This window comes from Lotus japonicus, chromosome 3 (genome assembly GCF_012489685.1).
Source record: "Lotus japonicus ecotype B-129 chromosome 3, LjGifu_v1.2".
NCBI classification, from domain to species: Eukaryota; Viridiplantae; Streptophyta; class Magnoliopsida; order Fabales; family Fabaceae; genus Lotus; species Lotus japonicus.
This window is the reverse complement of record NC_080043.1, coordinates 93491158-93562369: the sequence shown is the minus strand read 5'-3', so window position 1 is coordinate 93562369 and position 71212 is coordinate 93491158. Positions and strand designations below refer to the sequence as shown.

General features: G+C 39.4%; 5 protein-coding genes and 1 pseudogene across 6 annotated transcripts; 5 read left to right on the top strand and 1 right to left on the bottom strand.

Annotated features, from left to right (window-relative positions):
- The first annotated feature begins 4395 nt into the window (after window positions 1-4395).
- On the top strand, window positions 4396-7283 carry LOC130747578 (uncharacterized). Its single transcript, XM_057600550.1, has 2 exons — window positions 4396-6679; window positions 6934-7283. The coding sequence occupies exons 1-2, from the start codon at window positions 5521-5523 to the stop codon at window positions 6957-6959; spliced, it is 1185 nt and encodes a 394-aa protein (XP_057456533.1). The 5' UTR covers window positions 4396-5520; the 3' UTR covers window positions 6960-7283.
- Window positions 7284-10429: 3146 nt separating this feature from the next.
- Window positions 10430-12933, bottom strand: LOC130747577 (BTB/POZ domain-containing protein POB1-like). 2 transcript variants are annotated; one of them, XM_057600548.1, is made up of 5 exons: window positions 12681-12933; window positions 12235-12308; window positions 12093-12156; window positions 11794-12016; window positions 10430-11442 (listed from the first exon to the last, which is right to left on the bottom strand). In XM_057600548.1, the coding sequence occupies exons 1-5, from the start codon at window positions 12781-12783 to the stop codon at window positions 10650-10652; spliced, it is 1257 nt and encodes a 418-aa protein (XP_057456531.1). In that variant the 5' UTR covers window positions 12784-12933; the 3' UTR covers window positions 10430-10649. The 2 variants fall into 2 exon arrangements, with proteins under 2 accessions (XP_057456531.1, XP_057456532.1); XM_057600549.1 differs by having other exon boundaries at window positions 11794-12013; window positions 12681-12914.
- Window positions 12934-13671: 738 nt separating this feature from the next.
- Window positions 13672-16537, top strand: LOC130745046 (replication factor A protein 1-like). Its single transcript, XM_057597193.1, has 10 exons — window positions 13672-14099; window positions 14182-14449; window positions 14540-14636; window positions 14720-14926; window positions 15008-15140; window positions 15226-15380; window positions 15488-15608; window positions 15702-15896; window positions 15975-16058; window positions 16153-16537. Exons 1-10 carry the CDS (start codon window positions 13950-13952, stop codon window positions 16357-16359), a joined length of 1617 nt encoding a protein of 538 aa, XP_057453176.1. The 5' UTR covers window positions 13672-13949; the 3' UTR covers window positions 16360-16537.
- A 23074-nt stretch (window positions 16538-39611) lies between these two features.
- Window positions 39612-41489, top strand: LOC130745045 (uncharacterized). Its single transcript, XM_057597192.1, has one exon. The coding sequence runs from the start codon at window positions 39612-39614 to the stop codon at window positions 41487-41489; it is 1878 nt and encodes a 625-aa protein (XP_057453175.1).
- A 3147-nt stretch (window positions 41490-44636) lies between these two features.
- Window positions 44637-49198, top strand: LOC130747576 (uncharacterized). Its single transcript, XM_057600547.1, has 6 exons — window positions 44637-45022; window positions 45115-46040; window positions 46120-46171; window positions 46232-47199; window positions 47314-47451; window positions 47532-49198. The coding sequence occupies exons 1-6, from the start codon at window positions 44637-44639 to the stop codon at window positions 49196-49198; spliced, it is 4137 nt and encodes a 1378-aa protein (XP_057456530.1).
- Window positions 49199-69275: 20077 nt separating this feature from the next.
- Window positions 69276-70936, top strand: LOC130745044 (NAD(P)H-dependent 6'-deoxychalcone synthase-like; annotated as a pseudogene).
- Window positions 70937-71212: the final 276 nt, after the last annotated feature.

Sequence of the window (71212 nt, the reverse complement as noted above, 5' to 3'; positions counted from 1 at the left end):
GATGTCTGTGTAAAACTATTTTACACTGTAAGTGCATATCCATTAAACTCATTTTATATTCCGAAATTAATTCGTGATTTACATACCCGGCAGTGCAGAATACAATGTAACACTTCACTTTTGAGTGTGAAAATATTTCGGATTTTTAAGTTCTGAAATATTTCGGAAATTAAGTTTCCGAAAAGTATTTTAAGTGGGGTGACATTTCTAATGAGTGGGGTGCCAAATCCAATTCCTAAGGTTTATCAATGTCTGTCTGTGTGTGTGAAATGAAACATTTTTAACCTGAAACACCACTAAAGGCCGTGTAAAAACAGCTTGTGCACCTCTTTGGCTCTCTTCCAACCATTCAATTCAGCATAGAATGATTTCCATAAAGACTAGTATATATATGTTTTGCCAATTCCATCAACCAAAAACCATACATATATATTCACTGAAATTGGGGGAAAAAAATATAATCTGTGGGATTTTCCACTTCTGCCAATGAGCTATTAAAGATAAAAAGATCTGTATACTGCTATTGGCCTTCAGCATAATAAGTATTGAAATATGATAAATACAATCTACTGGTGGAGATGAACCATACTCATGGAAATCATTCAACCTTGATGGTAAGTCCATTGTTACCTTGGTTAGGAGTTACGAGTTAGCAGCAGGGGCAGGGGATTTTATGGATGTTTGGGACCAATAATTTGAAGTTAACATGCCTCTGCATAAAATTTAGAAGTCTTTTAATCCCTTCCCAAATAAACTGAAGCTTAACACTTCTCTTTGGCCATAGGAAAAATACCTTAGCTTTGCCCTAGCCGTGAATCACTTGCTCATTTCTGCTTTGGTTGTTCTATTTTACGACACACACACACAACACTATACAACCATGAACTTCAAAATTTTCATATCAACTAGTACCAGATTGCCAAAGATGGTGGACTAGCAGAACCGGTTAACGACTAACCAAAATATCGGTGGCCAAAATGCTTGATCTTCAATCATCAATAAAGCTTCAATTTAAACCAGAGTAGCAGAAAATCATCACAGGTCATTTTGCTAAGCAAATAACAGTGGCAATACAATAATCCCAAATAAATAAGAAAAACATACACAGAGATGATATGAGAAAGGAACGATTCTATACTAAATATTCACTGCACAACTTAATCCAATGGTTGATTGAAGTACAGGTATTTGTCATCCTCAAAGATCTTCCTGAATCTGGCATCAGCCATTATGTCATTTGGGTCCACTTCATCAGGTGTTTCCTTAATGATCTTAGTTAAAACTTTGTATCTCCAGTCATCAGGAGTACAAATACCTTTACTAACCATTTCTTTGAGGAGCTCTTGAGCATGCTCAACTTCATTGTTATTGCACAAGCCTATTATAAGAGCGTCGTAAGTGGTAAAGGTAGGATCAAATCCATTCTTCAACATTTCATCACGGACTCTAAAAGCCTCCTTCACGTCACCTCCCTCACTATAACCACCAATGAGTAGATTGTAACTAATATGATCAGGTTTGAAACCCCTTGTCTTCATCTCATCAAGAAGTTGCTGAGCTTCCTTCATTTCACCCTCCCTGCAGTACCCTAGCATCATGGTATTATATGTCAACACTGTGGGCTGAATCCTTTTCTTCACCATTTCATCATAGAAGCTGAAGTCCGAATTACCGGATTTGAACCACCCGCACATCAATGTGTTATAAGTATAAACATTATCCTGCTTGAATCCTTTTTCTTGCATTTCTTTTATCATTTCTTCTGCCCTCATAGTGCTCTTTATCTCGAAGAGTGCATCAATCAACAAAGTGTAAGTGACAAGGGTTGGCTCTATCCCTCTGCTTATCATCTCATCTTTGTATGCAACAACCTTATCGAGATCCTCCGTATTCTGTTTCCTAATAGACTCAACAACCCCTATCTTGCACCACTTATGAATCAAGGCATCATATGTTAATGCATGTGGCACCAACCCTGACTCTGACTCTAACATCTTAGGAAGTAAATCAGATGCTTCCTCAAGACTTCCTTCTTTATACATCACAAACATGAAAGAATCATTGCCAAAAGCATCTTTGAACAGTCCAATATCTTTCATTGTCTGAAACATCACACAAGCTGCTTCGAATTTCTCTCCCTCGTGTATGAATGTGTTATATTTATAAATATTAGGTTTCAATCCAATGGTCTCCATGTGCCCAATAAACTCCTTAGCATGGTTTCTATTCAACTGGAGGAACAGCTTCAACATCTGATTGCAAGTTTCAATCTGTGGCAGAAACCCTTTTTCCTTCATCAAGTAGAAGGACTCCAGAGCCTCATCGGGCATCTTGAGTTCACAATAAGCCTTGATGAGAGCATCAAACACGCTGGTTGAGTCGACGTTGAGACGCTCTCGTGCACGTGCCAGTTCGTTGAGAATCGACTCTGGGTTGGTGGTGCCGGTGAGAATGAGGGGGTGGAGGAGGTGGTGGACGGAGGTTTGGGGGTATGAGAGGCGGTAGAGGATGCAAAAGGCGAGGCATCGAGTGGTGAGGTCAAAGGAGGCTTGAACCGAGGGGAGAATGGAAGGTGTGAGATGTGGGGTAAGGTGTTCGATGAAATGCCGCTGAGAAGATTGGATTGTTTGAAGGAGTATGGATTCAGTGATTGGTGGTGGGAATGTAGTGGACGTGGGTGTGGGTGTGGGAACATCAACGGTGGCAGAAACGGAGGATGAGAAAGAGCGCGTTTGGGAGAGTGAGTTGAGGAAGAGGGTTTTGCGTGAACTGAAGATGCCAAGATGAGTGGTGGGGGTTCCAAATCATCGCACCAGAACCCCATGGATTGATCTCAAGGGAGTGAGAGAAAAGGGGAGGACGGGTTTAAGGGACTGCATCATGATGGTGTGAAGAATTAGAGTTTATCAATTTCTGTCTGTCTGTGTGTGTAAGGGTGAAATGGAACATTTTAAACCTAAAACTAGTCACCACTCAAGGCCCAAGTGGATAAAGCCCAGCAGTAAAGGCAATATCTTCAATTGGTTAAAGTTTTTTTTTTTTTAGCATGTGAAGATGTTGCTTTGCTTGCTCAATTGAAAAATAACTATATTTTTTTGTTAACTAAATTTCTATTGTAATTCCAACTTAGGTGTACTTATATGGATAGCCTAAATGGTACTTGATGGATTAAAATTTCATAAGTACTGGGTTCAAATCCTAATATCAAAAAAAACTTAGGTGTGGTGAAGGCCAAATGTCTCTCCAAGAGGCATTTTCTAAAAATTAAACTTGACTCTGAGGTTCAAACAATTACTTTTAACTACTCTCGCGCCATCACCTCTGGAAAGTTCAATGGAAGCTCCATCAGTGTGTTCTTCTATAAGGCTTGAATCAGTACACTTGTGTGGTAACCTTTGTGACGACGTTGGATGGAAAAGGTGGGAAAGTAGTAGTTGCATATATACAAACTACAATAAAGTTCAATTCAGCGACCACTCATGGATGGTCCCTGGCGAGAACTGAAAATTGAATAGGGTAATTGGAAAGGCAAAACTGAAAATTGAATCGAAGTTCAATTCAGCGACCACTCGGGGCTGGTCCCTAGCGAGACCCATGAGCGGCCACTCCATGGTTTTGGGCCTCCAAAATCTGCTCTCTGCATCGACGAAGTTGACAGGTTGGGCCGCGAGCACCACGCTGCACACCCTATCCAAAATCTTATCCATTCTTGTGGTGGTGTTTCATGAGCACCCTTTGGTGGTGAAGGCCTTGAAGCAGATGCAGTTGATCTTCTGTGTTTCCGGTAGAGCCGGCTAGGCTAAAATCAACATTAAAATTATAAGATTTAAATATTCACTGCAGATCAAGTTTGGATAGAGATTGGGAGTGTGTTTTTTTTTATTTGCATAGTCTTTGTTCTCTTTAGTTTGAGTTACACTGATTCAAGTGTATTAGAGCATGCTAACTTGTTTAGTAATGTGTATTTGTGTGCTATGCTGTAACTGCTCCTTCTAGGGTTTGATACTCTTTGCTTGTATGTGCCTTTTGACCTGACTTTCGCCTTAATCCCATGAACCTTTGAAAAAAAAGGAAAAGAAGAGAGATAGTAATTTTTTTCTCACACCTTTGACCTCAATTTTTTTTGAAAGAGACATTCACATTAAGAGAGATAAAAATAGAAGTAGTGGAAAAGAAAAAAGTGAAAAAAAAACTATTTTAGTATTTCATTTTGACAATTTTAGAATGGAATTTCAATTGCACCTTTTGGTTATTCATGAAACTGGCTTCTATTTATTGATATCATTATAAAAGAATTCAAAAAAAAATTGAAAAATAGTGAGAGATATGATAAATGATGTTTTGATCGGTACAAATGACTACGCGACTAAGTCATCGTCAAGCTTATCAGCCAATACGACCAAACGCAGAACTCCCAACTAACTGGCTTAACAAAAAGCTAAGTCATATTATAGCTAGATTGTGGTCAAGTTCATCTATTGTTAATGCTAAAATATAAAATAGCTAAAGCTCAATATTAATGTCGGTATAGGAGTCTTCATAAAAATCAAACTCATAAGTGTTGAGAGAAGCTTAGTATGGATGTTCAAGTAGAAGGAAAGGCCTTTCAAAGGCATGGAGGTTCAATTTTAGGACAAACTTATTGACAAACTCGAAATGCAACCCTCATTGACTGCCTCGAGTGAAAGTCTTTATGATCAGCTCGAAATGCAAACAATCAGGACCAAGTGATAGAATAGGAATGTTATGACTATTCTTCCTGTAATTATGTTGTAATCATGCTAGTCATATTAGGCATTAGTTTGACTTTAACCTATTCATTTTTGTATATATATTGAATGACTATCAATGAGAAAGGTACCAAATTATTTCCATATTCTTCCTATCTTACATGGTATCAGCTTCCTAAAGATCCTACCCTAATTCTTCCGCTGCAGCCGTCGCCGTGCTCTCCGCACCGCCGCCGCTGTCCTCTGCACTAGCCGCCACTGTGCTTTCCTCTCCAAGCACCACCGCCGCCGCTGTGCCTCTCACCCTCATTCTTCCCTCACGCGCGCTTGGCCCACTACCTCCGCCGCACCTCCCAATTCCTCCCTTCTCCACGCGACCGGCCCACTGCCTTCGCGTTTTCTCCCTCCTTCCTTCTCCGTCGCCGCTGTCTCTGCAAGTTCCCAGCGTCGTCGTCCTCTTCGCGAGTTGTTCCTCTCTCGCAGGATACCAGCGCCGCCGCCTCCTACCGCCGCGCCGCCACTGCCCCTCGCACCGACGACCGCCACCCTTGCCCGCAGTCGCCGCCGCCCCTGGTTGCTAGCCTCTCGCGCCGCCAGCACACACACCCCGATCTGCGTTTCACTTGAACGCAAACCCGGGTCCAAACACCCATCACGACCCGACCCGGATCTGTTTCCAGCGAACCAGACCGAACCGGTTCGCTCAGCCCGGTTTGGCCAGGCCGCCCGGTTCAGCCACCAGCAGTTAAAAAAAAAAAAAAAATCTTATTAATTTTTTCTGCTGATTCTCATGGCTGATTCCACTTCCATCGATGCTTCCTCCACTCCTCCGGTGGTTGCCTCCGCAGCTCCTCCTCCGGCCCCGCCGGCCAAATCCGATTTTCACCCGGCCCTGACCGTTTCGAATATTAGGAATAACATTCCTATTATTCTTGACGTGGAGACTGACCGCTATGGCACCTGGGCGGAGCTGTTCCGCATTCATGCTCGTTCTCACAGAGTTTTGCATCACATTGTCCCTACTGCGGACAAACCACCTCCACCGGTGACTGATCCTGCCTATGAGCAGTGGGCCACTTTGGATGCTACGGTCCTTCAGTGGATTTATTCCACCATCTCTGTTGACCTGATGACTAATATCATGGAGCCTGGCTCCACTGCCTTCACTGCTTGGACGCATCTAGCGGATCTGTTTCAGGACAATCAGAACGCTCGTGCAGTCACCCTCGAGCAGGAGTTCTCTACTGTTCGCATGGAGGCATTCCCGACCGTCGCTGCCTACTGCCAGCGTCTGAAGACGCTTTCTGACCAGCTTCGTGATGTTGGTGCTCCTGTGAACAATCACCGTCTGGTTCTGCAGCTCATCTCCGGCCTCACCGGTGCATACAGGGGTATTGCTACTTTGATCCGTCAGAGCAATCCGCTCCCCTCCTTTCATCAGGCTCGCTCCATGCTCACCTTAGAGGAAGCCAGTATGGCTAAGATGAAACCCCCTGAGTCTCATGCTGCCTATGTTGCTACTCAGCCGCGTTCTTCGGATGCCTCTTCTCAGAGTTCTGATCGCCGGACCTCCAACCGTTCACGATCCCACAACTCTAAGGGTCGTGGTGGGAATCGTGGAAACGGTGGAGGATCCCGCAGTGGCACCTCTCAGGGCTCCTCTCCTCCGATGCCTCCTCAGCAACAGTACTTCCCCTACCAGCATTGGGGATGGGCTCCACCTCCATGGGCCATGCCTCCGTGCCCATATCCTACTTCTCAGTGGACTCGTCCTCCTGCTCCTCCTCGGCAACCTGGCATTCTGGGCCCGCGTCCTCAGGCTTATGCTGCTTCGGCCTCCTCCGTGCCCACTGATCTTGCCACTGCCATGCACACCATGACGCTTGCTCCTCCAGATAGCACCTGGTACATGGACACTGGAGCATCATCTCATGTAGCAGCATCACCAGGTAATCTCACGTCTTATTCTAATTTGAGTCATCTTAATCAGAAACTGTATGTTGGTAGCGGACAGGGTATTCCAATTCAGGGTTCTGGCCACACCACCCTACCTACCTCTTATAAAACCAAGCCTTTGTCCCTTTCCCATGTCTTGCACACACCACAAATTGTTAAAAACTTAATTTCTGTGCGACAACTCACTACTGATAACAATGTCTCTGTTTGTTTTGACCCATATGGTTTTTCGGTTATTGATTTTCAGACGGGGATTCCACTCATGAGATGTAATAGTCCTGGCGACCTATACCTAGTCACTCCGTCTTTTCCATTTGCTGGTATAGCTCAGAGTCTCTGGCACAGTCGTCTTGGTCATCCCAGTTCTTCTGCCTTGCGGTATCTACGTAGTAATAAGTTCATTAGTTATGAGCTTTTGAACTATAGTCCGGTTTGTGAGTCTTGTGTGTTTGGCAAACATGTTAGGTTGCCATTTGTTTCTTCTAATAATGTTACTGTGATGCCTTTTGACATTTTACACAGTGATCTATGGACTTCTCCTGTTTTATCGTCCGCTGGTCATCGATTTTATGTTTTATTCTTGGATGATTTCACGGATTTCTTGTGGACGTTTCCTTTAAGTAATAAATCTCAGGTTTTTGAAATGTTCACCTCTCTGTCAAATCAAATCCGCACGCATTTTTCCCAAACTATAAAATGTCTTCAATGTGATAATGGGCGGGAATTTGATAACAAATCTTTTCATGATTATTGTGCTGCTAGTGGTCTTATTTTCCGTTTCTCCTGCCCACATATATCATCTCAAAATGGCAAGGCAGAACGCAAAATACGCACTATTAACAACATGATTCGCACTCTTCTCGCTCATGCGTCTGTTCCTCCGTCCTTTTGGCATCATGCTCTTCAAATGGCTACCTATCTACTCAACATTATTCCTCACAAAAATCTGTCCAATCTCTCTCCCACTCAACTTCTGTATCGTCGTGACCCATCTTACACACATCTTCGCGTCTTTGGTTGTCTTTGTTATCCATTGGTTCCATCCACTACCATTAACAAATTACAACCGCGTTCCACCCCGTGTGTCTTCTTAGGGTACCCCCTTCATCACAGAGGTTACAAGTGTTTTGATTTGTCGCACAGAAAGGTCATTATTTCCCGACATGTCATCTTTGATGAGACTCAGTTTCCCTTTGCTAACCTGACTCCCACACCTTCCTCTACCTATGAGTGGCTCTCGGATGATATTCATTCCTCTGTTATCCACCGTTGGACTAATCAAACTCCTTCCCCAGACCTTCAGCCTACACCTGTAGCCCCTTCAGCCACGGCTCCACCACCCACATCCACGGCCTCCTCATCCTCTACTTCAGATTCCTCCCCCTCATCTTCTACACCTCAATCCCCACCTCAGCCTGCCCCTCCTATTCGCACCATGGCCACTCGCAGTATGCGTGGTATCTACAAACCCAGAAAGCTCTTTAACCTTTCTGTTACCATTGATGATCCCACCATCTCACCTCTTCCCAAAAATCCTAAGCTAGCTCTTTCAGACCCTAATTGGAAATCCGCCATGCAGTCTGAATTTGATGCTCTAATTAGAAATAATACTTGGGATTTGGTTCCTCGACCTTGTGATGTCAATATTATTCGTTGCATGTGGATTTTTCGTCATAAGACGAAAGCTAATGGTTGTTTTGAGCGTTACAAAGCTCGTCTTGTAGGTGATGGCAGGTCACAGATTGCAGGTGTGGATTGTGATGAGACTTTCAGTCCTGTGGTGAAACCGGCTACCATTCGCACAGTTCTCACCATTGCCCTTTCCAGGTCTTGGCCCATTCACCAGTTAGATGTTCAGAATGCCTTCCTCCATGGTGATCTGCATGAGACGGTCTACATGCATCAGCCCTTGGGTTTCCGTGACCCCAATCATCCTGACTATGTATGCCGCTTGCGGAAATCTCTTTACGGGTTGAAGCAAGCGCCTCGGGCATGGTACCAGCGTTTTGCAGACTATGTCTCCACCATTGGTTTTCAGCACAGCACCTCTGATCACTCCCTTTTCATTTACAGACGAGGCTCTGACATGGCTTACCTCCTGCTTTATGTTGATGATATCATCCTCATCAGCTCCTCTCATGACCTTCGCAAATCTCTCATGGCTCTTCTCGCCTCCGAGTTTGCTATGAAGGATCTGGGACCGTTGAGCTATTTTCTGGGAATTGCCGTCACCAGACATGCAGGTGGACTTTTTCTCAGTCAGAGTACCTATGCCCGTGACATCATTGCTCGAGCTGGTATGGCCTCGTGCCATCCTTCTGCCACTCCAGTTGATACCAAGCAGAAACTCAGTACTTCTGCTGGTACTCCGTGTGATGATCCTACTTTATATCGGAGTCTTGCTGGTGCCTTGCAGTATCTCACATTCACTCGTCCAGACATCTCTTATGCCGTTCAGCAGGTTTGCCTTCACATGCATGCCCCCCGCACAGAGCATATGCTTGCACTGAAGCGCATCCTGCGTTATGTTCAGGGCACCTTACAGTTTGGATTGCATCTTTATCCTTCTCCTATCGAGAAGCTTATTTCCTACACCGATGCTGATTGGGGTGGATGTCCCGACACACGTCGGTCTACTTCTGGCTACTGTGTGTTTCTGGGTGACAACAACCTCATCTCCTGGTCATCCAAGAGACAACCCACTCTTTCCCGGTCCAGTGCTGAGGCTGAGTACCGGGGCGTTGCTAATGTGGTTTCTGAATCGTGTTGGCTACGTAACCTGCTTTTGGAGCTTCACTTCCCTCTTTCTCAGGCTACTTTGGTGTACTGTGACAATGTCAGTGCTATCTACCTATCCGGTAATCCAGTCCAGCATCAGCGCACTAAACATATTGAGATGGACATTCACTTTGTTCGAGAGAAGGTCGCCCGTGGTCAGGCGCGTGTTCTTCATGTTCCCTCTCGTCACCAGATTGCGGACATCTTCACCAAAGGTCTCCCTCGAGTTCTCTTTGATGATTTTCGATCCAGTCTCAGCGTTGGCGAACCTCCCGCTTCGACTGCGGGGGTGTGATAGAATAGGAATGTTATGACTATTCTTCCTGTAATTATGTTGTAATCATGCTAATCATATTAGGCATTAGTTTGACTTTAACCTATTCATTTTTGTATATATATTGAATGACTATCAATGAGAAAGGTACCAAATTATTTCCATATTCTTCCTATCTTACACCAAGCTCAAAGGGCACTCTAGACACAACCTTTAGAGTCAGTTCAGATTCAAAGTATTCAAGATTCATTTGAATGAGCTCGAAGCCACTCAATTCGAAAACTAAGTCATGGTGAATTCAAAGATAAGTCTTCAAGATATAGTTCGAATTCAAAGCTTTCGAGTTTCATTTGAGGAGCTCGAGAAGTCCAAGATTTGAAGATACGAGTTCAAGCTTTAAAGCAGTTGTAGAATTTACCTTGCTATGTGCTTATTATCGGCCAAGTGGACGAGAATTTATTTCCTTCAAGTAATTTACATATTAATTTGTGATTTGAAATCAAAGTTGGATTTCTAAATACTGAAAGCTCTAAAAACGTATCGTGTATCGTGTGTTCATTTACGATAAATGATATATAATGCTATAATATATATAATCCATTACATGGCCAGGAAAATGTTAAAATAGAGGTATAAAGGTTAAAGAAGACTGCGTGTTATGTGGAGAGCAGATTTTAAAAGAAGACTGCAGTTGGTCAAAGTGCTTATGGTTCACACAAAATTAAATATAAAGCTGCTACACACTATTGCTCCCATTTGTATGATATTATGGAGTATTTGGCATACTAGAAACGCAGAGAGTTAAATTATCATATTAAGTGTACACTTGCCTTGCTGCATCAAATGAGAAACCAGCAGCTAAATAAGGCTACCAAACTAGAATAAAATGTTCATAAATAGAAATAAAGGGATCAATGTCTCACAGTGAACTCAGCTTTAAGGTGGAGAACACCGTTAATGAAAAAAGGACTATCCTCAGCCATGAATTTAGACCATGTAACCTTAAACAAGTTTCCAGTACCAACAAACGTCCCCCCAGTAAATGTATAATGGGATTTGTACTTCGTAACAAACTCCTTTGCTGGCCTAGACCTTGCAGCAAATTCACAGTCCACGACAAAGCTTCCGGATGACTTTTTCTTCATTCCCACAGCCAACTCAAAGCAACGGGAAGTGCCCCGTTTATTCAAACTGCATGCTCCTAATAGCAAAAACTTCCGTCCGCACAAATGGAATGTCTGAGACTTCACACGGCCAGATGGGAACAAAGCAGCACACTCCTCTCGCTTCAGATCCAAATACACCACACATTGCTGTCGGGGAACTTCAAATTCCACCACCTTAACGGGGCGATACTTATATGCCCTCTCCACAAAACGAGAATTCAAAGAAGCAGATGCTGTCAGTGATTGTTGGGCCTTGAAAAATAGGGCTTCGAATACAAGCTTAGATGCAGCCTTGTGGGTAAAGTCATCACAGATCAAGACCTTCTCAAGCTTTCGGCATGTCATATAAGGGAAGCGAATTAAACGCCCAAGTCGTGTACCCAGAACTTCTCGCCTTTCCTTCCGTCTTTTGTAATGCTGTCTAGCCCACTTTAATACAAAGTCATATACATCATCTTCTGATTTAACCCGGAGATGATCACTAGCCAAAATTACCTCTATTCCAGAAAGAGGAAGGGCCATAACCTCTTCTTTGAACCTGCACATATTATTAGCGTTAAAAAAAGGAAGATGACATTGAGATGAAAACAATGAAGAATGACAACAAAAGAAATAAGTCTTTGTCAATAATGGAAGAGAAAAAAAAAAGATGTTTTTCAAAAGACACTCCATGGAATGCCATAATAGAGAAGGCCTCTCAAATATTTATAACATGAAGTTGAATGACAAAGAAATAAAAGTCACCGGCCAAGATTCAAACATTAGATGCAACACACACAAACGCACATCAGTATGGTTTGTTCCTCCAGTCCCTCTTGTCTCCAAGAAGATACATGGAAATAACTTAATAGAAGAAAAACTTAAGATAATGCAACTCAAATTAACTTACTTGGTTAAATCCTTGTATTGGCCAGCAAGATACTGCTTGGCAGCATCAGCCATTAAGATGGTATGAGGAAGCTCCACGTAAAGTAATGGAGAGTCAGGTGCCATGGGCAAATTTGGCAATAACTGGCTACGGCATGAAGAGACTTCAAATTTATACAAAACAGGTGGTGCATTCAAGGGATTGCTGCACATAAATCTCAATAGCTTCATGAGAACAGCTTCTTCTATAATGCAAAAGAAATATGTCATTTAGGTGACTATTTGATGAAAACTAAAATGATGAGGGATATAAAAAGTTACCAGATGCATTAATCCTGAGGGTGACATGTTTCAGCTCTGATCCAGTCGTCCCATTTGAGAAAAGCTGCAAAAAGAAAATAAAAAATGTTATTTTTGGCAGAAGTAGATATTAATAATCTATAAAGAAGAGGTGTTCATCTACCTTATAGAAGAAAGGGCTTTTAGTAGCCAGCATACGAGATTTGATACGCAGTGTTCTAACTCTGGCAACTGTAGCTGCAGAGCAATCCATGGTCCATCAGAATCACTTACACAAGTTGAACAAATCAGCAAACTTTAGACAAACACACCCCATCCATGCAAAATCCATCAGAATCACTTACTAGGTTCTATCTATGTATGCAAAATATATATATATATTTCTCATAACAGACTCAAAATTACAACATTTGGTACCATACCCCTCTAGCTCTAATGGAAAACAAGAGTTAAAAATTGGGTTTTATAATAAAAACACAAGTTGTCAACCAAACCAAACAATTATTATTTAATATTTAATACCAGTGAAGAATGAACGAAAATCACAAGAATTAGGTTTATAACAGAAAAATAAATCCCATGAACGGAGAGAGAGGGAGAGTAAAGAACCGTTTTTGATGTCTGAATTAGGTGGCGGGTCAGACACGATCTCAATCCGGAGAACCCTGACGGAGGAAGAGACACCATGAGCAGGGGACAACTCAGACTCCATCACCAGTTAACGAAAAGATGAGAATTGAAACAGAACAAAGATGGAGGTGGAGAGGGCTTATATAAGGGAAGGGGAGAGAGAGTTTGACACACCCTTGTGCTATCAGTATCAGTATCAGGGGACTAGATCTTCTTTTTTTTTTTCGATTTTTCTTTAAAATTAACGATTAGTTCTAAAATATAAATATCATTGTATCAAGGCTAAATATTTAACCAATCTTTTATATATTTACCCTTAAAATTACTAAAATAATTGTTTTTTTTTATTTGTACGGTATCTCGGCAATATTGGATTATTATTTGCTACTTAGATTCAAATCTTTTTTTTTTTTACATGGGAAAATAGATTCAAATCTTTTTAATATTTGTGCAGATTTTTTAATAAACTTATATTCAAATCTTTTACTACTCATGGTAGCTACTACTCTTATTAGTTATTACTCCTACTCTTTGCTTCCTAATTTTGAAACTTTTAAAAGTAAAAGTATTACAGGCTAGGATATGTTAGACTTTTTTTCCCTTGGTAGTGTAGATTTGGAGTTTATTTACCAATTTGATGCAACTTTTAAAATATTTACAGAACTAGTGTAAATCGCCACTACCATCGGCGATATATATCCTTTTTTTTTTTTTTTTTTCACGTTTTAGAGATATCGCCAACAGCTCTGACGATATATATATTTTTCTAGTATCGCCATTAGGACTGACGTTAACCAAATATTATATATAATTTCTTTTACTGTCGCCATTATCTATACTAGATACAAAACACAAGCCCTTTAGAACGACAAAAAACCAACGTGGCATTCTCACAACCGTTTGCCACGCGTCTGTTTATTAGCCTACTCTTGATTACTGAAGGACCATATGTGTTTCGAATTTCATTTGTTTCCTAGCTTGGATGTAGTTATATGTTTTGTCCCACTTTTAATATACAAAGAGTAAGACACTGTAGCTCCATATGTATTTCGTTGACCTTCTGTTTGCAGGCTGGAATGGATTTATATGTTTTGTCCCACTTTTGAATATCATTTTTCATAATGAATATTATTCTTGGTACTATAAATAACAATGCCAATCTCATCAAAAATGCACACCCTTCCTAAGTCCTAACTGATCCAGTTGTGTTCCATATCTTTAGTTATCCTTTTCCTGTCTTGATCCGCTATGGAGTTTGTTTACCACAATGTTGATGAGCTTCGTTCTGGGAAGCAACATTGGAGGATATTGGTGAAGGTGGTTCGAATTTGGTACAGCCAAGGATTTGCCTCATCGAAGCTTCCTCTTTCTCTTGAGTTGGTGCTGATGGATGACAAGGTATGATAGTGTTATATCACCTGTTTATATTTTCTTTTTTATTTAAATCAAGGTAATTGTAGGATGTTGGTATACATGACAGGGTTCGAAGATCCATGCGATTATTAAGAAGACTTTGATGTACAAGTTTGAGAAGTTACTGGTTGAGGGCAATGTCTACAGTTTGTCTTCCTTCGTTTTAGTGGATAGCAGTGGGGATTACAAACCTACGAGACACAATTACAAGATTTGTTTCATGTATAACACTGAAGTGCGCCACATGCCCCATATTACTATTGATGAGTTTCCCTATAGCTTTGTATCTCTTGCTGACATTTTAGCCCCTAGCTATGATTCTGGTTATCTTATTGGTAAGAATTGGTACATGTTTTATCTAAGTTTTGTATCTCTTACTCTGAAGAGTTTTTGCCCATCTAACATGTTTTGAACTATGTTTGCAGATGTAATTGGCATTTTGACTGGTGTTGGAGTTGAGAGGGAGATTGTTACAAATGGAAAGAAGTCAAAGATGAATGTGATTGAGATTGAGTCTGCCGGGTAATTTAATCAAAGGATTTTTATCTTTTTAATAAAAAAATGTAGACCAATTTTTTGTCTTAATGAATTTTTTCTTTTAACAGCCTCAGGATTGAGTGTGCCCTCTTTGGCGCCTATGTTGATGAGTTAGCTAATTTTCTAGGAGGGGGTGAACTCAACAACCCTGTTGTCATTATTCAGTTTGCCAAAGTGAAATCATTCCAGGGGAACAACAGTCTTCAGAATGTGCATGGTGCTACCAAAATCCTGTTTGACCCCGATCTTCCTATGGCATCTGTTTTGAAATCAAAGTATGGAATTAATATATTTAGAAAGCTTATTTGTTAAATTTCAATGAATGCGATGATGACAATTCAGTTTATCATTTCCAGTTATTTAGATGCTAATGCGAGTGCATCCCATACACTAAGTCAACTGTCAGATTCCAAATCCGTATCTGGTGAAGAGGATTTTTTGGTCTTAACTAGCAGCAAGTCCATTGCTGAACTTAGTGATATTAAGAAGGTAACAATGTGTTTGCAGTATTTAGTTTGTTGATGGTATTTACGGATATTGCGACAATGTACTCATTATGATCTGTTTGGTCTAGGACTGTGTGTGTGTCGTGTATGGAACCATACTCCCTATGGAAGAAGGTGTCGACTGGTGGTATACTGCCTGTAGATGCAGTCGTAAGGTGTATGCTGATGAAAGGATGTTTTTCTGCGAGGGATGTAATCGCCATGTTATTGCAGTTTACCCAAGGTTGGTTGATTTCAGTTGTAATCATATACAAAGTTGGAATGGGGTAAACCTTATGTTAGCAGAAGAAAATAAATCAAAGTGTGACACTGTCTAAATTGTGTACATAGGTTCCGTCTTCAATTGAGGGTGGAAGATAACTCTGGCAGTGCTAATTTCATCCTCTTTGACAAGGAAGCCACAGCACTGCTTGGCAAAACATGCACTGAGATGGTTGATTCATGTGACAGGGTACATTAATGATATATTGATTTCATCCCGGATAACTTTTATATATTCATGTAATTCATTCACGCCTTGCATTTTATTTTGTTGCTATTATAGAATGAAGGTGGTACTGGGTTACCTGTTGAATTGACCAGTGTGTTTGGGAGATCTGCTCTTTTCAAAATAGAGGTGAAGAATTTCCAGGGTCAGAGGTTTGATAGGTCCAGATTTGAGACTTCGTATCGTGTTAAGCGTGTTTGCACTGATGAATTGATTATCGAGCAGTTCAAACATTTGCAGCTAGATCTGAGTGTACGTGTTTATCTGCCTTATTTTTGTTATGCTTATTTACCTAATGCTGGGGCTGATCTTAATGAATACGGGATAAAGGTGGGTGCATCTTCTAGCCGTGGCATGCTGACCCCTCAGTCCACACTCAACAAAGAAGTCCTCCGGAATGAAGACATCGGGAAGGTATTCATTGAAATTGGTTTTTCTTTTTTATCCATATTTGTGAAAGGGGCATACAGCACGCTTGAGAAATAATTGTTTTACTTCATTTTGTTAGGATTTGCTGGATGAGTTTGTCGTCGTCTCCAGTGAGAAGGTTTCAGAGCCTGATTTGTCATCTGAACTTCCAACCACTGATCTGAATGCAAATACTCAGGAGACCATAAGTCCAAAGAGGAGTCCCTCCCCTGACAACGAGGGTGTTCAGGTTCTGTCCAACAGGAAGAAGAAGGTGATTCCAAAGGCAAAGAAGGATAAGATTTGAAACCTATCATATTGACGATGCAGCTGTTTGAAGTCAGAGTATTAAGTCCATGATTATGTTCCTAAAATGCAGAGTTTGCTTGCAGTTTGTTGTTTAGCCCTATTATCTACGTTTGTTTTTCAGTATCATGTGTTGTTTGTGTTGTTATGATGTGAGTTTCCAAAAATACCAGTTTCTTTGAACATGGTAATGAGTATGAATAACACTAATGTTGTTTGCATCGTCAACTTTGTGTTAGATTATGATCGTTGAGAAGATTTGGAGTGCATAAAATAAAAAGGGGTCATATAATTAAAAGGAACAAAGTTTAGCTGTCATTTTCTTTTGAAGGGCTGGCTGGATTAGTGTCACAAGTCTGTCTTATAACTGGTTTCTTAAGTATGTCACAAGCTTACTGATTAAAGTCGAAGCATATTTTTAGACGAGAAGATATTGAAGAGTAGTTCAGTCCAAAATTGTGATTATAACACTCTAATTACCTTGTCTTAAATACATAGAATGACTATTTGGTCAATGAAATATCTATTTATCTTAGGTAATAATCATCATTATCCGAACACCTGTTTCCTCAGCATAAAGATGGTTTGATGGATGAAAAAATTGACGAGAAGATATTGTTGAAAAATGCTTATTGTTACAGCTTCACGGTAGTCCAAGTCTTACTGAAATACTATTGGATCTCACATTTTCCATCCAAAATGGGTGTGTTAATGCAATGAAAACTTTGTCTTATCTGCGTTATAGGTAATGAAAATAAATTCTGGAGTGTGGCAAAGAAGTGAATGTTGCATTCAAATTGCCAACTTATGTATAGCACTGTCACATTTATCCCGTGAGAGCTATGTCCAATATAGTCTTTCATTGATTCCAAATACAGTTACACAGCTATCAAAAGACTCATGGTTTAAAGAGAGTATTCCTTCTCATGACGAAATGATTTGTTTGAAGTTAAGCACAAATAAGGAGATTGAGATTCAGAGAGAACAACCAAAAGACAAGTGTGTGAGTTCATTGTGAGACAGAAAGTGTACCCAGTAAATTGTATTTAGTGCAACCGAGTGAGATGGCTTGGGTATCTTACTTATGATATTACGAAATCATAAGTAATCTTATGTTAAAACAATTTATGAGTAATATCTCAACAATCACTTTGGTAATTGAATTTGCAAAAAGATACAAAATGTGTGCGTTAAGTTAGTTATACAGGTGCAGTAGGAGCTCTCAAGTTTTCCATATTTAAGTTCAAAGTCAGGTAATATTTAGATGAGATATTAAAAATTGCACATCTATTTAGGTCCCTCAAATTTTTTGGTCATTAATATTTAGTCCTTCTCCTCACATTATTAAAGTTACTGGAACTAACAAGTCACCATGAAATCATTGTCCAGCCTATGCAACTAGTGGGGATGTCAAAAAACGCAGCCATGTATATTTTTTAGTACCATTTTATATTTATGTATATAAATCAGGGACCTTAATCAGATTTTACCCTAGAAAAATTAATAAATAAAATATAAAAAATAACTAATTTATCTTAAATGATTTTGGTCCACCTAGATCATGGGTTTTTGTAACCCAAATTTTAGAACGAGTAATTTAGACAACCACATTCCACAACGGATTATGGGAAATTAATATATATCAATTTGGAATTATACGTGTACAGATTTGGAAACTCTATAGGAATTCATATAATTTGGAATATATAAGAACTTCAGTTAAAAGTTGTTGCAGATTGACCTAACATTATTGTACAAGAAAATACTCCAAGAAAATGGCTTATCTTATACTCCTTCCGGTCCTTTTTATAAGAAAATTTTGACAAAATCATACTAACATGTGAAACTAACATTTTTTATCAATTAAATTATTATGCTTAATTTCAATGATGTATTTTCCTTTTCCAAAAAAAAAAACATGCTAATTATCATAAATGTTGACAAAACTTATTGGGTGCTTGCAATTTTCCTCCAATTTCTTGCATGGGGAATTTGTTTCTTTGCATTCGAATGAATTATTTGACTTAATTTTTTAAGATTGTTTTTTAAAAGAAGGACAAAAAAAGATTCTCAAACGTGTTTCTTATAAAAAGGGTCGGACGGATTACTAAATTGCACCTATTGTTACGATTATGATGCTCACTAACATAATGTCATTCAAGTGCATGTAATATTTTTGAACTTAAACTAATACGTTGATTGTGAAACTCAATCCTTCTTAACATAAAATCATAATGAATTGCACCATTTATGGGAATACCTGTGGTTACAACCATTGCAAGTGCAAGATATGGTTATGCATCATATCATATAATTCATGAAGGAAAAGATATGTCCAAAGAAATCCACCTACAACTACAAAGGGTAGTTGATGTGAGAGGAATTCATTTAATGTTTTCTTTTCCATTCCCCTATCCTACGCACAAATCTAAGGCAAGTATACACACCTCATTTTTAAAACACTTCATTTCCACATCTTTTTGTTTCTATCTCATTCCTCTTACCATCTATCACATCTCATACTTTCTCTCTCTTACTTTTCCTTTTCTTCCTATCTCTCTCTTCATTCCACCTCTTCCACCTCAAAGAGAGGTGTAAGTAACATTACTCAGTATTAAGGGACCGGAGCGCCACAAATGTCCTTCGTAGGTGCACGTTTCATGGGTAGTTTATATGCAGTTTATATGCACTTTGTATGTATAGATACTGGATGGGAAGCTTCGAATATCAACTGATTATATGAGTGTATATTACCCCTAATAAATAACTCTAACTTCAGCAATTATTCTTCTGACAATTCAGAGTAGTGGGCGGCTGATGAGACTACCCTGGCATCCGCATCATGGCATGCAAAGAAGATTTTCTTGCATAAGTCTCTGTTTGTCTAGATTTAGTATATGCTATAACATGTCCGTAATAAATTATATGAGTTGAGGTCTGATTTAACACATTTATTAGTTTAGCAAGGTCTGTAAGGTGATATAGATGGGGGTTTTATCATGATCATGAAACTTGCAGTTTTTTTCCATCTTATTAAAACATTAGTGTTATGAGGTAGAGAGAGGTGGAGGTAGAGAGAGATGATAAGTAAAGAAAAATTAAGACATAGAAAATTTATATCGGGTGGGATGATAAGATAATAGAGATAGAAAAAAAATTAGTTTATTAGTGTTTAAAACATGAAATGTGTAAATATCATTGAGAAAATTTACTTTCACTACATTTTGCACATAGTTATACGTGCAACATGCAAAAGAAGAAGTAAAATACAATTAATGCTTGAACTTTGTACAGGTTAGCCAATTAAATCTATGTCTCACATAATATGTAAAAATTTCATTTTTACTGGAGTAGTGCCTTTATGACTGGTGTTGTGAACAACCAGTTTTTTGCAATGTAGATACAAATCATTTACTTCTCTTTGGTATGTGCCAAACTCGGTGTAAAAATTTTGCACCCACACTTTGCTATAAATAGACACCTTTGTTAAGATGCATTTCATCCATGTGGTCTGATACACTTCTTCTTTCAAAGAAAGCTCTACACTGCTATCCACTTCCACAATGGTTCATTTGGTGCCATGGGGCGGGTACATGGATATGATAGGCATCTTGCCGCGCCAAAATGATGTATGACACTTACACTACCTTCAACTAGAGCATTTTTGGTCTTGAATTCTTACAAACTGGAGTAAATATCACATTGTCATATCTTTGGCAAGACCATACAGCATGCATGTTTCACTCTTTTATTTCAAAAGTTTGATTATCATAACAACTATATAACTTTTTAAAAAATTTCATTGCAAAAAACTGGTATAATGGATTGTAATCAGCCAGGATTTTTAAACATGCTGGAGTCATAAAAATCTATTTCAAGCCTTTGAGTATAGTATATGTAGGATAAAATGAAAACTTAATTTTGTTACTCACGCAACAGACTTGTGATATCATTCCCTTTTCTTTAGTCATTGTTTGGAAAACACTTTATCCAACTAAAAATATGATATACTGTAAGTTTTCACTAATTATATGATTCTTGGTGTAGGATTACGTTGTCATTGAACAACCATTTGCATATCCAAGTCTGATTGGACAAAAGTGGTTACTTGAGGACCCTTTCCAGAGGTTCTACGTGGTCGACTTTAACATGGATTTTGCTAAGCCTGTCCTGGGCCTAGGATGGAGGTCTATAGTTGACGCATATGGGTTGGATCAGACTCATGTGTGTATACTTAACATGGTAGCACCCTCTCATTTTCATTTGAGAATATATTCGATTTGTACCAACAAGAGATAAGCTATCTACCATTGCCAGCTGTTAGGGAAGGCTCAGGATCTGTAAACGTGGAGCACAATCTACGTGAGAGCGTATCTATAGACAAAACAGATGAAGAAGACTTTACACAAGCAATGGCCTTGGTTCTTTACGACGGCCAGCCGTTCATGGAGGAGCCACGCGTTGAGCCTCATCATGAAAATGGCTCTGCCACCGGATCAGCTGGATCAATGGTGGAATTTGTTGAAGCCAAACCTAAGTATGTCTTGAATCTCACAACAGAACTCACTCATCACCGTGCTTATACATGTCAGTTTGTAAGTGAAACTAATTAACTTTATCGACGTCGTTTATATTTTCTCTGATTAGCAATTAGCTTTCATAAGTATTAACTCCTCACCTTGATTATACCCGTGTTTGTTAAGAAAAGGTTAATGAGAATATTTGCTTGCTATGTAGAACTTGTCCGGGAAGGCTGCTAAATTTGTGCGCGAGAATGGGTTGGAGCCATGGTATATAAGAGGCCCAGACGGTGTCAAACGTAAAATCAACGTCCTATTCAAACATAACCAACCTTACACAAAGCTGGGAAAGGGATGGAGAAAGTTCTGCAAGAGCCAAGGCGTCCAACATGGTCAAAAAGTGTCTATGAACTTCACAGATTGGCTCACCAGGTTGATTGATGTTGAGTTTCTAAAGTAGTTATTTGGTTTGGCCAAATGGAATGGGATTAATGTACTCGCTGGTGCATCTTTTTGGAAAGCTTTTGGGAAGAAACAAAAAGTAATCCAACCACTATTAGTGTGTCTTTAGTGAAGTTCTCATTGTCAAGTGTAGCTCGTGTTTAATGTCTCTGTTTGTTCTATTAGTTCTTTTCCTCAAAGGTTGCGCGCTCAAGGTTGTTTGTAACTAAATTATCAAAATTTAACTGTTTTCTCATATCTAATATGTGTTTCCATCTATGGTTAATGTAGTTCTTTTGATTGGTTGCATTTTGCTCAAAACATGATGGGCAACCATATGTTCCAACATCTGGAGCAACATGGTGGAATTACATATGTTGCTTGTTCAGTTGTTAAAGTCAAGCTTGTTGTGAGGTTGCTAACTGTATGGTGATTCAGAAGGTTTTATCCTATGCTGTGCGTTTTATCTTCTGAAGGCGTGTTTGTTTTAATCTTGGCTGAAGTAACAAGATTAATATCGTATGGACCAAGTCTATCTCAAATTCTGTTTTACTTGGTTCTGTTATTTTATTCTGGTAAGATTTGATTCCATGAAGATTCTTTCCAGAAGTGTGTTAGTGGACTCTATGACGTTCAGCCCATTGAAGATCCAAGCCCCAAGTGAACGTCTATATAAAAGGAACTTGTAAACCCTAGCTGTGCACGGATTCAGAGATTCAGATATTGATTTTAGGGTTTTGTTTGTGAGTCCTCTTGTGGGTGTTGTACCAACTTAGTGCTTTAGTTCATCAAAGTACTGAGTTGAATTTGTTTAGTTGAGTTGTAATCTCATCAAACTGTTTTTGATAAACATGTCTTGATCACTGTGGCAGTGATTGTTGAAGGTATGAAAAACGGTAGAAAGGGGGGGGGTTTGAATAACGTTTTCAGTACAAAACTACCACCTTAAAGATTTTAACAAATCTTTTCGAGAACTAAGTGCAAAAGATAGAGATAGAAAAGCACACAAGGATTTTATCCTGGTTCACTTGATAAATCACTCAAGCTACTCCAGTCCACCCGTTAAGGTGATTTCTTCCTTCTTAGAATGAAGGCAATCCACTAATCAGGTAAGAGTTACAACTGCACTTGAAACCTACAAGTGACTAACAATTACACTGACTTAGCTCACACTAAGATTCACTCTCTTAGTCTTCTCTAGGATCCGATCAACCTTGATCTCCTAAAGGAAAATCAAACAACTGTTTGAGGTTGGTGTTTACAAGGGTTTGCTTCTGAATAAGCTGAGTGTAAACTAAATAAATTACAGGATGAAAGAAAGCTTAGAATATTTTGAATATCTTGCGCGTGTGTTGCTTCTCGTATTTTTCTTCGCCGCTTCTTTCAATCTTCAGCCTCTATATATACTCCAAGGATTAGGGTTGAGCGTTGCATGGGAAATGCTACCGTTGGAGGGCAGTTCTGGAAAATCCAGCTTCTGCTGTGGCTGAGAACGTTAGGTAGGTCGTCAGGAAGGTACACTTGCTTTTGTACTTGGATAGCGACTTGACCTTTTAACCTAGGAGACTTCTGATCAGGGGAATACTTCATATTGGAACTTGTGAAGCCGGTTGATCAGAGTCAGAGGGAAAGCACAGATCCTCTGACCATTGTATCTTCTAATTCTGAACTCAGAGGGAAGAACATGGCCTTCAGAGTTTCTTGCTTCTGGACTTCAGAGTTTCCACTATTCAGCTTCTGGATCTTCAGAGTCTTCTACACCATCAGAACATCTGAACCTTCAGTGTTTCTTGGCTATCAGAACTTCTGGATCTTCAGAGCTTCTAGCGACTGAGTCCTCATCAGAGTTTGTATAGCTTCAGATCTTCTGAAGCTTTTCCACTGTTCATACTGAACATGGTGAATGCGAAAGCGTTGCTTGGGTTACCCTTTATACACAGTGCTTCTGATTTGTGTGAGATTGAGTTGAGGTCAGAGCCTGTAACTAGCACACTCAGAAAAACACGTTAGAGTAACACAATTGTTCATATCAAAAGGTTAACTTGTAATCATCAAAACATAGAGTTGTACTACTAGATCAAAACTTGATCTTACAATCTCCCCCTTTTTGATGATGACAAAACTAAGATTTTTGATGAACAATTCTTAAACAATAAACTGAATTCACTCAGAGTTTAGAGATAATAAAAAAAAACTTATCCTGATGTGAATAGTTTATCTTGCTCATTCTGAATTCAAGTCACTGCTTGATTCTGAGCTTAGCTCCCCCTGAATCTAACACTTGATGAAAACGTTAGCAAAATCTAGATTCTGAGCTAAAACATATAAGAGTTCAGAGTAAAAGGCTTATGACATAGATGAAAAACTAATAATCAGAGCGCATAAGTGATCAGAGTCATAGACAGGGTATCAGAGTCTTGGGTATCAGAGTCAACTTAGAATCACTTCAGAAGAAGTGAAATGTATTCCTTGTATTTGCCCAGTGACACATCTATGGTCATGAAGGTGGAACTCTTAAAATCTCCAAAAGAAAAATAAGTCACACTAACACATCTTACACATCAAAAACTGGGTTTACTCCCCCTTTTTGTCATAAGCAAAAAGCTTGGGGTGTGAAAAACTTAGCTTGAAGTACAAGGTACTCCCCCTTAGAGAAGGTCTAAGTTTAAGGAAAATGAAAATGATGTAAGAATCAGAGTTAGGCGAAAAAAAATAGGAGAGTTAATGCAAGGGATGAACGTTTACCACCGGTCAAGTGAGTAAATAGAAGGGTCAGTTACCAAGAACTTAACCTCGAGAAACTGTAGGAGCATTAACTTTCAGAGAGAAAGTGAAGCCTATAAAAAAAACGTTGGAGAGAAAGGTAAGCTTCACACCTCGAATAATTTTCAGTAAGAAAAAAATGGCATCATACAGAACGACATTAGAAGAGCTCAGAAGGAAGGCTTTTGAGGAAGATATGTTCCTCAATATTAGGCATCCCGATGGTACAAAGACCATACAAGAGCTGACGAAGACACTGCTGGAAGAAGATCTTGGTCCAGAGATGGAGAAAGATCTGAAGGAGTTCCTCTGCTTCGTGGAGGAGATTCAGGGGCTTTGCCAGCGGGAGCTGAATCTGCTGGAAGAGAAGGAGACTGTGGAAAAGAGACTTAAGACGACAGAAGATAGTCTAGAGAGAGAGGAGCTGAGCATCAGACTCGGCAACATAGAGTATACACTGGATCGTCTGGAGAAGGAAAGAGTGGAGCAGCGCCAAGAATGCAGAAGAATGAGGAAGGATCCTCCATTCTAGATATAGGGAATAATGTATGATGGAAAGAAGTATGATGTAAACATAGAACAATTATGAATAAACCAGGTTTTGCAAACATATGTGACACAAATATATATAGATATATGCATATAGAATCACAAACGAACAAATGAAAATAAGTAATTAAAAAGAATAAACAGAGTTTAACAAAAAGGAAAACAAAGTAAACGAAAGAAGAAAAAGAAGAGATCCTAAGACTAAGGTTTGTCAGTACGGCGCAGAAGTTCCATCATCATTTGCTTCATCTCAATCAGCATGGATTCATGAGTGTCAAGACGTTGTTCCATGATGTCGAGTCTGGATGAGCTTGTCTGAGTAGAGCTGGAAGGAACGTTCTGAGCAGCTTGAGGTTCTGGAATGGAAGCAGAAGCAGCAGGAGTAAACATAACTGGTGCAAGTCGCTCTGCCTCAGCCTCAGCTTCAAGACGCTCTGCCTCAAGTCTTGCTTGTACAGCCTGAGCTGCTGCTTGACGTGCAGCTTCTTCGTCTTGTTCTTTCTTTCTCTTGGCTTCTTCAATGGCTTCAAGAAGCTTGTTTCTCTGTTCTAGTTCGTGAAGAGCCACCCGCCTAGCAAACCTTTGCTTTGCAGCCTCAATGCTCTGACTGCCCTCTGCATGCAGGAGCTGCAGCATAACGGGAAACTGAGCCACTAGCCAAGTGCTCAAATTGTTCCACTCATCAGCCACATTGTCAGCATTCTCACTGAGATCAGTCTGACCGTGCACATTGCGGAGCCTCAAGGAGGCTTCATGATTGAAAATATTGATGCACTCAGAGAGAGATGTGGGTTGAAGGTGAGTATAGGGAATGATGGAGAGGTTGGGTGCAGGAGAGGCTGGGTGATTGCTGCTATGAGCTTCAGAGGCACCTTGTGGAGAACCAATGTTAATTATGGGAGCATTGGGTTCAGAGGTTCCACGGTGAGGGTCTGAAGTTTCAACCAGAGGGTGAGGTGATCTAACCGAGGATTGGTTAGACACTGATTGTTCAGGTTCAGGGTCTGGTTGAATTGGCTCTTGTTGGTCAGGGACAGGGTGAGCTTGTTGGACTAAGGGGTCTGCCTCTTGGATAGGATTGGCCAAGATAGGTTCATCTGGGTCAACTAGACGTTCAGGTCTAGGGTCAGGATATTGCCTAGGGCTTGGACATGTAAGGTAATATTCTTCCAAGGCAGATACCTTCTCTTTCCTAACCTCCATGAATTTTCTAATTGATTCAGAAGTGTTGGAGGGAGGAGAGTCAATCACATTGATGGGGAAGGATACAGGTGTGAAGGCTGATGAAGAGTCTGTATCCGTGGGTCTGACAGCAGGACGTGCTGATGCTCTGGGAGCAGAGGGATCAGACGTTCTGGGTTGTGGTTCTGTTTGGTTGGGCTCGGTTTGGTCATGGATGATGGGTTCAGAAGGTAATGGGTCGTATGGAATGGTAAGGAGAGAAGTTGGATCTTCTGACCTAGAGGGTTGGTTCTGAAGCAGATTCCAGAGAGGTGCTTCAGTAGGAGAAGGTTGAAAGAAGGAAGATCTTGGGGAATGTGGTGGAGAGGTGGTTTGTGCGGCTGGTTGGGTTTCAGGAATAGGAGTGAGGGGATTTGAAGAGTGTTGGAGTAAGGCAGAAATCGGGAGTGCATCAAATAAATTCAAATCATCATCAGAGGTAAGTGCAGGCTTACTTGTATGTGCTGATGATCGAGTCACTCTGGCAGGAGCTTCAGTCCTTCTGACCTCTGCAGCAGCTGGTTCCACCCGAGTAGGCTTCACCACAATTCTGACTTTCTTCTGCTTCTTCTTTGGAGGACCATCCTCACTATCATCACCATCATCATCAGCAGGCTTGCTCTTCGGTTTCTTGACCAGAGGGACATCAGATTCCTCTGAGGAGAAGAATACTCTGGAGCTGGTGGAAGTCTGCTGACAAAATCATCAAGGTCAATCTCGAATCCTTGAGCCCTGAGGTCTTCAACATAGCATCTGATGGCTTCAGGATGGTCTGCTTGAGTCCACAGAGGGTAGTTATTCAGAGGCATTCTTCTTCCTCTGATCTCAGAAGATGTGTCTTCATGAGCAGGAGCAATCTTCTTCTGGATTAAGCCCATCTTCTTCAAAGAGTTGGCAGTGAAGACGTCACTGACAATTGTGCTCAAGTCCTCTGTGCAACCAGCATTGATCAAATCTTGCACCAAGTTGCTTTCAATGAGAAAGTCTGAGAGCAGCCTCCCAAAAGGGATATATTTGATGGCTGACTTGATGGAGGCGGTGGTGCGAGACTTCCGGATGCATTCCTTCAAATAGGAGAACAGGAAGTAGGGAAGACAGATCTTCTCCTTGTCTTGAATGAAGAACAGCATCGCCTTCTGGTTGAAGTTGATGTAGTCTGGAGAACTTCCCTTTGGTCGCTGATTGATGCAGTTGAGCAGGATCTTGTGCCAGATCCTGAGTTTGGGATGAAGGTCCATCACCTTGTAGCTCGTCTTGCCCGGTTTGAAAGTGGTGTACAGGGCCTTGTTGACTATGTCCTTGGTTCTGGGTTTCAGCTTCGATTCCGTTAGTGAGAACCGATACCCATGAGCAGTTTCTGCACCAAGCAGATTCACGAATGACTTCTCCGTGATGATGATCTTCCTACCCAGTATGTAGGAGACTACCTGAGTGTCATCACAATCAGCGTGCTTCCAGAATTCCTTTACTAGCTTCTCATACACCGGTCCTCGAAGTCGATTGAAGTAGTTTCCCCAACCTTGAGCTTGGACTTCTGGACGAAGATCAAACCCATTAGCAGCCAAGTTGTCGAGGTTGAATCTCCATTCTGCCAGGACTTGGAGTTCCTCAGGAGGAAATACACAGTGAACGGCACAGCCCCGTTCTGCAATAGGAACAACCTGCTCTTGAGCTTGAGCTTGTTCTTGTGCTGGGTTCTCAGAGCCTTGTTGACCCGTTGCCAAACCGACTACCATGTGAGGGAACTGAGGTGCATCTGCAGTAGATCTTCTGGTTTGTCTCACCATTTTGAAGAGGTTGAGGGTTTGAGGTAGAAGATGAAGTTTGAAGGATGAGGAGAGATCGAGAGAGAAATCACGAAGGAGGCGGTTTTGAAAAACAGAGAGTGCGAGAGTGAAAACCGGAAGTGAGAGAGAACGTGTGTGTATAGTGGGTTTTATCAAATAACCGTTGTTGATTCAAAAAGCACTTTAAGATCAACGGTTGAAAATTAAAGATAGATAGTAACAGTAAAATACACAATCACACACAGGAGATAAGCATATCTACACGCAATCATAACAGACTGTCACACGGGCACAAGGAACTATGCATCAGAAATTCTAACGCACGTGTTGTTGTCTTAGCTTCAGAGTCAGTACCAGTGGGCACACACACTCTGATTGAGTTACCTTCTGGACTAGACATCTTCTGATCAAGAAGTATCATAGTCAGAGGTTCTGATCCATCTTCACTCTGGACAAAAGTCCATGCTTAGATTTTTCAGAATAAAATTAAATCTATCTTCAGCTAAGGGCTTTGTAAAGATATCTGCCCATTGATGGTCAGTATCAACAAACTTCAGAAGAAGTACGCCCTTCTGTACATAATCTCTAATAAAATGATACTTTACCTCAATGTGCTTTGCCCTTGAATGCAAGATAGGATTCTTACTCAATGAAATTGCAGCAGTGTTATCACAATAGATTGGGATATTGCTCTCAAGGATCTGATAATCCTCCAGCTGATGTTTCATCCAGAGCATCTGAGTGCTGCATATTGCTGCTGAGATATATTCTGCCTCTGCAGTTGATAGTGCAATGGTTGATTGCCTCTTGCTTGCCCATGAGACTAGATTGCTTCCCAGAAATTGACAATTTCCAGAAGTACTTTTTCTCTCTGTTCTATCTCCAGCATAATCAGCATCACAATAACCTGAAAGCTTATACTCTGATGTTTTCTTATACATCAAGCCAAGGTTAGTGGTGCCTTTCAGATACCTTAGGATCCTCTTAACGGCAGTTAAGTGGGTTTCCCTTGGATCTGATTGGAAACGAGCACATAAATGAACACTAAATAATATGTCTGGCCTAGATGCAGTTAAGTATAGAAGTGAACCTATCATGCCACGATAGAGCTTCTGACATACTTTACCACTTATATCTTCTTTTTCCAGAATGCATGTTGGATGCATTGGAGTCTTGGCCACTGTAGATTCCAGCATATTGAACTTCTTCAGAAGTTCTTTAGTGTACTTGCTCTGATGGATATATGTTCCTTCTGGTGTTTGATCAACTTGTATTCCCAGAAAGTACTTTAATTCTCCCATCATACTCATCTCAAATTCAGCCTGCATCATCTCAGAAAATTCTTTGCATAGAGATTGATTAGCAGAACCAAATATAATATCATCAACATAAATTTGCACAATTAAGATATCATCCTTATAAGTCTTGCAAAAGAGAGTTGTATCTACTTTACCCCTTACAAACTCATTCTCCAGAAGGAATGAGCTAAGTCTCTCATACCATGCTCTGGGAGCTTGCTTCAGACCGTAGAGTGATTTCTTCAATTTGAACACATGGTCTGGTTTCTTTTCATCTTCAAAACCTGGGGGTTGATGAACATAGACTTCCTCTGAGATATAACCATTTAGGAAGGCACTCTTTACGTCCATCTGATGTAGAATTATGTTGTGATTTACTGAGAAAGAGATCAATAGTCTGATTGCCTCCAGTCTAGCTACTGGAGCAAATGTTTCAGTGTAGTCTATTCCTTCCTGCTGGCTGTAGCCTTGAGCAACTAGCCTTGCCTTGTTTCTGACTACATCTCCTTTCTCATTTAGCTTGTTTCTGAATACCCATTTCGTTCCAATAACATGGACATTCTCAGGCTTCTTCACTAAGCTCCAAACATCGTTCTTGGAGAATTGATTCAATTCTTCTTCCATGGCCAGAATCCAATCCTTGTCCTGAAGAGCTTCATCTATGGACTTGGGTTCAATTAAGGACACCAATCCTTTCAGACTCAGTAAGGTCTCTTCAGAGGGTCTGAAGGCAGATCTGGTTCTGACTGGTTCATCTTTGTTGCCCAGAATCAATTCCTTAGGATGAGCTGCAGTGATTCTGCTCTTCTTCAGAGTTCGTGAGTTAGAGGGACCAGCTTCTTCCTCTGGTTCATCTTCCTCTGGCTCAACTTCCTCTGGAGCTTTGCCTTTGTCAGAAACATTAATGCTTAAATCTGCAAACTTTTCAACTAGCTTTGACTGGTCAGAGTCAAGCTTATCATCAAATCTAACATGAATAGATTCTTCAATAGTCTTAGCATCAGTATTATAAAATCTAAAACCTTTAGATCTATCAGAATAACCAAGTAATAGACACTTAGAAGACTTAGCATCAAATTTATGCAATCTATCCTTAGTATTGAGAACATAACAAACACAGCCAAAAGGATGAAAATAAGAAATGTTGGGTTTTATGTTCTTCCACAATTCATAAGGAGTCTTATTCAGAATTGGTCTCACAGAGATTCTATTCTGAATGTAACATGCTGTATTTACTGCCTCTGCCCAAAAGTGCTTAGCCATGCCAGTTTCTTGGAGCATGGTTCTAGCCATCTCCTGAAGAGTTCTGTTCTTCCTCTCAACAACACCATTTTGTTGAGGAGTTCTGGGACAAGAGAAATCATGTGCAATTCCATAGGAATCAAACAGACTCTCAAACTTGTCATTCTCAAACTCTCCACCATGGTCACTTCTGACACGCACAATTCTACAAGCCTTCTCGTTTTGCACTTGAGCAATGAAGGTAGAGAACACAGCATGAGACTCATCCTTGCGGGTTAGAAACTTTACCCATGTCCAGCGGCTATAGTCATCAACGATAACCATCCCATATCTCTTGCCACCTATAGACTCAGTTTTCACTGGTCCAAACAGGTCGATATGCAGAAGTTCTAACGGCCTTGAGGTTGAGACAACATTCTTTGCCTTGAAAGGGACTTTTGTGAATTTGCCTTTCTGACATGCTTCACAAAGAGCGTCTGAAGCGAACTTCAGATTGGGTAAGCCCCTGACAAGGTTTAGCTTGCTCAGCTGAGAAATCTTTCTCATACTGGCATGCCCTAACCGTCTATGCCATACCCACTGCTCTTCATTAACAGACAGAAGGCACTTCACATTCTGAGCCTCCAACTCAGATAATCTGATCTTATAAATGTTGTTCTTCCTCTTGCTGTTAAACAGAACAGAGCCATCGATCTGACTTACAGCCCGGCAGGACTTTTGATTGAATATAACATCATAACCCTTGTCAGCTAATTGACTTATAGACAATAAGTTATGTGTTAAGCCGTCTACCAATAAAACATTATCAATGCATGGACTACTATCTACACAAATAGTACCAGTACCAATAATTTTACCCTTTTCATTTCCTCCGAAGCCAACTTCGCCTCCAGGCTTAAGTTTCAGCTCTCGGAACATACGCTTTTCTCCCGTCATGTGACGCGAGCATCCACTGTCCAGATACCATGATTGGTGTTTCAGTGGAGCTATCAAGGATATCTGCAACATAGATAATCTTGTCCTTAGGTACCCACTTTCTGGGTCCTCTTTTGTTAGTTACCCCAGAGGTTCTGATCACCTTGGGTGTCTCAACATAATATTTTAAAGGAATATTTGCATGATATTTAGTCATAGAGAAAGATCCCTTTTTAAGAGGGTTTTTTGCAACTTTAGCAGGTACAGGATCAGGCAATATGGTACCAGAGGGAATAAAGCATTCATACAAGGATTTAGCTTTAGACACAGAAGGCTCATTTCTAATTGGTTTAGAATAGCCAATGCCATGCATTCCATTTCTGCTTACGCCATAGATCATTGAAGCCATTAAGCTTCTATCTACGCTTTTAGCAAGGAATCTTTGAAAAGATTGTTCATACTTAGATTCATGCTTACTATCAGAGGCATCGCAGGCAATAACTTCTTCTAACTTAGCAATTTGATTCTTAAGCACAGAGTTAGAATTAACTAAAGCATGGTTATCATTTTTCAAATCAGATATGATTTTCTCATGTCCAGAAGGAGTTTTAGAAACAGCAGATAAGTTCTTTTTCAGCTTCTTATGCTTAGACAACAAGGAGTTATACTTATCCATGATATCAGACAAAGCATGTTTCAGTTCAGAGGTAGAGAAGGAAGCAAATACCTCATTTTCATCGTCTGAGTTAGGATCTCCTTCTGATTCTGAGTCAGAGTCAACAGCTTCCTTTGACTCTGCTTCCTTGTCTTTGACAATTGCCATGAGTCCTTGGACTTCACCATCAGAGTCAACATCCTCTGACTCTGATTCATCAAATGTCACCATCAGACTCTTCTTGGTCTTGAAGTGCTTCTTTGGCTTCTTGTCCTTCTTCAATTTTGGACAGTCACTTTTGTAGTGCCCTGATTCTTTGCACTCAAAGCAAGTGACTTCCTTGATTGATGACTTCTTCTGACCTGAGGATTCAGACTTTCCTCTTGCCTTTCCAGAGCCTTTGAACTTGCTCTGCCTGTGCTTCCAGATGCGGTTGAGTCTCTTGGAGATCAGAGTCAGCTCATCTTCATCAGAATCTTCTGATGCCTCTTCAGATTCTTCTTCTTCAGCTTGAAGAGCCTTTGACTTCTCAACCTTAGCCTTTTCAGATTTGGATTTCAAGGCTATGGACTTTTTCCTGAGATCTTGCATCTCTGAGCGCTTCAGCTCATGGCATTTCAAAATGCTGATGAGTTCTTCTAAACTCATATTCTCAACGTCTCTCGTGAGCTCTATTGAAGTCACCAAAGGCATCCAACTTTCAGGAAGACACCTGATGACCCTTATGACATGATCTTTTGTTGTGTAGCTCTTGTTGAGAGGACGTATGCCAGCTACAAGCAGTTGAAATCTGGAGAACATTTCTTCAATGGACTCATTTGGCTCCATGATGAAGGATTCATACTTTTGGATCAAAGACAATGCCTTTGATTCTTTGACTTTCTTGTTTCCTTCATGAGACATCTTCAGAGAATCAAAAATGCCTTTAGCAAACTCACGATCTGTAATCTTCTGGTACTCCTCATAGGAGATAGCACTTAGAAGAATTGCTCTTGCTTTGTGATGTTGTGAGTACAGCTTCTTTTGATCTGCAGTCATCTCTGACCTTGGGATCTTCTTGCCATCTGCATCAACTGGACGCTCATAGCCATCCACAATAATATCCCAGAGATCTGCATCGAAACCCAGAAAGAAACTTTCCAGTCTATCTTTCCAATATTCGAACCTTTGACCATCGAACATAGGAGGCTTTGCGTTGTAACCATCTCTTTGAGTTTCACTGGTGGTGGCAGCCATTGTTTTTCACACCGGCCCGGATCACTGAACACTGTTAGGTGTGGTAATCAGAACTTGCGCTCTGATACCAATTGAAGGTATGAAAAACGGTAGAAAGGGGGGGTTTGAATAACGTTTTCAGTACAAAACTACCACCTTAAAGATTTTAACAAATCTTTTCGAGAACTAAGTGCAAAAGATAGAGATAGAAAAGCACACAAGGATTTTATCCTGGTTCACTTGATAAATCACTCAAGCTACTCCAGTCCACCCGTTAAGGTGATTTCTTCCTTCTTAGAATGAAGGCAATCCACTAATCAGGTAAGAGTTACAACCGCACTTGAAACCTACAAGTGACTAACAATTACACTGACTTAGCTCACACTAAGATTCACTCTCTTAGTCTTCTCTAGGATCCGATCAACCTTGATCTCCTAAAGGAAAATCAAACAACTGTTTGAGGTTGGTGTTTACAAGGGTTTGCTTATGAATAAGCTGAGTGTAAACTAAATAAATTACAGGATGAAAGAAAGCTTAGAATATTTTGAATATCTTGCGCGTGTGTTGCTTCTCGTATTTTTCTTCGCCGCTTCTTTCAATCTTCAGCCTCTATATATACTCCAAGGATTAGGGTTGAGCGTTGCATGGGAAATGCTACCGTTGGAGGGCAGTTCTGGAAAATCCAGCTTCTGCTGTGGCTGAGAACGTTAGGTAGGTCGTCAGGAAGGTACACTTGCTTTTGTACTTGGATAGCGACTTGACCTTTTAACCTAGGAGACTTCTGATCAGGGGAATACTTCATATTGGAACTTGTGAAGCCGGTTGATCAGAGTCAGAGGGAAAGCACAGATCCTCTGACCATTGTATCTTCTGATTCTGAACTCAGAGGGAAGAACATGGCCTTCAGAGTTTCTTGCTTCTGGACTTCAGAGTTTCCACTATTCAGCTTCTGGATCTTCAGAGTCTTCTACACCATCAGAACATCTGAACCTTCAGTGTTTCTTGGCTATCAGAACTTCTGGATCTTCAGAGCTTCTAGCGACTGAGTCCTCATCAGAGTTTGTATAGCTTCAGATCTTCTGAAGCTTTTCCACTGTTCATACTGAACATGGTGAATGCGAAAGCGTTGCTTGGGTTACCCTTTATACACAGTGCTTCTGATTTGTGTGAGATTGAGTTGAGGTCAGAGCCTGTAACTAGCACACTCAGAAAAACACGTTAGAGTAACACAATTGTTCATATCAAAAGGTTAACTTGTAATCATCAAAACATAGAGTTGTACTACTAGATCAAAACTTGATCTTACAATTGTTAGGAGTTAGAGAAAGTTTTCTCATAGCTTAGAGGAGAAGGGCTAAGCTTGATTCACTTGTGTAATAGTGGTGAACATATAAGAGGCTCTATACTAAGGGGGAGTACTTAGGTATAGGAGGGACTTTTATGTGACCTGAGAACTATTATTTGATAGTGAATTGACTCCTGGATTGATATCCTCCAGACGTAGGTGATGTTCACCGAACTGGGTTAACAACTCCTTGTGTTTTAACTGTTTGTTTATTATTGATACTCTGATTGTGTTTTGTTGTGCTACACATTGTTGCAACATTGTGTATCACATCTGTCCTAGGTGAATACGGATTTCAATTGGCATCAGAGCAGGCACCCTGTTCTGGTTGGGTGAGCTCCAGGGAAGACTGATTCGGTTCCAATGGACAACTCAAAGGAAGGTGGTTCTGTGAATAGACCACCTATTCTGGATGGCACCAACTACGACTACTGGAAGGCGCGTATGATTGCGTTTCTTAAATCAATTGACAGCAAGACCTGGAAGGCTATTGTCAAAGGTTGGAAACATCCGGTCAATATACCCGAGGAAGGGTCATCTGTTGGTGAATTGAAACCTGAGGATGAATGGAATAAAGAAGAGGATGAGGAAGCGTTGGGCAACTCTAAAGCGCTGAATGCTATATTCAATGGAGTGGATAAAAATATGTTCCGATTGATCAACACTTGCACTGTGGCAAAGGATGCTTGGGAGATTCTCAAGATTGCTCATGAGGGGACTTCCAGAGTTAGAATGTCGAGGCTTCAAATTCTAACAACTCAGTTTGAGAACTTAAAGATGAAGGAAGATGAGACCATTTCTGATTTTCATATGAGACTGCGTGATATGGCAAACTCCTCATTCGCTTTAGGGGAACAAATGTCAGAGGAGAAGCTTGTGAGAAAGATTCTCAGATCTCTTCCCAAGAAGTTCGACATGAAAGTAACTGCTATTGAAGAAGCTCAAGACATAAGCAGTATCAAGGTGGATGAGCTTATTGGATCTTTGATGACTTTTGAAATGACTCAGAATGATAGACCTGAGAAAAGAAATAAAAGCATTGCTCTTGTCTCAAGCACAGATTTAGATGATGATATGTCTGACAATGAAACTAATGAAAGCATATCTGAAGCCATTGCTTTTCTGGGAAGAAAATTCAACAAGGTTTTGAAGAGGCTGGATAAACGATCAAGGCCAAATGTGCAAGACAAACGACCTGACAACTTCAAGAATCAGCAATTTCAAAGAAAAATGAAAGATGAAGACAAGGCAGGAAATGGCCGAGGAGTTCAATGTCATGAATGTGAGGGTTTTGGCCACATCAGGGCTGAATGTGCCACATACTTAAAGAAACAGAAGAAAGGAATGGTCACCACTTGGTCTGATGATGAATCTGATACTGAAGGTGAAGATGTAACAGCAAACAAAGTAACATCATTCATGGTTAGATGTGATTCAGATGATGGAGACAGTGACAAGGAAATCTCCGATGAGGAACTTGCTGAAGCCTATAAACTTCTCTACACTAAGTGGAAAGAAGCATGTATCTATGGTCAGCAACAAAAGAAGCAAGTCCTTGACCTTCAAGCTGAGAAGAAGAAGCTAACTGAAGAAGTTGCCTTATTGAACTCAAAAATGGAAGGAATGACCAAGTCCATTCGCATGATGAGCAAAAGCACTGATATTCTGGATGAAATTCTTGATGTGGGAAAAAGTGCAGGTGATAAGACTGGGATAGGATTTGATTATCGTGCTCTTAACAAGGCAAGTCAGAACATGACCAAGGAACATGTGCAGATTGGAAGGCAATCAAATGTTAAAATGTGGAACCACAGGCCCCAGCAATCGGTTACACATTCGTATGCTCAAGTCAGGAACTATCAAAATTCAACTTGGAGATGTCATTACTGTGGCAGATTTGGTCACATTAGACCATATTGCTTCAAGCTGTATGGATATCCTATGCTTCAAGGTGTATCACGAGAAGATGAAAAGAAAAGTCCAGACAAAAGAAAGTGGAAGCCTAGGGTTAATGTTACTGCTCTCATTGCTCACACCTCTCTGCGCGCATCATCAAAAGAAGACTGGTACTTTGATAGTGGGTGTTCCAGACACATGACAGGAGTAAAAAGTTATCTTGAGAAAGTGAAACCACATGCTAAGAGCTTTGTTACTTTTGGGGATGGAGCCAAAGGAAAGATCAGAGGAATTGGAAAATTGTCTGACACAGGATCTCCAAACCTTGATGATGTCTTGCTAGTTGAAGGGTTAACTGCAAACTTGATCAGCATAAGTCAACTTTGTGACCAAGGCTTGAAGGTGGTGTTCAAACAGTCTGGGTGTGTTGTCAAAAATAAGAACAAGGATGTGCTGATGAGAGGAGCTAGATCAAAGGACAACTGCTACATGTGGACCTCTGAAACAACATCTTTGTCTGCTCGATGTTTGATGTCTAAAGAAGATGAAGTTAGAATCTGGCACCAAAAGTTAGGTCATCTGAATCTTAAGAGTATGAAAAGGATTGTTGCTGAGGAAGTAGTTAGAGGGATACCAAAGTTGAACATCCAAGAAGGAAAGGTTTGTGGTGAATGTCAGATTGGGAAGCAGGTCAAAATGTCTCACCAGAAGTTACAACATCTGACTACATCAAAAGTGCTTGAACTACTGCACATGGATTTGATGGGGCCAATGCAAGTGGAAAGTCTGGGAGGAAAAAGGTACGTTTTTGTCTGTGTAGATGATTTTTCCAGGTTCACTTGGGTAGAATTTCTGAAGGAGAAGTCAGACACCTTAGAAGTGTTCAAAGAACTATGTCTCCAAGTGCAAAGGGAAAAAGGGAGTGGGATTGTCAAAATACGAAGTGATCATGGAAAAGAATTTGAAAATGGTCAATTCTCTGAGTTCTGCTCATCTGAAGGAATCAAACATGAATTCTCTGCTCCTATCACTCCTCAGCAAAATGGAGTGGTTGAAAGGAAGAACAGGACATTGCAAGAATCTGCTAGAGCTATGTTGCATGCAAAAAATCTACCATATCATTTTTGGGCTGAAGCCATCAACACTGCCTGCTACATTCACAATCGTGTCACTATTCGTCAAGGAGACACAGTCACTCAGTATGAACTATGGAAAGGAAAGAAACCTACAGTGAAGTATTTCCATGTTTTTGGGAGCAAGTGCTACATTCTGACTGACAGAGAACATAGGAGAAAACTGGATCCTAAAAGTGAAGTTGGAATATTTCTGGGATATTCTGGAAACAGCAGAGCTTACAGAGTTTATAATATCCGCACGAGAGTCATGATGGAATCCATTAATGTTGTTGTTGATGATACATCCAATGAGAGAACGGAACAAGCACATGATGAAGATGATCTACCGTATGAGTATACTAATGGGGAACCAGATGAGCCAGCAATTCAATTCCAAAATGAACAAGAAGACACTGTCTCTCAACTGCCTTTAGCTACCAAAGAACCCTCTATTAGAATTCAGAAGATACATCCAAAAGAAAATATCATTGGTGATCTGAATGATGGGGTTATTACAAGGTCAAGGGATCTAGTTTCTAATGCATGCTTCATATCAAAAATAGAACCAAAGAATGTCAAAGAAGCTCTGACTGATGAGTTCTGGATTCAATCCATGCAAGAGGAACTGGGACAGTTCAAGAGAAATGAAGTGTGGGAATTGGTTCCAAGACCTGATGATGCAAATGTTGTGGGAACTAAGTGGATATTCAGGAACAAGTCTGATGAGAGTGGTAATGTGACAAGGAACAAATCTCGTCTAGTTGCTCAGGGATACTCTCAAATAGAAGGGGTAGACTTTGATGAAACATTTGCTCCTGTTGCTCGTCTTGAATCTATCAGATTGTTGTTAGGAGTAGCATGTTTGCTAAAATTCAGACTATATCAAATGGACGTCAAGAGTGCATTCTTTAATGGTTACCTGGATGAAGAAGTCTATGTGGAACAACCTAAAGGGTTTGTAGATCCAAGTTTTCCAGATCATGTGTACAGATTGAAAAAGGCTCTGTATGGCTTAAAACAAGCACCTAGAGCCTGGTATGAAAGATTGACAGAGTTTCTGATCAACAATGGTTATGACAAAGGTGGCATTGACAAAACCTTGTTTGTTAAGAAAAATGGCAGTGAACTCATGGTAGCTCAAATTTATGTTGATGACATCGTGTTTGGTGGCATGTCGAACCATATGGTGGAACAATTTGTTGAACAAATGAAATCTGAGTTTGAAATGAGTCTTGTAGGCGAATTAACTTACTTTCTGGGACTTCAGGTAAAACAGATGGAAGATACCTTATTCATCACTCAAAGTAAGTATGCCAAGGGAATTGTTAAGAAGTTTGGTCTTGAGAATGCTGGCCATAAAAGAACTCCTGCTGCAACTCATATCAAGCTTACAAAGGATGGGAAAGGTACTGATGTGGATCCTAGTTTATATAGAAGCATGATTGGAAGTCTTTTGTATCTCACTGCCAGCAGACCAGATATTACTTTTGCAGTTGGAGTCTGTGCTAGGTATCAAGCAGAACCAAAGACTAGTCATCTCATTCAAGTGAAAAGGATCATTAAGTATATCAGTGGTACAAGTGATTATGGCATTTTGTACTCTCGCAACACTAATTCAGTGTTAACAGGTTACTGTGATGCGGATTGGGCTGGAAGTGCTGATGATAGGAAGAGCACATCAGGTGGATGTTTCTTTCTTGGAAGCAATCTAATTTCTTGGTTCAGTAAAAAGCAAAATAGTGTCTCTCTCTCTACGGCAGAAGCTGAATATATAGCTGCTGGAAGCAGTTGCACTCAGTTGATGTGGATGAAACAAATGTTAAAGGAGTATAATGTGCAACAAGATGTTATGACATTGTTTTGTGACAATCTAAGTGCTATCAACATATCCAAAAATCCAATTCAGCACAGCAGAACAAAACATATTGATATTCGTCATCATTTCATCAGGGAGTTGGTTGAAGATGGTACTGTTACTCTGGAACATGTCTCAACTGAGAAGCAGTTAGCAGATATTTTTACCAAAGCTTTGGATGCCCACACAGTTTGAAAAATTGAGGCAGTTATTGGGTATCTGTTTATTTGAGGAATTATAGCAATTAAAGGGATTTTTGTGTGCCAACGGCTATTTTGTTATTACTTCTGAGACACGCTTAATCAGGAATTTCCATTGTTTCTTGATAATCTCTCCTGCAACTTCCACTGTGCAACTTCCAATCTCTGAAACTCACTCCAAAACCGTCCATTCTTTTCTTGAAGACCCGTGTTTCCTTCTGTGTGTCCTCTTCACCATGAGTCAAGATTCTAGCAAGAAACTCACTCCTGAGATGAATGCTTACGGGGTAAAGGTAATGGGTCTGAAATCCAAAACCCCAAAATCTTCAAGGGTTTCCAAATCCTCTCCTCATACCAGTGAAATCGCAATTGCTCAAGGTATCTCTCAACCATCATCTGATCCGCACAAGAAGAAAGGGAAAAAGGCACGATCCAAGTCAGATGCGTCCAAAGCGAAGAGGAAGATGGTAACGAGAGGCTCTGAGGCTACTCAGAGAGTGAATTCCGAGGCTGAGATCAATCCAAGTACGGGTGACGATGTTGATGATTCTCGTATCACTGAAGTGTTGGAAACTCCTCTCAAGGAAGTTTTACATGCAAATGTAGATCCAATTGTTCCATCACCAAGCAACAACCAATCAAGCCACGGTGTTGATACTGATTGCAACAAGGATTCTGATCATCTTGAGGAAGAGGTAATGGTTCCCATCTCTACTCCCTCTGTTGATAAAACTATGCATGTCAAGGATGTTCAGGATGTTATTGAAAACTCAGAATCTGATGAGGTGTTGATCAACACCCTTGGTGCTTCTGCTTCTGTTGCTTCAAAAAGGCAAAAGATGACTGTTGTTCGTAAGTACTCTACGCGTTCCTCTGGCAAGAAGTTAGGTTTGGGTTTGAGTGAGAACAAGAAGAGCAAGAAGGTCATTATTCTTGATGATGATACTCCTGTTGTCCAGAATGTCAAGAGTAAGGTTCACAAAGATAATGCTGCTCCTGTTGTTGATGAGACTCCAACTGAGGAGTTGGATAAGTCAGATACTGGTTCTGCTGCTCGGAAGCGCAAGATTGGGAAACGAATTCCAGAAAATGTGCCTGCTGCTCCTTTGGATAACATTTCTTTTCACTCTGAAGAGAGTGTTGGTAAGTGGAAGTATGTTTATCAGCGCAGGATTGCTCAAGAGAGGGAATTGACTGGTGAGATTCTGCATTGTCAAGAAATTATGAAACTTCTTGAGGCTGCTGGGTTATTGAAAACTGTTACTGAGATAGGTGGCTGCTATGACAAGTTGGTGAGAGAATTTATTGTGAATGTGACTACAAATTGCACTGTTTCTGGGCATCCTGATTTCAGGAAAGTTTTTGTGCGTGGTAAGTGTGTCCATTTTTCATCTGAGATCATTAACCAGTATTTGGGAAGGAGCACTGTTGCCACAGGAAATGAAGAGCTGTCATTGAGTGCTATCACTAAAGAACTCACGGCTGGTCAGACTATGGTATGGCCTGCTAAAGGATTGCTGTCTTCTACTTATTTGAGTGTGAAGTATGCTATCTTGAATCGCATTGGTGCTGCAAATTGGGCTCCTACCACTCATAGCTCAGATGTTTCTTCAGGTTTGGCAAAATTAATTTATCTGGTTGGAACTCAAACTCAGTTTGATTTTGGTGAATATGTCTTTGCTCAAACTATGAAGCATGCTGAAACTTTTGCTGTCAGGCTTCCTATTGGTTTTCCTTGTTTAATTTGTGGGATTATTTTGAGTCAACATCCTCAAATTCTCCGTGGTGATGAGGTTCCTAGCCAGAAAGCTAGTCTTCTCACTATTGATTCCAGGCTGCTAGCTGGTGCCCATGTTTCTGATGTTGCTGGTTTGGCTGAGATGACTCAGGGGGAGGGTACTTCCTCTCAGAAGACTCCTGAGACTCCAATTGCTGCGCTTATTGCTGTGTCTAAGATGCTTCAGGACACAATTACTAGTTGTACATTGAGGAAGAAGAATGTGGACACTCTCATTCTGCAGTTGACTAAAGGCAAGAGGCCTCTTGAAGACAATGCTGCTGCTCATGCTCAAGATGATGTTGGTACTTCTGATGATGATACTACTAGTGATTAGTGCCCTTGTTCCTTCATCTCTTCAATATGGTTGTACTATTTTGTTGACTTTTGTTGTTTCTCTGCACCCTTTGACAATTTCTGCTAATAAGGGGGAGAATGGTACTGTTGCTTGTTAGTACTGTTGCTTGAGTGTTTTTGTTCAGACTAAGTTTGATGTTGTTCAGTAGGGTGGTACGTTCATCATATGCTGTGTGCTGTTGTGTGCAAATGGATGAGTTTGTTGTTTTTAGCATTGTTTGGCTGTCTGACCATGTTTTAGCAAAAATTTGCCAAAGGGGGAGATTGTAGTTCTTTTGATTGGCTGCATTTTGCTCAAAACATGATGGGCAACCATATGTTCCAACATCTGGAGCAACATGGTGGAATTACATATGTTGCTTGTTCAGTTGTTAAAGTCAAGCTTGTTGTGAGGTTGCTAACTGTATGGTGATTCAGAAGGTTTTATCCTATGCTGTGCGTTTTATCTTCTGAAGGCGTGTTTGTTTTAATCTTGGCTGAAGTAACAAGATTAATATCGTATGGACCAAGTCTATCTCAAATTCTGTTTTACTTGGTTCTGTTATTTTATTCTGGTAAGATTTGATTCCATGAAGATTCTTTCCAGAAGTGTGTTAGTGGACTCTATGACGTTCAGCCCATTGAAGATCCAAGCCCCAAGTGAACGTCTATATAAAAGGAACTTGTAAACCCTAGCTGTGCACGGATTCAGAGATTCAGATATTGATTTTAGGGTTTTGTTTGTGAGTCCTCTTGTGGGTGTTGTACCAACTTAGTGCTTTAGTTCATCAAAGTACTGAGTTGAATTTGTTTAGTTGAGTTGTAATCTCATCAAACTGTTTTTGATAAACATGTCTTGATCACTGTGGCAGTGATTGTTAGGAGTTAGAGAAAGTTTTCTCATAGCTTAGAGGAGAAGGGCTAAGCTTGATTCACTTGTGTAATAGTGGTGAACATATAAGAGGCTCTATACTAAGGGGGAGTACTTAGGTATAGGAGGGACTTTTATGTGACCTGAGAACTATTATTTGATAGTGAATTGACTCCTGGATTGGTATCCTCCAGACGTAGGTGATGTTCACCGAACTGGGTTAACAACTCCTTGTGTTTTAACTGTTTGTTTATTATTGATATCCTGATTGTGTTTTGTTGTGCTACACATTGTTGCAACATTGTGTATCACATCTGTCCTAGGTGAATACGAATTTCAGTTAATATTCCAGACTTCAAACATATCTTAATTTGGGGTCATCCTGAAATACAGCATAATAAGGGGCTTATATTCACGCTAGGACAAAATCAGAAAAATCTATAAGACAATATGTAAGAAAGTTTAATATGGTTAAGAGAATTAGTCAACGAGTTAAAGAAAAATGACATAATAAAGTAACTTGTGAAACAATACATCTTATAAATAAGCCCAAAGTGGTATATGATATATTATACCACATTCATGATACCTTGATATATTAGTATGAATCTCTAGATGGAGTGATAGTATAATTTTGGCTTTTGTCGTTCATGGTGTCATGTGTTTCTATTAGAGAGAGGGGATAATATCTATGGACCATGATCATATATATATTAAGTGTGAAGTTGTCATAAGAAATTGGCACAGAGCTAAGGATGAACATTAGTTCCACCAAATAGGTAAGAAACACCATTTCAGGCTCGATGGAGAATCCAACTGGGCAAGTCTTCAATCCTGATAAATGTGAAAAAAAAGGTATTCTTTCGTAAGATGTATTACAGCTTGTGTTTATAATGGTGCTGAAGTTTCCATTTATTTGTGCTTCATCAATAAGGTGTTAGATTTAATAGTGTGGATTTCTATATTCTGCAGAAGCTTTGGCAAGAACATGCAGGAGTAATAGGAAGCAACTTATGCAGCGGAAAAGAAATTCCGAAGGGCTAGACCTGAACAAAGGTGGTGGAAGCAGTGGACAAGGCAAGCATTGTTATATGAACCCTACCTTAATTTGCATTGTATTGATTTTTAGTACTTTCGTATGGTAAACTTCAGCATATAATTGGTAAAAGTTGTCTAAATCTAAACACAATAGGTATATATTGTCTTACTACTTACAATAAGCATTTGTTTAATAAATTCATTCTATTTCGACAACAGTAACAAAGTCCAGGAAGATAATCCAAAGCCCCATGTTATCAGACATAACTAATATCAGTTCGGTTGAGACTGGTGGACGCTTTTGTCGCATGAGTTTGGATAGACCTATTAGAGTTCCATGTCCAACGCCTAATGTCGTTTCCACAACTAGCGCAATTTGTAAGAACCATCATTACATAATGTAGACCTCTTGAGATGATAAGATTGTAGTAGTTTACCAGGAGGACTTACGTCCTGTATTTATGCAGGTGATTTAAACTCAAGCTCTTTAACAAATAGGCTTCCATTATCTATTTTCAATGATGGACCGTTAATTCAATCCCAAATAAGCGGTATGTCCTTTTGATTTTTGTTGAACTTACATATGGGAATGGTTAGTTGAAAAGATGTCAAAATCAGGATTATGTCTCACATTGTCCAGGTACAAACATTATTAGCAAACAACAAACCGCAGCTGCAAGGTTGAATAGATTGTTATGTTTAAGAAAAAAAAAGATCTCAATTCATATGGACAAGGAAAATTTGGCCGAAGGATATACCGACAAAGGTTTGTTCACTCGCATTCATTAATTTGGTTCTTTTAACTGGTTAATATTAAAGGGGTCACCCCTGAAACTAAATTGTGTTGTTCAGTTAAATCAAAGTACGTCAAAGGTGGTAAAACAAAACTCCTTCCGAAACAAGTTGGTGATAATAGTACCTTATGTAAAAGAAACCATTTAAGACGGAATCAAGCAAGCTCTTCTAAAGATCCCTTACCTGCAAATACGTCTGTTAGAGGGTTATCTTTGTATCGTCAATTGGTTTGTGAGTTTGATAGAGCAGCTGACCCACAACCGAATGTTTCAGACATATTTGAAGTCGCTGAGTTAATAGGTAAATAGTTAGAAATTTCAATTTTATTTTATATACATTTTTAAAATTCAAAATTAACCAGCATGATGATGTTACCTATTATCTTATGTAGAAGAGGTCTATCTCGGTGACGCTTCATATGTATGTTGCTACTGTTCTGCTTTGATGTGGTATGACGAACGGCTGGCAAAAAGTAAGCACTCATTAAATCCAGAATTCACAAGGTGTTGTATGAAAGGGAAGGTAGTGCTGCCATTTCTATCAAAACCACCTCTTCTTTTATATAATCTGCTTCATGGTATAGATCCCCGATCGAAACACTTTAAGGAAAATATTAGGGCATATAATAGTATGTTTGCCTTTACTTCGATTGGTGGAAAGGTGGAAACGACTGTCAACAATGGAGGGGGCCCACCCCAATTTGTCCTCAGCGGTCAAAATTATCACCGGATAGGTACCCTATTACCTCAACCCGGCGAAATGCCGAAATTTGCTCAACTATATATATATGACACTCAGAATGAAAATGCAAATAGAATGAAACCGTTTAAGTAAGTTTTATTATTTATGGCTTTAATATTAAATTATTTGTCGATCTTGAAGTTGGATATTTTATTTATCAAGTGTTGTGTACTATGTGCAGTTCATTAAAGGAAGCTGATAAATTGGATATATCATTAGTTGATGAATTGAAGCAAATGATTGATGAGAGTAATGTTTTGGCTAAATCATTTCGCAAAGTGAGAGATTATATCAATTATACACAAGGTTCAGCGTTTGCTTTGAGACTTTTTCGCAAACGAGGTAAGGACCCTAGAACATATAACCTTCCCACGTCTGATGAAATAGCTGCACTTATTGTAGGGGATTTTGACACAGTAGAAGTTGGCAGAGATATCATTGTAAAAAAAGAGGGGGTTCTAACTAGGATTCACGAAACTCACACTTCGTTTATTCCATTACAATATCCGTTGATGTTTCCTTTTGGTGAAGATGGTTGGCAAGAAGATATCCCTTTATCTGGTATTGCTGCATCAACTAGCTCTCGAGTCAAACCTCGCGTCACATTGAGGGAATTCATATGCTTCAGAATACAAGAGAGGAATAATGAAAATGGGAATGTTTTATTATGTCGAAGGCTTTTTCAACAGTTTGTGGTTGATTGTTATACAATGTTAGAATCTCAAAGGCTTTCATATCTTCGCAACAACCAAAAACTTATTCGAGCTGATTTTCTAAGTGGTCTTGAAGAAGCCATGTCTAGGGGTGAAACTGACTCGAGTTCTTTAGGGACGCGTATTGTGTTACCGGCATCATTTGTTGGTGGGAAACGGTATATGTTTGATTGTTGCCAAGATGCAATGGCTATATGCAAGCGCTTTGGTTATCCCGATCTTTTCATTACTATGACCTGCAATTCTTTGTGGAAAGAAATTGACAGGTTTGTTCGAGAACGAAACCTACGAGCTGATGAAAGACCTGATGTTTGTTGTCGAGTGTTTAAAATCAAGCTAGACCACTTAATAGCAACGCTGCAAAGTGGTATTATTTTTGGTCCTCTACAAGCAGGTGCAGATTGTAGTAATTATTTATTCATGTCATTTGTAAGCATTTTTGTGTATTCACTAACGAGGATTTAAAATTTCAGGGATGTATACAATTGAATTTCAGAAAAGAGGATTACCACACGCGCATATTTTGTTATGGCTTGGCAAGGAGAACAAGTTAGTTACAACATCTGACATTGATAAATGCATAAGCGCTGAAATTCCTGACAAGAAGGTATATCCTAAATTAAACAAAGTTGTATCTACTTATATGCTGCATGGCCCGTGCGGTCCTGGTTATGGTAAATCTCCTTGCATGGCAAATGGAAAATGCAGCAAATTTTTTCCTAAGAAATTCCAAGAAACCACATTAATTGATGAAGAGGGTTATCCTATATATAAAAGGAGAGATTCAGGAATTTATGTTGAGAAGAAAGGGATTCGCATGGACAATAGTTACGTTGTCCCTTACAATCCTCAACTTCTGATGCTATACAATGGTCACATCAATGTAGAATACTGCAACAAGTCAAATGCGATCAAATACCTGTTCAAATATGTCAGCAAAGGGCCAGATAGAGTAAATGTTGAGATTTCCAATCACAAAAATGATTCCACAGATCCTGAGGTGAAAGACGAGATTAAGCAATATTATGATTGCAGATATTTGACTCCATGTGAAGCTGTTTGGCGGACCTTCGGCTATTACATTCATGTTAAGTGGCCGTCGGTTAAGAAAATGACCTTTCACCTACCAAATAAGCAAAGTGTTTGTTTTAGAGATCATGGTGATTTGAACCACATTGTTGAAAAAGCCTCTGATAAAGACACTATGTTTATAGCGTGGATGAAAGCCAATGATATCTATGAAGAGGGAAAAGCCTATACATATGCAGAGTTCGCATCATATTTTGTTTATGATGAGGACAACCAAACATGGCATCCAAGGAAAAAAGGACACTCTATTGGAAGACTCCAATATATCCCTCATGGAGTTGGAGAACTTTACTACTTGAGAGTTCTACTAACTATACAGAAAGGTTGCACAAGTTGGGAGAGCATTCGAACCATTGATGGTGTTGTATGTCCATCATTTCAAGACGCATGTTATGCATTAGGATTGTTAGCTGATGACAAAGAATTTATAGATGCAATAATTGAAGCAAATGATCTAGCATCAGGTTAGTACTACACAAATCACGTTATTTATACACTTAGACACACACAAGCTGCTTTGTGTTTGCTACAGTTTATCGCCGCATGTGTAATATTTATTGCGCTGGATTTTTATGTAGGTATTCAGCTTCGGAAGTTCTTTGTCATGTTGCTTACTACAAACACTATGAGCAAGCCTGAATTTGTGTGGGAGAAAAGTTGGAGGATTTTAGCTGACGGGATAGTTTATGAAAGGAGGAAAAAGCTACGCATTCCAGGTTCTTCTTATTAAAGGAATACATTTCAACTAATACACATATAGTAGCATGAAACACTAACTGGTTAAATTCTTATGTAGATCTACATGTAAATGATGAGGATCTGAGAAATCTTTGTTTAGCAGAACTGGAGAAGTTGCTGAATATGAATGGAAGGTCATTAAAAGATTATTCATGCCTCCCCTTTCCTGATTTATTTGATGTCAGCCAGTATGAGAACAAATTAGTAGCTGATGAGTTGAATTATGATAGAGCTGAGATGGAAGGTTTGCACGATTCATTACTCAATTCACTAACTTCAGAACAACAACAAATATACAAGTCCGTAATGGATGCTGTTAAAAGTAAGGTTGGAGGTCTGTTTTTTTTATATGGATTTGGAGGTACTGGTAAAACGTATCTGTGGAATACGTTATCTGCTGCAGTAAGGGCACAAGGATTGATTGTATTAAATGTTGCTTCAAGTGGAATTGCATCATTACTTCTACCTGGGGGAAGAACTGCGCATTCTCGATTTTCTATTCCCATTTCTATAAAAGAGAGCTCAACTTGCAATGTGGCGCAGGGTTCTTTAAAAGCAGAGTTGTTACAAAAAACAAGTCTGATCATATGGGATGAAGCACCAATGCTTAATAGATTTTGTTTTGAAGCCCTGGACAGGACTTTAAATGACATAATGAAGTCGCACCCAAGTGGTACTAATGGCATGCCTTTTGGTGGTAAAGTTGTTGTGTTGGGGGGAGACTTCAGGCAAATATTGCCAGTTATACAGAAAGGAAGTCGCTGTGATATAGTGAATGCGACCATAAATTCGTCATATCTTTGGAAGAAGTGTTATGTTCTTAAATTGACAAAAAACATGAGGCTGACAAGTTCTCAATCCCTTGATGAAAACATGGAGATTACAAAGTTCGCTGATTGGCTACTGGACATTGGTGATGGGAAATTGAATCCAAATGGGGATGGAGAATCTATCATTCAGATACCAGACGACCTTCTTATTCTTGACTCAGATAATCCAATTCAAAGTTTGATTGATTTTTCTTACCCTCATATGTTGGAGAACTTGAGAAAAAAGAACTACAAATTCTTTGAAGAACGTGCTATATTGGCCCCCACTTTAGAAAGTGTAGAAGCAATCAACAATGAGATGCTATCTAAAATACCAGGAGAGGTTAGAGAATATTTGAGTTGTGATTCTACTTGCAAGTCAGATGAAGATTCCGAGGTTGAAGCAGAGTGGTTCACAAGTGAGTTCTTGAATAATATTCAATGTTCCGGCATACCAAATCACAAATTGACTTTAAAGGTCGGTGTCCCTATCATGTTGTTGCGCAACATTGACCAAGCAGGTGGACTTTGTAATGGCACAAGAATGATTGTTAAGGAATTGGGCAAAAATGTCATTGTTGCATATGTTGTTTCTGGGAAGCAGTTAGGGGGGAAAGTGCTTATATCTAGAATGGATTTAGTTCCTTCCGACTCCGGTGTTCCATTTAAATTTGTCAGGCGACAATTTCCAATCTCTTTATGTTTTGCAATGACTATTAATAAAAGCCAAGGTCAGACGTTATCTCATGTCGGTTTGTATCTACCCAAACCAGTGTTTACTCATGGTCAGTTATATGTGGCACTATCAAGGGTAAAGTCAAGAAAAGGTTTGAAAATTTTGATTTTGGATGAAGATGGGTTAATCTCGACTGTGACAAAAAATGTGGTATACAAGGAGGTTTTTAATAATCTTTGATGCACATCCTATAGCTGAAATATGTAAGTTATTGCAATGAACTTTTCTTCCAGCATAATTATCTATTTCCATTATGATCCCATCGTATGAAATTACCTCATACATGTCCATTTCTATTTGCAGACTTAATCCTGGAAGACACATTTTTCGTGGAATATGTAATAAGAGTGACTTAATCCATTTCTATTTGCAGACTTAATCCATTTATATTTGCAGACTTAATTCTTTCAGCTCATTTTTCGTGGAATAGTATAGATGGGAGCTCCATGGTCACTATCATTCATATATGATGCACACCCATTTATATTGTGATAATTACTCAATGCTTCTGCGTATACACAGCCACAAAGATAGATACTTATTCACAATTTTGACAACTTCTATTTCAACATTTATCAACACGCAAATAGTTATCTTATCTTCTGCCATTATTGATGTTGACATCAATTTCGTTCATGGTTATTTAATCCAGCCAAATCTATAAACTATACTCATGCCAAATTATATATATGTTCAGCTAATGGGAAATACAATTCGTGCTGCATAAGAAAAAAACTAAAGTAAATATTCAAAATGTATTCACTATGTTTGGGTAAGCAACGGAATTAAACTGGTTACCTGTACTAAATAAGAAACCCGTTTAAATCAAATTCAGATATGCTTTTCAACAGGTATACAACTTAACTTTTATTATGCAATACTTACCTACCAATTTTTTCAAAAGAGGGATACTCATAACGCGTTTTCTATATTATGGTAAACTAGATACATTAATATAACAAACCTGGCTCTGTGAAATAAATGTGTGTCAGCCAATAAAGCATATCATTTGAATAGCTTTGACTTATGCAAACTTTCATTCATATGTTTTGAACTACATAGGTATATATATTAAATTCTGCCATAATATTATAGCTTAGTGTATTGTTGAGTACTTATACCGAGCTTTAGACAAACGGGATTGCAGTGAAGTTCTTTGCAAGGATCAAAAAACTTCTCTTTAAATGGAGCTGAATTTCGGAGATGATCTTCTAGGATGTAGAGATTCAATTGCCATTCTCTCATTACCTGAGCAGGTGACTACCATTGTATAGCTTAATTGTTTTATGTTCTAATCTATTTAGGATATGACAAATGTTGTTCCCCCTTTCATTGTTTAGGAACTAGCATTCGTTTCACCCAGATTTGCTGTCGAATTTGATCATGAACTAGCCAAGCAGTGGAAGTTGTTTGATCCCATTGGAAAGATGCATTTGGTTTCATATGAAAGAGAATCTGAAAAGCCTTTTTTGTGTCAAGGGTTATTGGAGATCCGCAAGTATTATTCATTGGAAGGGATGAACTGGTGCCTTCTTAAATACCAAGGTTTTTCCAACTTTGATTTATTTATATACAATGAAGGTTTTGAGGAAGTATGTTACCTTCCTCCACTTCCCCCTCCACCTCCAGTTACAACTCCCCCTTCTCCTGCCATTGTTGTTGCAAACTCCACAGAGTCCGACTGTGAAGAGATCCAAACTCCTCAGGATCGAGATTGGATATTGTATCCATGCTTCTTCTCTTGCAGACTCTCACTTAATCAATCAATTTCGAGTCAGATGGTATGGTGTAACCAATTTACTTTTCTTTTGTAGTTCTAAAACAATGATTATAAAATTAATTGTTGTGTTTTGCAGAATTTGCCTGCTCATGTTTATGACTATCTGCTCCAGGGTGAACTACAAACCTGGCTATTGAGAGGTCCAACTGGCAAAGAAGTTCGTTGTAAAATTCTTGGTGTTACAGAACAAAGAACATATGCGAGGATTGGTAGGGGTTGGAGGGCTTTCTGCAAATTACATGCATTGAAAGAGGGTGACTCTTTAACCTTTTTTTTCACCAGTGAAGAAGTTGGCCTCATTGATGTATTAATACACGACGACAACCAGTAGCTAGGATGCACTGTATGTTGTAATATTAACTTCCTTTTCGCATGTAATGACTTTTATGATGTACTGGGTTGTCTCTTAAGACTATTGAACTGGGCAATGGAATATCTTACCTTTTATTAAATGAAGAATTTAGTTTGGTCAAGGAAAATTGTGAAGAAATTCTCACCGTGCAAAGCACGGGTTACTGTACTAGTAATTGACGATTTTGAATTTTTTAGTGTCGCCAATCCTATTGGCGATGTCTTGTTTTTTTTTTTTAAACTATATAACTTATAGTACTGGCGTTCCTTTTTTTGGTTTACTTTGATGTAGTTATTAGTTAATAGTTTTATTTTTAAAACCTAAATATATATATATAGTTAAAATATATACATAGTTAAATAGCAACACATCTATATCTATATCTATCTATATTAGAAAAGAACAACTTCTAGCATGACGTGCCGCTCTCACAGGCCAAGTTAGTGACGTGTCGCTCCGAGATTAATTCTCACTTAATTATTTACACGTCAGCTTTTCCACCTATTAATTCTCATTTAATAATTTACACATAAGCTTTTCCACCTTGGCCCTATTTGCCACATTAAATTTTAGATTTGATTAGGATTTAGGTTGTTTATTTCTTGATTTAATCTTAATTTATTTTTAACATGACGTGTCGCTCTCACAGGCCAAGTTAGTGACGTGTCGCTCCGAGATTAATTCTCACTTAATTATTTACACGTCAGCTTTTCCACCTATTAATTCTCATTTAATAATTTACACATCAGCTTTTCCACCTTGGCCCTATTTGCCACATTAAATTTTAGATTTGATTAGGATTTAGGTTGTTTATTTCTTGATTTAATCTTAATTTATTTTTAGAGCATTAATTAATTTTTATGGTATTTTTATTGAATTTTTGGATTTTTAATTAATTCAGAATTTTATGAGTTTTTATTGTGATTTGCTAGATTTTGATAGTTTTTATCTATATTTATTTAGTACCTTTTTTAATTTTTGATTTGATTAGGATTTAGGTTGTTTGTTTTTATGTACCTTTGTTAGATAGTTTCTGTTAAAAAAATCTTCCTAAAAAATATTGTTTTTTATATAGAGTATCAATATCAATCTATATTAGAAAATAAAAAGGGTTAGAAGAGCAAAAAAAAAAACCTTCATACGTTCTCTATCTCCAAATACTCACACAATTTTCTCTATTTCTCCCTTCTTCATCTCAACCATGGCAAACCTCAAATCATATATGCTTCAAAAACAACATGGACCTTCACTTCAATTAAATTTTTCATTATAAATTTATCCCCATCACAATTGAGAATTTTTTTTTTTATGGTTACCGAGGGAAATCACAATTGAGATTTGAGAGTGCATGTTCTTCAAACTCAAAAACGAGTTTCTCACTTCTTGCTTCAGCCTCTTTGTTCCAGGTATGTAAAAAACAATGCTTTGTGGCTTTGTAGACTAAGAATTGTTATCACTCAAAAGTCAAAGACATATCATTTTCCTCATATCTCTGGTAGTCCTTCTTCTTCAATTTTAATGATTCTTTCATGTAGTTCTAGAAGTGTCTTTTGTTCGCCAAATCATGTTTTAACCCATTCTATGTTTCATTATTATTGTTTTGTAATGTTCATGTATTAATGTGTTTGTTGATAAAAAAAAATTAACATTGATAGATGAACATCCCATTTATTTATTTTTCATTGTTATGTATGTTATTTCAACATTTATCTGTTCTCACTGGTCATGAAAGGTGAATTGTTTTCCATCTGTTCTCACTTTTTAAGGGGGATTAAAAGTTTCTTTGATGTTGTAAGCTTATGAATTAGGCTAACCAAATCTTACTGCAGTGTGTTATCCAAATCTTAAGGAAAAGTAGTGTGATTCATTTCACCTTGCAATTTAGATTTTTTCATAGTTTTGGTGGGATTCTTCTACAACTGAATACCTATAGGTTAGTGTTAATTTGGAATTGCCAAATCCTATTGCTAGGTTGCATTTTTTTTTTCTGGAATGGTGAATTTTCTTTAGAATTTTATGGTCCCTTATTTGCTTAAGCTAAATCTTGAGAACATTTATTTGTTTGCATATGAACTTTTTGTTGTATATTTTATTAATATTTCAAAAGATTTAAAGTGAATTTAAATTAAAAATATTTATCTATTTATGATTGGCATCCCGTTTATGTTTACAATTAAAATATTGATTACATGGTTAATATGTTACCATTCAATATTTCCCTCTCTGTTCTTATATAAGTTTTCTTTGTGCCAAACGTTACCTTCCCTCTCATAATGTACATGGTAAAAGGTTTTCAATTCCCGTGAAAAACATACCGCCAGTCTACCAGCACCTTTCATAAGTTTTAAACCATATAGTTACATATTCCCTAAAGAGTGTTAATTAATTTTTATCGTATTTTTATTGAATTTTCGGATTTTTATTTAATTCAGGGTTTTATGAGTTTTTATTGTGATTTGCTAGACTTTGTTAGTTTTTATCTATCTTTAATTAGTACCTTTTTAAATTTTAGATTTGATTAAGATTTAAGTTGTTTATTTCTTGATTTTAGCTTGGATCTTTTATTTTTTTTGAGAGTATTAATTAATTTTTTTGGTGTCTTTATTGCCTTCCACCAATAAAAAATAAGTTTTGGAAGCTTTTTGAGTAGATATAAATGAAAGTGACCTCGATAATAAAGAAAAATATTGGAAAGTAGGAAAATTCTTTAAATGCTACAAGGGTAAACATGGAGAGAAAAAATTAATGTTGCATAGATATTGTAAAGTGTCTTATATTTTGGGACAAAAAAACTCACAAAAAGTGACTTATAATAGGGGACAGAGGGAGTATAAATGACGAGGAGAAATTTCTGTACCTAAAATTCATTTCCAAAACAAATCTATCTTGGCTAATTTGAAAATTTTAAATCTATATTGATTTATGAAATTTATAAGATTTTGTTTCTCTGATAAATGAGAATCCATTGAGTAAGATGATTTGCATCTAAGTCTGCTCTGAAACCTAAAAGCGGTTGTTGTTTGTATTTGCGTATAATTTTCAATTGTAAGTTTTAATTTTAAAGTACTATAATGCTATCTACGTGAGATTTTGTTTTATATAAAAAGTATCATTATACTTTTTTTATACAATCATTATATTCTAAACTAATTAATTAATATTATTTTAATAGAATAAATTTAATATAATTAACTTTAGTATTATTTTCAAAATTTAAAGAGTGTATATTTATATAAGTATATAACTATAATAATTTGATAGTAAGAAAAGTACGAGGAATACAAAATATTAATACATATGGACTATAAAATTATGACCTGAATTTATTAGTGCTAACAAATTAGAGTTACGAGATCTAACGGGGAGAAACATTTTACATGAAAATGAAAATTTGTACGAGTTAAAAAAAATAAAATTCATTTTCTATAACTTAAGTGTATTTTTAATAATTTAAAAAATAATTATATATTTATGTATTGTTATATATCTAAAACACAAAAACATTACCCTTTATGCAACACGAGTATACATCTTCACAAATAAAATTCAGTTATACCTCACATGTAAAAATTAAAGCTTTTGGTTTATTAACTTATGTGTTTTTCAAAATTTGTGCTCTTTAAATATCTACATCTTTATTATGATTATTCTTATATTCTTAGCATCTTAAATATTTATAATTTAAAATATGAATCGATATATCAAATACAATAGACATATTCCCCGTGCAACGCGCGGGTAAAAAAGCACTAGTTAAATATATTAAATGTATGCATGTAAGAAAAAAAACATGCATGTATTCATGGGTCTAGTATTAAAAAAAAAAGAATTCATTGCTTAAGACAAAAAAAACAAGAGACATCGCCAATGGTAATGAAGATTTCTTAAAAAAAAATTAAAATCGCCACTCATGATGGCGATACAATTTTTTTTTTAATATATGTATAATCTTAACGCCAACCCTAATGGCGATACAAAAAAAAACCGAACATCGCCAGATCCATTGGCGATTTCTCTAAAACCTGAAGAAAAAAAAAATGGATATCGCCATCAGCCATGGCGATTTACACTAGTCTCGTAAATATTTTAAAAGTTGCACTAGATTGGTAAATAAATTCTAAATATACACTACCAAAGTAAAAAAGTCGATATGTTATTTATGAAGACATTTTTTTTTTTGCATGAAAAAGATGTTCAAAACTTCAATTGGAAGTCAGTCAAACCTTACATAACGCTAATAATCTAGATCTATGAAAACATCCCCGGATCCGATGAGATTCCTAGAAGCTTCAAGGTGTCTGAGCTATCAAGAATTCATTGAGAATATACAACAAATACCTGGAGTAAAACATCTTTCACCAAAGTTTACCCCAAATCACTGATTAAGGAAGTCACAGTCATAAGAAGAAAGGGTAATTCCAGCAAGTTATTTGGAGAAGCAGAAACACTGTACGCCTCTATAAGCTTGCGATTTATTATGCTTTCATCAACTCTACAGAGTCTTTACCCGTTTTGTTGGTGGTGTGGAAAATTGGCCATCTACCGCATCAGTAACTTTAGCATCACCTCTATCTTGGGAACTTTCTTCGGGTAAGTTTTCCGGTGTGCTACTGCTGATTCCAGCTTTTTCATGACCCTCATTTGAGGTTTCTAAATTGTCAGCTGGAGAAGGCAACACTGCGTTTGATAGTGAAGCAGAAGGCTCATCCGATTTGATCTGTTTCTCAAACATCATCTGAAGACGCTTCCCTTGGTTTTCAATTTGAATCTGCAACTTTCTTTGATCCTCCAGTTGTTCATGAAGACATTTAATTGCTAAAGTGTGTAACCATAGCCTTATCTATCTATTTATAATATAGAAATTGAGAACCGCGCAATCTAATGCCGCCATGTCAATGTTTACACTTCTAGCAATTGTGTCCACATCAGCAATTTTGATCACGTGTCACGTTGTAATTTCTAAAGGATTGCACAGAGCTAGACATGAACGCAGTAAAAACCTTATTTTGTTCTTCAGCAATCCTCTTGGTCGAGAACCTCACGAAGACACAGACTCTGCCTGCAACTACGACAATTTACCTTTGTCCGCCAAATCGCTTTCACAACCGCAGTGCTTACTCTTTCCAGACTGTGCTCTCTGCAATTTCGGCGGGCACCATGACAGCATCAGAGTTCGACTGAGATTGCAGCTCTCATTCTCTCTTTCATTCTCTTTGGCTCGGCTGAATAGAGACAAAGGTAAATCTTCTCCCTTTCCCCTTTTCGTTCAATTTGTATTTTGGTTTTGTCCCTCGACAATCCTAGCCTGCCAAAAGAAAATCTACACAAAATTACTGTGATTGCGATTCCAGTTTTCCTTTGCGTAAATCTAACACTCTCGCAGTAAAATCGGATTTTGCTACTGCCTGAAGAATCGCTTATCTTCTCCTAACGAGGTACGGTTTCAACATTTTTTTAGTTCTTAATTTAACTGATAACTTTGAAATGCACGAGATGTGGTTATGTTATGATACCGACGAGTGAGTGAGTGGATGAGTAACAGAATGAATCATTTGGTAATGTAGTTGAATATTGCCTACTGGGAAACTTAAACCTCCGTGATTTCCACCACATTGTTATTAACTTGCCCTCTGTAACACCCCGATTTCGGTGGCGTCACTTTAGTAACCAAAAATAAAACAAAGCGGAAAAACGTGAATATTTTTTTTTCGATATTTGTTCTAAGTAAATAAAAGACTTGTCGAAATAGAAACTTATTGACGAAAGATAAACATAACTAATTTACAGATATATTTACAGCCCTCGTTGTAAGAAGCAAGCCACGTCACGAGTAACCTCCAGTGACAGGAAAGTAACGGAAAGTAGTGCCCGTAGGTGAATATGTACAAACCAAAATAAAAGGTCAAGTATTCTGAATACAGTCCTCCAAACGAAAGTAGGTCAGCCCAAAAACAGCCCGAAGACCTCCTAGTCCGACCAACTCTCTGTGATTCCCGTAAAGAGAACCACACAAAAAGCTAAAGGTCGGGGACCTACCCTTCCCCAAAATGAGAAACTGAAGACCAGAGCCACCACAGCACTCCCAACTACACATCCGCAAGATCGTCGTCTGAATCTGAATCCAGAACGACTAGGTCTTTGACTGCATCTGCCTCCAGAGCTGGTCTCGCGGGTTCGAAACCCGATCCCTAATCAACAGCAGCCGCAACGGTGGGTGAGCTAGAGTATGATGAAGTCCCTCCCACAGGCTCCTCCTCCGAGGGGTCCTCGTCGTCCGAAGGCGACGGTGGTGGTGGTACTACAACTCCAGGTCCACAGTGCACACCCGGTGGTAGGTTGAAGCTGACGGTGTAGCGTCTTAGAACTCCCTGCGTCAAGTTTCCCAAACTGTCGACGCGGTCCTCCATTATTCGCCCTGAATAAGTAGCTCGGTGACCGGCGGGGTCGACCACCCAAGAGCCCGGGGTATCCTAATCCAGCATCTCAAACCTAGTCCCCCCCGAAGGGACGACCATCTCGAACCAGTCCGCCATGGACATCTGACAAAAAGGGCATACATAGCCCCCCAAACACAGGTAGCACGTGCAAGGGTCAACTCAATGAATTACATAATAGTACATTCAATAAGTAAAGTTTAAGTAATAGCTACATAGGCTTAGATATAATGACAGCATTATAAATTGTATATCTTCCCAAATGAATATAAATAATATTTGCTGATAATTAACATATCTCAAGCAAGATTAACAAGTATCAATCACACTCGGCAACTAAGTCAGTATGCATGGTGCATGAATGCAATGACGAGGAACAAGATGCAATCCGGAAGGATGGGCACCAACGAGTCAGCCCTAACACCGGCCAAGGTGGGACCATTTCCGCTCGGGTGTCTCTTATACCAAATAAAATGTAGTCAGATCAGCAGTAAACCCGCAGGCCTGCCATTTCCGTCTGCTACTAAGAATCACCGCAGTGTTCTTATGTGGAAATCCGGGTCTTATGACCATTTTTGGAATCCACCGAGGTCCGGCATCCCACCGTGTATTAACCTCAAAATGTGTGCTTGAATGCAAAGTGATTAGCCAAACAATGTCTCCGACCTCACTCGTCACGTGTTCTAGCTAACTTATTGTCTCTAAAAAGATTACCCTAAGGTAAATGTCGATTCTGCGACAAAAGACAATTAATTACGATAAGAGTGCAATCACTCGGGATGACTTCTCGAATCATCCGATTCATCTCCATCCGATGGTCAAAACTGCTCAGCGAGCAAAGAGTACCAATGTACTTGGGACTTATAGTTCCCCGGCTTATCCTTTAGATAGCCAAACAATAAACTGCTCATCGAGCAAAAGAGTATCGAGATACTCGAAAACTTATTAATTTCCCGGCTTCTCTTTTGGATAGCCAAACAACAAAACTGCTCATCGAGCAAAGAGTATCAACATACTCGGAAACTTATTAGTTTCCCCAAAACTTGGATTCGACGACACTTCTCATTTTTCCAAAACTAATATCCAGACCCTAAGCTTCCATATGAGATTGTTATCATTAATTAAAGGGTTCAGAGGTTGTTTAGTGTATTATGAGTTTTCCTTGTAAAATAGCTTCCTTTTAAGTTTATCTCTAGTCTTAAAAGTTTAAAAGATCCCAACATCCCAAGTAATTCCCAGAGAAGGTCTCGATCCATTAAAACAATAATAAGGGCCCGAACCTCGGTTCGTCCCGTCAAACTTCCCAAAATCTCATGATGTGTATGGCACAATCGCCCGTGTTTCTCACTCTGACGAATCACAGATATATGTATAATTGCATAATCGAATTAGCACAATCCAACGGTCATGGCAACATATATCAACACATCCTAGATTAACCATTTAGCATATAGCATGTGAATCAATTACCAATCAATACCAAAGCGATAAATAAACAACAATGTCGGCCAAAGCCTCAGAAAACGGAGACACACGTCTCAATTAGTTCACTCGGCCGAAGCCTCCAGAAATCATTTCCCAGTCAATTAGCAGTCAAGTGCATAAACAATAAATCAAGTCGAATTCGTCGACACCTAAAACATTAGCTAGTATTCAGTGAGTAGCCCTCACCTGTAGTTCCTCCAGCGTGTTCCTCAAGCTCTCCTTCACAGCCTTCCTTTTCAGCTCCACAGAATTCCTCAAACGAACCTTAGAGCGAAATCACAGAATTCAATCACAATGAATCAGAAACTCAGCAAACTGTAAGGCCCTAAGTTCAATTTGGAACAATTTTATGGATGTTTGAATAAAATTGAAGTTTTAGTTAATGTTTGATAGCTGGCAGATTAGAACTGTCAACTTGTACGAATTTTTAGAGGGTCTTAAAGACTTGATTTGGGAAAACTTCCTTCATGAGAGTTGTAGCCCTTTAAGTCTAGAAAATTCTCCAAGTGGTTTCGTGTCGATCCGATATCTGTAGCTCCAGATATCCCCGTTTTAGTGAACGTAGTTCCGGCTGTACAGTGCCAGCGGGATTATTACATTGTTTTTCTTCTAAGTCCGAATTTAATTATGAATTTACCTTTGAGGGCTTAGGTTTTAGTAAGTTTCAGGTCTGATTAGGTAATTAGACTGGTGGGTTAAGGTTGGACTTGGGTCGGGCTTGTGGAAAACAAAACCCTAGCCCACTTGTGGGTTGCATGGGATTTTAGCCAAGGGGGGGAAACCCTATTCTTCCACAATCAGAAAACAGAGATACACTACAGCACCTTCACGTGAAAAACAAAGAGAGAGCAGAAGAGAGAAAAGAGAGAACGTGTGAGAGAAGAGAAGGGAGCCGCCGCCCAAGCCACCACCATTGTCGCCGGTCACGCACGCGAGCAAGGGAGAGAGCGCGAGTAGAGAGGGATTCGCGAGGGAGAGGAAATAGAGAACGAGGACAGCAGCTTTTGAACCTTCTTTCCATCTCCAAACTTCTGTTTTTCCATCACCAAACAAGGTAAGGGCTGGTCCTAGGACTTGGGTAGTTTATTAGGGACTTGTTGCTATGTTTGTTTGTGAAGAATCTTGATTGTTGAGGGTTTTCATGAGGGTTTGGGTTGAAGGTTTGCTTGCTGTACTATTATCATATGAGACCTATGTGATTTGATTTTATTGCTGGAACATAGCTTAAAGCCTTGGGATGAGATGGTTTATAGCTTAAACTAGAGGTGGAAGTTTCGCTGCCAGTTTCCTGTACTGGACAGCGGACTTCAGAGCCCCTTTTTACCTGTTTATGGTCATCAAATGAAAAAGTGATTAAAATGAAAGTTGTAGATTTTCGAAATATCTTTCCAGACATATAAAAATCATAATTTTTGGTTTAGTAATGTGATCTGGGGGTCGTGTTTAGTAACTGTCACACCTGCTGTCTTCCTGTTCCGGACAGTTAGCTTTAAGGCCTAATATCACCTAATTCTGGGACTCAAATGAACAAGTCTGTAACTAGAGAGTTGTAGATATTTAAAATAGCTTTCTAGAAAGGTATCATACGTGATTTTTGGTTGAAAGATGCATTCTGTGGCTCTATTTTTGTGAAAGTTGTTTCTGCTGTCAATATGTTGAAGTTGCGATGATATATTATGCATGAGTGAATGTTCTTGCGTTCCTTTACGTGGATTATATTTATTTTCTGAGTTAATGGTTCAAGGGTCGCTCACCTAGCCGTAATTCCCTTGTAACCCGTGAATGTTGTGTTGTGAAGGTTGTTGTATAAAGAGTATGATAAGACTCTAGGATTGATTTTAGAGACTTAACAAAGAGAAAAGTGTAATAAACTCGCTTGCAAGTAAATGTGAATAATTGGACATAGGTCTGGTGAGGACTATGGACCATGAGAACGATGGTACCTTGCACGCGAGGGTGTTTTGTGGGTTGTACGGTGAGTCCCCACGTGATTGGCTGACTGCGGTCGCCTTGTGATTCTGTGGACGGACGGTGAGTCTGGCGGACGGTGAGTCCCCCCACATGATTGAGGGTTGTACGGTGAGTCCCCTCCGAGATTTGTTCATCTGCGGATGATCGTGATTATGGCCATGGAAGTTTTGGTGGGTTGTGTGAAGTGAGATTCCGTTAGTAACTGACTCTTTCCCATAAAAGACATATAATGTACTTATATTATATATGTTGTTGTTGATTTTGTCATTATCATTCTTTTGTTGGACCTGACCCTGCTTGTTTGCTATGTGTTTGTTTGGGGGGGGTAGATGGTCGTGAAGATAATGGCGATGACTCATTCTTGGGAGTTGATGCTACGTGACGTGCCAATACTGGAGGACGACTACACTTTAGAGGAAGAGGAAGAGGCTAAGGAATAGGGTTTGGGTTGAGAGTCTTTTGTTTTCTGTTGGGGTTGAGAGTTTCCGAAGTGTTGGTATCGAACAATTTTATTGCTTAAATTCGAATGAACAAGTTTTGATGTAATCTTTATTTTCATTCAGGCCTTTGTTTCGTACTCTTTACAGTTGGTTATTTAAAAAGTTTTACGAAGTTGGTTACTTCCGCGTGTTTTTGGAAAGGTTATGTTTCAAGAGTTTTTGTAAAATGAAAGGTTTGTCATTAATTGAAGATTAATAAGTGAATCGACGAAAACTCTTTACGAAAATTGGTTAATTAGTTACTGTGTAACACTCGAGAAATCGGGGCGTTACATTGTGGTATCAGAGCTCCGGTTGAGAAACCAGAGCACTAAGGGTTTTGGGTTTACGAGTTTCCGAACTCGTTGGTGTTTTTGTTTTTGATAAAGATGTTTTCAAAGCTTCACGGTGAGATTGGGTAGACTTGTTTGCTAAGATGTTTGCTTGGCTGTGAGATTGTCTGTAGTTAGTATCATTGCCGTGATACTTGAGACTAAGTGTTTGATTATATTAAGATGTTTGAACTCTGAGATCGATTGATGGAATGTCAATCGAAGGAAGAGTGGGCTTTGGAATCCCTTTTGCGCCCCAAGGTGTATGCCTGTGTGCGTTTGTGTGCACCAGTGCTGTTGGTGAAGCAGAAGGATGGAAGGTCCAGACTATGTGTGGACTACCGACAACTCAACAAAGTGATCGTGAAGAATCGTTATCCGATGCCTCGGATAGACGACTTAATGGATCAACTTAGAGGAGCGGTGATCTTCTCGAAGATAGATCTTAAGTCAGGATACCATCAGATCCGAGTCAAGGAATCTGACATCCAGAAGACCGCATTCAGGACTCGATACGGGCATTATGAATATCTTGTGATGCCGTTTGGGGTTACTAATGCACACGCAGTGTTTATGGACTACATGAACAGAGTGTTCAGACCATTCCTGGACAAGTTCGGGGTGGTATTCATCGATGACATCCTAATCTACTCGAAGAGTAGAGAGGAACATGAGGAGCATCTACGCCAGGTGTTGGGCGTGTTGCGAGAGAAACAGCTATATGCTAACGGCTCAAAGTGTGAGTTCTGGATGGAGGAGGTGAAATTTTTGGGGCATGTCATATCAAGTCAGGGTGTGGCAGTGGACCCTAGCAAGATCGAGACGATTCTGTCATGGGAGCAACCTAAGACGGCAAGCGACATCAGAAGCTTTGTTGGGCTTGCTGGCTACTATAGACGATTCGTCAAAGATTATGCAAAGTTGACTTCGCCGTTGACCCAGTTGACAAAGAAGAATCAACCGTTTGCATGGACGGAGAAGTGTGAGGCTAGTTTCCAGGAGTTGAAGAAGCGGCCGACCACCGCACCCATACTAGCTTTACCTAAGGAAGGAGAACCTTATGACGTGTACTGTGATGCGTCACACAATGGTTTGGGGTGTGTAATGATGCAAGATAAGAAAGCAATTGCCTATGCTTCAAGGCAGTTGAAGACTCATGAGAAGAACTACCCCACACATGACTTGGAGTTGGCTGCCATAGTTTATGCTCTCAAGATTTGGAGACACTATCTCTATGGCAGTATGTTCACGATCTACAACGATCATAAGAGTTTAAAGTACTTATTTGATCAGAAGGATCTGAACATGAGGCAACAGAGGTGGATGGAATTCCTTCAGGACTATGAGTTCACTCTACAGTACCATCCGGGGAAAAGCAATGTCGTAGCCGACGCTCTCAGTCGGAAGGCTATACATGTGTCCTTAATGATGGTCAAGGAGTTAGAACTGTTCGAGGCTTTCCGAGATATGAGCTTGGACGTTAAGCTCGCACCAGGAAGACTGAGTTTCGGAATGGTGACGGTGTCAAGTGGACTTTTGGAAGAGATCAAGTCTAGACAAGAGACTGATGAAGGGATAGCTGAGTGGCGAGACCGTGTGACTCAGGGAAAGGCACCAGAGTTCTCTATTGGGAATGACAATATTCTGCGATGCAAGGGACGGATATGTGTGCCTAACGATGCAGAAATGAGAAGATTGATCCTGGATGAAGGGCACAAGAGTAGGTTGAGTATCCATCCCGGAATGAACAAGATGTATCAGGACTTGAAACTTCACTTCTGGTGGCCTGGGATGAAGAAGCAGGTTGCTGAGTATGTTTCTACTTGTTTGACATGTCAGAAAGCGAAGGTAGAGCATCAGAAGCCCGCAGGGAAGCTGCAACCACTAGATGTCCCAGAGTGGAAGTGGGACAGTATTTCTATGGACTTCGTGACGGCTTTACCTTTAACTCGGAGGAAGTTCGATGCAATTTGGGTTGTTGTTGATCGTTTGACAAAGACCGCTCATTTTATCCCGATCAACCTGAAGTACAAGGTGGAGAAATTGGCGGAGATTTATGTGGCTGAGGTTGTGCGTCTACATGGTGTACCGACCAGCATCGTATCAGACAGAGTTCCGAGGTTTACCTCTCACTTTTGGGGAGCCTTGCAGCAGGCCCTCAGAACTAAGTTGAGATTGAGCTCTGCCTATCATCCGCAAACCGATGGGCAGACAGAGAGGACAATCCAGTCGCTGGAAGATTTGCTACGGGCCTGTGTGTTGGATCACAAGGGCAGTTGGGATGAGACGCTGCCATTGATCGAATTCACTTACAACAATAGTTTCCATGCGAGCATCGGCATGGCACCTTACGAAGCTTTGTACGGTCGGAGGTGTCGTACGCCCTTATGCTGGCATCAAGATGGGGAAAATTTGGTGATTGACCCGGAATTGGTGCAACATACCACCGAGGAAGTCAGGAGAATTCAGGAAAAGATGAGAACCGCGCAGAGTCGCCAAAAGAGTTACGCCGACAACCGACGGAAGGAGTTGGAATTTCAGGCCGGAGACCATGTCTTCTTGCGGGTTACCCCGATGACAGGTGTCGGAAGGGCAATCAAGTCCAAGAAGCTTACTCCGAGGTTTATTGGGCCGTACCAAATCACGGAGCGAGTTGGACCGGTGGCGTACAGGATCGCCCTACCACCGTTTCTATCCAACATCCATGACGTTCTTCATGTGTCGCAGTTGCGGAAGTACATGGCAGATGATTCGCATGTGATTACGCCAGACGACATACAGCTGAGAGATGATCTGACAATGGAGGTGCCACCCATCAAGATCGTCGACCGAAGCATAAAGCGCTTAAGAAACAAGGAGGTGCCTTTAGTGAAGGTCGTGTGGAACCAAGAGACTGGTGACGCGACCTGGGAGTTAGAGGATAAGATGCGGGAGTCACACCCCGATTTATTTGTAAACCCTTAAGTTTCGAGGGCGAAACTATTTTTAAGGGGGGTGGTATTGTAAGGCCCTAAGTTCAATTTGGAACAATTTTATGGATGTTTGAATAAAATTGAAGTTTTAGTTAATGTTTGATAGCTGGCAGATTAGAACTGTCAACTTGTGCGAATTTTTAGAGGGTCTTAACGACTTCATTTGGGAAAACTTCCTTCATGAGAGTTGTAGCCCTTTAAGTCTAGAAAATTCTCCAAGTGGTTTCGTGTCGATCCGATATCTGTAGCTCCAGATATCCCCGTTTTAGTGAACGTAGTTCCGGCTGTACAGTGCCAGCGGGATTATTACATTGTTTTTCTTCTAAGTCCGAATTTAATTATGAATTTACCTTTGAGGGCTTAGGTTTTAGTAAGTTTCAGGTCTGATTAGGTAATTAGACTGGTGGGTTAAGGTTGGACTTGGGTCGGGCTTGTGGAAAACAAAACCCTAGCCCACTTGTGGGTTGCATGGGATTTTAGCCAAGGGGGGGAAACCCTATTCTTCCACAATCAGAAAACAGAGATACATTACAGCACCTTCACGTGAAAAACAAAGAGAGAGCAGAAGAGAGAAAAGAGAGAACGTGTGAGAGAAGAGAAGGGAGCCGCCGCCCAAGCCACCACCATTGTCGCCGGTCACGCACGCGAGCAAGGGAGAGAGCGCGAGTAGAGAGGGATTCGCGAGGGAGAGGAAATAGAGAACGAGGACAGCAGCTTTTGAACCTTCTTTCCATCTCCAAACTTCTGTTTTTCCATCACCAAACAAGGTAAGGGCTGGTCCTAGGACTTGGGTAGTTTATTAGGGACTTGTTGCTATGTTTGTTTGTGAAGAATCTTGATTGTTGAGGGTTTTCATGAGGGTTTGGGTTGAAGGTTTGCTTGCTGTACTATTATCATATGAGACCTATGTGATTTGATTTTATTGCTGGAACATAGCTTAAAGCCTTGGGATGAGATGGTTTATAGCTTAAACTAGAGGTGGAAGTTTCGCTGCCAGTTTCCTGTACTGGACAGCGGACTTCAGAGCCCCTTTTTACCTGTTTATGGTCATCAAATGAAAAAGTGATTAAAATGAAAGTTGTAGATTTTCGAAATATCTTTCCAGACATATAAAAATCATAATTTTTGGTTTAGTAATGTGATCTGGGGGTCGTGTTTAGTAACTGTCACACCTGCTGTCTTCCTGTTCCGGACAGTTAGCTTTAAGGCCTAATATCACCTAATTCTGGGACTCAAATGAACAAGTCTGTAACTAGAGAGTTGTAGATATTTAAAATAGCTTTCTAGAAAGGTATCATACGTGATTTTTGGTTGAAAGATGCATTCTGTGGCTCTATTTTTGTGAAAGTTGTTTCTGCTGTCAATATGTTGAAGTTGCGATGATATATTATGCATGAGTGAATGTTCTTGCGTTCCTTTACGTGGATTATATTTATTTTCTGAGTTAATGGTTCAAGGGTCGCTCACCTAGCCGTAATTCCCTTGTAACCCGTGAATGTTGTGTTGTGAAGGTTGTTGTATAAAGAGTATGATAAGACTCTAGGATTGATTTTAGAGACTTAACAAAGAGAAAAGTGTAATAAACTCGCTTGCAAGTAAATGTGAATAATTGGACATAGGTCTGGTGAGGACTATGGACCATGAGAACGATGGTACCTTGCACGCGAGGGTGTTTTGTGGGTTGTACGGTGAGTCCCCACGTGATTGGCTGACTGCGGTCGCCTTGTGATTCTGTGGACGGACGGTGAGTCTGGCGGACGGTGAGTCCCCCCACATGATTGAGGGTTGTACGGTGAGTCCCCTCCGAGATTTGTTTATCTGCGGATGATCGTGTTATGGCCATGGAAGTTTTGGTGGGTTGTGTGAAGTGAGATTCCGTTAGTAACTGACTCTTTCCCATAAAAGACATATAATGTACTTATATTATATATGTTGTTGTTGATTTTGTCATTATCATTCTTTTGTTGGACCTGACCCTGCTTGTTTGCTATGTGTTTGTTTGGGGGGGGTAGATGGTCGTGAAGATAATGGCGATGACTCATTCTTGGGAGTTGATGCTACGTGACGTGCCAATACTGGAGGACGACTACACTTTAGAGGAAGAGGAAGAGGCTAAGGAATAGGGTTTGGGTTGAGAGTCTTTTGTTTTCTGTTGGGGTTGAGAGTTTCCGAAGTGTTGGTATCGAACAATTTTATTGCTTAAATTCGAATGAACAAGTTTTGATGTAATCTTTATTTTCATTCAGGCCTTTGTTTCGTACTCTTTACAGTTGGTTATTTAAAAAGTTTTACGAAGTTGGTTACTTCCGCGTGTTTTTGGAAAGGTTATGTTTCAAGAGTTTTTGTAAAATGAAAGGTTTGTCATTAATTGAAGATTAATAAGTGAATCGACGAAAACTCTTTACGAAAATTGGTTAATTAGTTACTGTGTAACACTCGAGAAATCGGGGCGTTACACAAACAATAATTACTAGGGTTACACGAAGCATTATAAACTCCGAAGTACGATAATCTAACGCGATAAGACGAGTTTTCGAAAAATCAAATTTTCCTCCTCCCCCTTGGAGCTCTCGGCCATAACACATCAAAATGTGTTCCGGCGCTTTTTCTTCGATCAAACTTGGTTCCTAGGTTATCATTAGTCGTAACTAAGGCGAATTAAAGCTCGGAAAAATTTTCGGATCGAAAATTGAAGCAAGGGTATTTTGGTCAGTGTTTTTAGCTCGGAAATTCAAAATTGGAATTTCGAAAAACTAATCGGATAGAAATGTCACTAACGACGTTTATGACAACTAATCCTACTGACACTAAGCTAAGTCGAGAGTTTTAAGCCGAAAGAGCGAAGCTTTTGTCGGAAAATGGGTATTTTAAGCAGAATCGAAGCCCGGCGACGATTCGGCGAGTTTCGGCGAAATGTAATCCGCTAGAAGTACTCTTGGGTTGGTAGGGAATATGTTTAGACACTAAAATCAAGCTATTTGGACAGTTTTACGAAAAGCTCGAAACTTTGAGCACAGAAAAACATAGAGAAAAACGACATAATTGACGATCAGAAGTATGGAATAGCATATATACCTCGATGTCTACGCGTAGCAACTGTCAGTGAGACGATCAGGCAAGAAACGGCGAAAATCTTTTTCCTCTCCCTTCTCCTCTTGCTCGCAGCCTCAACAATGGTGGTGGGGAAGTTTTTCCATTTTTTTGCTATTTATAGGTGATGGAAAATGCGGGAAAATGGAAAATTTCGCGATTCTGATTTTTCCTGCGCATTCCTCTGTGGATTCTAAGATAGGTTCTGGCGACAGAATTCCAGAACTCGAAACAGGTTTCTTGGAATTAAGGCAAATGATCCAAAGTCGGTGTGAATCGATTTATCCCGAAAAACTACTTTTTGCAGTTGATGTCGAATGAGAAAACTTCGTTCTGAAGAAAGATTCAAAACATCGAAAGAAATAGGTGTACGCGTGTGGAATCTTCGTTTGAAGCTCCGAATAGAAAAAGTCTTTATCGCCGGTTTATTTTAGGGTTCTTGAGCTATCAGGGGTTTAGTTTCGGCAAACTTCCGAGAATTGGAATCGGACGTTCGTACATCCCAGGGTTTCGTATCGAAACGCTTGTCATGGAAAGGAATAAGAGAAATTCTTATATTCCTCTTGAAGATTTTTTTTTTTTGGAATTTATTCCTATAGTGTTCCAAGGGTTAAATTAATCGTTTCCTAATGTTCTTGTCCTAGGCGTAAACGAATAATACTTGCGTCATAAGTTCGTCAATTCGAATCTTATCCTTAACCTTATCGTGAAATATCTTCTTCATACATTTATTCCATTTAACAAACGCGTGTCCTGTTTTCTTACTTCACGTTACATCGAACTTATTCGTGAATAAGAAATTCCACTAATTTATTCTAAGCTTAAAAACTTAGGTCTCACACCCTCTGAAGCCTTTGTATCTGATATGATAACACATCCAATGCTCTCTATGAATTGTGAAGACATATTTTCCACTTTCTGTTTGAGAACATGCATTAACTGCTTTGATGGTTAATATTCTGATGTCTTGATTGAAACAGTTCACCATCGTTGGTTTATAAAAGTTGTTTGAAAAGTTGAAGATTTCGTAGTACTCCATAGCGTAGCTTAAAGATGGATACATGGATCCTAGCTTGTCTCATTTTCATTTTTAAGTAAAACCGTTTATATTTTGTGAACCATATATTCGACAACCTGTTTGCATCGGCCTATCCAACAACCAACAGTTGCAATCAGTGCCAAGTGATAGTGTCTGATCCATTTCTGCGATTGAGACACTCTAATTATGTGTCATATTTCATATTTGAATGCATTATCTCAAGCAATTTCACTGATATAGTTGACAAGTTAATTATCAAATTTATCTCTTTTATTCTTTAGAAAATGTGGAAGAGGATAGATTTTCAAGAAGAAGCATAATGGATGGAGGAAAATCCAAGACCAATGATTGATTACATGGAGAAAGTTCAGGTAGATATTACTTTTAACACGAGGTAAATATTGGTGCTATTTGCAGAAAATATGTATGTTTCCCTTCACAGTAGATCACCGACTGTGATTTCATCTTTGCTCTCACTATTGGATCTCTTTTCAGGATTTATATTTCGGTTCACTTCTTATGCTATTGAGCAAACCATACATTTACCTGTACCCAATTGGCAAGAACAGGATGCAACATTAACTGAATTATTTTTTTGCCTTATCTGTATTTTTATCTTAATACAAGCAGTTTCTCTTTATCTCTTCATTCTTTCTAATAGCTTCACTTTCAGTTTGCAAAATAAACGGCCACCACCACGGTGCCTAAAGTAGTTCTCCAATCCTCCACCGGGTAGCGGAGGATACTGGTGATGTGCCTCAGCACTGCACCAGAAGCAGCCAATATGATTAGTACATGAGATGTAGTTCTTGAGGCCGTCAAGCAGGATGACAAGCATGTTGATGCTGCTGCAGCATATGCGGTGGAGCAGTCTGTAGGAGCAGCTATAGCAGAAAAACATCAACTTGGACTAATTGCATCCAAAGATGACCTCTTTGTTACTTCCAAAGTTTGGGTTATTGACAACCATCCTGAACTCATTGTTCCTGCTCTACATAAATCTCAAAGGTGATGATCACAAGTCACAACTGCGTTAATTTTAATTTATTAATTGGAATGATCGTGCCAACTTCTTGAGCTGGTTTAGCCATATTTATGTGAAAACTCTTTATTCGTCCATGCAGGACACTTCAACTAGAATACTTAGACCTTTTTTTGATCCACTGGCCCTTTGCTACTAAACAAGGAGCAGTCAAATACCTTATTGAAGTATTAGAGATTATGGAATTTGGCATGCAGGGAGTGTGATCATCAATGGAGGAAAGCCAGAGACTTTGCCTCACCAAGGCCATTGGAGTCAACAACTTCTCTATCAAGAAGCTTGAGAAATTGTTCTGCTTTGCTACCATATCACCAGTGATCGATCAAGTAATTGATATAAGCTCATAAGTTAGTTTAACACTTTACCTAATATTAATCATTGATTTTAATCCAAAGAGGTGGAAGTTAACCTTGGTTGGCAACAAGTGAAACTTGGAGACTTTTGCAAGGAAAAGGCCTTGTATTGGCAATTTGGCATAACTGCTTTCTCACCCCTAAGGATGGGTGTCAGCAGGGGAGCTAAGGGGAGCTAATTTAGCGATGGATAATGACAGAAAGAATTGGATACTCATGGCAAGACTATAGCCCAAGTATCTATCTACTATTATTAAATTTTTGATAGTGTATCACCATATATTAATTTCAAAGTAGCAATATTAGTGAATAGTAATTTAGCTCTGACTTATTTTTTCTCTCTGAAGATCTTGTCTTTTAACTTAACTATTGTTCAGAAACTTAATCTCCAATCATTTCACATATTTGTCTTTGATGGATATATAAACATGTTAACTTTTGTGACGAAGAGCTATGACAAGGAGAGGATGCAACGAAACTTGCAATCTTTGGTTGCTCTTTGACTGAGAACGATTACAAGAAAATAAGTGAAATCCATCAAGAGAGGCTGATCAAAGAACCTACCAAGCCTCTTCTCAATATCAAATAATCTTGTGGAGCATGTTCATATCTACAACAACTCAAATGGTGGCATTGAGTTCAGAACCACCAAGGGAATACTGGTTATATGAAGGACACCATTATTTAATTTATAGAAATGAAGTGATTAAACAATTGCTGCTATAGGTCATTGTGGTTTGTTGGACTTCAAGATTTCTCTTTCACCAACATATGTCTTTCCATAATCTTATCTATAAATTCTACTTCCTTCATCACACTTGGGAATGCTGAAATACTTGGATTTTCAGATTCTGATCTGCTCAAA

What these genes read in the sequence shown, in the direction of transcription:
- LOC130747578 (XM_057600550.1), top strand. Translation starts at nt 5,521, where the DNA reads ATGGCTGATTCCACTTCCATCGATGCTTCCTCCACTCCTCCGGTGGTT. An exon ending in TCATGTAGCAGCATCACCAG is followed by an intron (nt 6,680 to 6,933) that starts GTAATCTCACGT and finishes ATTGATTTTCAG; the next exon opens with ACGGGGATTCCACTCATGAG.
- LOC130747577 (XM_057600548.1), bottom strand. Translation starts at nt 12,783, where the DNA reads ATGGAGTCTGAGTTGTCCCCTGCTCATGGTGTCTCTTCCTCCGTCAGG. An exon ending in TAATTCAGACATCAAAAACG is followed by an intron (nt 12,309 to 12,680) that starts GTTCTTTACTCT and finishes ATTGCTCTGCAG; the next exon opens with CTACAGTTGCCAGAGTTAGA. An exon ending in CAATACAAGGATTTAACCAA is followed by an intron (nt 11,443 to 11,793) that starts GTAAGTTAATTT and finishes TAATATGTGCAG; the next exon opens with GTTCAAAGAAGAGGTTATGG.
- LOC130745046 (XM_057597193.1), top strand. Translation starts at nt 13,950, where the DNA reads ATGGAGTTTGTTTACCACAATGTTGATGAGCTTCGTTCTGGGAAGCAA. An exon ending in TGATTCTGGTTATCTTATTG is followed by an intron (nt 14,450 to 14,539) that starts GTAAGAATTGGT and finishes CTATGTTTGCAG; the next exon opens with ATGTAATTGGCATTTTGACT. An exon ending in GCATCTGTTTTGAAATCAAA is followed by an intron (nt 14,927 to 15,007) that starts GTATGGAATTAA and finishes TATCATTTCCAG; the next exon opens with TTATTTAGATGCTAATGCGA.
- LOC130745045 (XM_057597192.1), top strand. Translation starts at nt 39,612, where the DNA reads ATGAGTCAAGATTCTAGCAAGAAACTCACTCCTGAGATGAATGCTTAC.
- LOC130747576 (XM_057600547.1), top strand. Translation starts at nt 44,637, where the DNA reads ATGTGGTATGACGAACGGCTGGCAAAAAGTAAGCACTCATTAAATCCA. An exon ending in TTTTGGTCCTCTACAAGCAG is followed by an intron (nt 46,041 to 46,119) that starts GTGCAGATTGTA and finishes TTAAAATTTCAG; the next exon opens with GGATGTATACAATTGAATTT. An exon ending in AGCAAATGATCTAGCATCAG is followed by an intron (nt 47,200 to 47,313) that starts GTTAGTACTACA and finishes ATTTTTATGTAG; the next exon opens with GTATTCAGCTTCGGAAGTTC.